The 72089-nt window shown below is 39.0% G+C and overlaps 1 protein-coding gene across 8 annotated transcripts; it reads left to right on the top strand.

The window, feature by feature from the left end:
- Positions 1-38616: 38616 nt before the first annotated feature.
- Positions 38617-71372, top strand: tlx2 (T cell leukemia homeobox 2). 8 transcript variants are annotated; one of them, XM_054597956.1, is made up of 5 exons: positions 38617-38975; positions 58818-59610; positions 66558-66770; positions 67455-67692; positions 70597-70813. In XM_054597956.1, the coding sequence occupies exons 2-5, from the start codon at positions 59109-59111 to the stop codon at positions 70811-70813; spliced, it is 1170 nt and encodes a 389-aa protein (XP_054453931.1). In that variant the 5' UTR covers positions 38617-38975; positions 58818-59108. The 8 variants fall into 8 exon arrangements, with proteins under 8 accessions (XP_054453931.1, XP_054453935.1, XP_054453933.1 ...); XM_054597960.1 differs by lacking the exon at positions 38617-38975 and adding an exon at positions 71258-71372 and having other exon boundaries at positions 58494-59610; positions 67458-67692; positions 70597-70772; XM_054597958.1 differs by lacking the exon at positions 38617-38975 and adding an exon at positions 71258-71372 and having other exon boundaries at positions 58494-59610; positions 70597-70772.
- Positions 71373-72089: the final 717 nt, after the last annotated feature.

The raw sequence follows: 72089 nt of genomic DNA, 5'->3' as shown, positions 1-72089 counted from the left end.
TTTCCAGTGGAGTGGGGACACTGCAGCTGCTGAGGCACCGAGGGGTTTCATGTCCTCACACTGGGAGCTAAACTGAGGCCCTGAGGATGTGAATGGGCCCTCACCTCCTCCTCCCCCTTTACTCTCAGTCCTTTCTTCCATAAAGCCCTGTCAAGCCCGAAGGCCGACCCCGTTGTCACAGAGTAAATCAATGTCCCCGCCCTCGTCTGAAGTCCCCTTCACTGTTTGCCCATCAAGAGAAGTTGTCCACACATTGATATTCCCCCCTCCCCCCTTCCTCGTCCTCTCCCGCTCTTTATTATTTTAATTAATCAGGATCGCTGCACCTGTCTGTCAATTTCTGCGGGTCCGCCGTTTCCACGCAAAAAAAAAAAAAGGAAAAGTAATTAAAGTGGCTGGCAAGGCATGCTGGGGGTTTGGTTTGGGGCAGAGACGGTGGTGCAACGTTGACAAGATGAATCAGATACAGATGCCAGAGCTTTCATTAAATCCGCTCCTCCCCTCTCTCTCTCTCTTTTCTCTCTCTCTTTCTCAACACCTGAAGCCCTCTTTGTGCTCGCTCAACAGTGGCCAGGTAGGGAAGGAGTTAATAAAGCAGCGGCCGTGTTGTTTCTAATTGCGTGGATGAATAAATGATCGCTTGAGGACAGCGTGAATACTCATGTGGTAGAGGCCCAGATAATTGTGGCCTCAAAAATATCTGATATCTTTCAGATATCTAATTCCTTCCAGTAACATTCAGGATTCTGACGCTTTGAATCTAGTGTTACTTCTGGACTCCACATAGTTCAATAACATATCACTTCATGTAAACATCTTGTGATTCTCAAATTTGGTGATTTTGCAGGGTTACGAGTACCAATGCTGGTCAAGCTTTTTTGCGGACTTTGGGGAAAAAAGGAGAAAGAAATAATGACAATAGCCAAAAGTCAATAGCCAACAAATCTGACACCAACTTGATTCAAGACTAAGAAGGCAGCCACCTCCTGTTCTGCCGAGTGAAGCTAATGCGGAAGTTTCTTAAAACCTGCATTCTCTCTACTGACCAGCAGGGGGCGACTCCTCTGGTTGCAAAAATAAGTCAGATTGTATAGAAGTCTATGAAAAAATTACTCTATACTTCTCTCTTGATTTATACCCTCAGTAAACATTGTAAACATGAGTTCATGGTCACAATCTCTAGTTTCAAGTCTTCTTCAATACAGCGTGATGTTCATTTCATAAATAATTGTCCTTTAAGAGTAAAATAGACCATGAAGCGGAGCATGCGTTAGGGCGGCTTATTGTGATTGACAGGTCGCTGTAGCTACAAGAGGTGTAAAACATGGCGACGTACGTATTCCAAGATGGCGAAGTTGAAATAGTCGAACTCGAGGCTTCGTAACGGCAGTCCACAAATGAATGGACGACGTCACAATGACTATGTCCACTTCTTATGTCCAACACATCGGAGAAGTGTTTTGAAACCTGAAACTGTGTTTACACCACTGTTTGTTCACGCTGACAGTCCGATCAGTTCTCCCCTACTGTCTACATCAGTCCGGAGCCTCGTGAGGCCTTCACCTCTCTGCCTGCTCCACAGCTCCTTGTTCTCCTTTTGAAGTCATTGCCCACGACTTGATTGCACTGACACATCGGTCACCCGGTGCAAAGCGCATCTTCAGTCATATCGCCGTTAGCTTTATGGCTCCATGTTTCAATAACCTCCGGCTTGTAAGCACCTTCAGGTTGACACAGAGGGAAAGGAAACGTCTTTGTCGTTCGCATTAACACCGCCTTGTGGGGGCAACTTAGTGTCAATAATCCCTGCTGCTGGCAGGGCGACGGCGGGCAGAAAATGGACAATCAGAGCGTCTGCAGGAGATCTGCAGGGATACATAACACAGCGGGGGCTCTGGGAGGCTCCGCATCTAAGTGGGGACTTGGGGTCTTCCACGGCATTCCCGGTAATGATCTGCATTATGAAGCATCAGAGCACTTTACGAGGGTCCCTGAGAGGGTGGTGGTGGTGGTGGTGAGGGGGCTGTTCTGCAGCTCAGTCTAAATGAGACGTGACGCCACGTAACCTGCAGAACGAGGCCCCAGCTAAAGCTTTCCATTTGGAAGCGTTAGCCGGAGCCTCCTGCTACACTCCCCTCCCCTCCCCTGCCCTCACCCCGAGTCAGTGTCATCTTCACTGAAACAGGAGCAAAGTGCTTTAAAAGGGGAGATGGGAATAGACCAGGGGGGAGGGTTCGGGCGAAATGTGATTATCATCAGAAAAATGCAATGAGACCAAGAGTGTTTAATGCACAAATGCACAAAAAGTGATATTTTATTACAGCTTGAAGGCTTTCAAAAATTACTGGAAAAGGCAGGAAAATGTGTCTGAGATGGAGACTCTGAAAATGCGTGTTTAACAGGACGTAATCGGTTTAACCCTGATGTGTCCTGTCCTTTTCACGCGAATATATGTTTCTCTGACCCTTGATTTGATAAAGTAAAACTTCATTTTGAGGGGAAAAACCACTTTGTTGCTATTACTGCTGCATTTTCAAGACGGATGAATGCGAGGAATAAAAACGTGGGCTGCACAAGACGTCATTTTTTGATGTCACTCAGTTGGTTTACTTGACTGATGATCTATATGTATGTGTGTGTGTGTGTGTGTGTGTGTGTGTGTATGTGCATGTCTTGTTTTAAAGGAGAGAGTCTCACATTCCCATAAAACATAATGCTGCAATATGAGACAAAAGTGTTTAGGATGACCATGAATTACATAGACCATAAGTGAGGAACATTTCCTGATTTCATTTTACTCTTAAATGTACCAGTTAACAACATCCGTTTTAGTGTTAATAACCATATCATATACCCTTGTGACCGTACGTCATTATGAACTCAAACCTGTATTTATCTGTTAGAATTTTATTGCGATTTATTAGATTATTATTATAAGAACCACAATAAAAAATAAAAATAAAATGTGGGTAATTCACTTTGGTTTCACTCTTTAACACTATGCACCAAATCCATGCTTTAAAAAATAGATTAAGAAAAGGATTTAAAGGATATACTGTTCAACTTCCTGGTCAACCAGTTAGCTTCAGTGTTACACGCCAAATATAACAAACCAATCCCAAGTAAAAAACATGCAGCATAGAAATAAGAGCAACTGTTACCAATGTTTTAAGTGTGAAATAAAGAACAGTTTGTTTGGACAGAAACTATACAGATTTTTGGTGATAACGGTGAAACAGAGGATACACGCTGAATTTGGATCATTTACAATAGCATTTATATTCCCAGGGGCATAAAATGGGCGCTCATCTGAAAACCACAAGTGAGAACACAAAGCAGTGTTGGCCTCGACAAAGACAGATGCGTGGCTCCAACCCCACATCAAGGTAAAGGTGTACAAATAGAACAACATTTCCTGTGTCATCATTACGCATTTTAACTGCACTTTGCTTTCGTGAAACGGTTGCAGTTTGGTTTAGGAAACAAAACAACTTTTAGGTTTTGGAAAAAGATCATGGTTTGGCTTAAATGAAGTACGTAAACTAAGTTAAATACGTAGCGAAACAAACGTAACAGGAAATCGCAGCATTGACTTTCTCATCCATCCCACATAAGTGGTCTCTCTGACACATTATATCCTTAGTCATTTGTTCAGAGCGTAGCATGTTTATGCTGATGTGTTTAAATTGCATCCAGTACAGATTACAAGGCGTACAAATGTCACGCAAAAAAGAATGACTGGCTATTTTGTCGCACACAAAATTATTTGCTTGTTGGGGCATGTTAGTTTAAGTAACTAAGCGTACAGGTCCCATTGACACATTTTAATCCAACTAAAACACAACAGTCATTTGCCTTAAGTAAAATCAAAGCAAGTGTTCAAACCCAGTCTCAACTAAGATATCTAACATTTAAAAAACACAGCTCCCAAAATGAATGCTGCTTTCAAACTGAAAATCCCACTGTGTAATATCTAAAGTTAATCACGAAGTTAATGGCGTTTGCTCTGAGGCCTTTTCCTTTACAAAACAACAACATGTCAGAGGAACGTAATCAAATTGTAATTTGAAAAAGCTCCTTGAACCTCGGCAAACATCACTTTCGCTCCAAAATGGATCCGTGTCATTCGGCTCTGAAGCCCCTCACACTCTGATCCATCCGACAAATCTCCATCTCCCCTTTCCCTTTTTGTAGCTCTAATAGGTAACATTATCCCGTATTAATGGCGCCGGTGGCTACGCGCTGCTGCTAGCCAGGCAAACGGGTGACTACAGATCAGCAGGGTGAGGCGGGCAGATCATTAACCATAATTACCTCCAGCTAATCCACTTCCAAGCGGTACAAAATAAACAGCCAGGCCCATTAGAGGAGCTGACTGTCAGCCTGCAAGTGGCCTGTGGCTCCTTTGGCAATGATCTGAACCCACAGGGGGATAAGAGAAGTGGGGGGGGTGAAGGGTCTGCATGAGTGATGGCAAGCCCCTCTACTCCTCTTCCACCTGATTGGAAGGGGGGGGGGGGTGTTATAACGTGGAAGGTGGCGGTGTTGTGGCGTCGCTGGCTACATGCTGGCAGCACTGGTGCTTTTGTTTTGTCGTCCCCCCCCCCAACCTCCTCCATCCTCGTCTCTCTTTCATGTACCCAGATGGTGTTCATTTTGACCTGCTCTGTGTTCTCTGCCCCACCTCCTCCTCCCCCATTTCCACGTCCCATTCATTCTCTGCCTGCAGGCGTTTTTCTTTCTCTCTCTCTCTCTCTTGTTCACCCATATAATTGTCACGATTGAGGCTCATTTTTCGTGGCCCTTTCCCTTTAGTGTGCACGATGATTTATTTGCGCTGCCATTATAATCCGGTCTGAATGTCCAAATGTACACCTCGCGTGTTCTTGCGGTGAATATTCAATGAGGTGTTCAACAGTTGCTCGGCCCCTCCTATAGTGCACAAACCAAACATTTCATTTGGTTGTTGTCGTATTTAAGCTTTACTTGAGGACAGTTCAGAGGCGTACAATGACAGCTATTGAATTACAAGAAATGATGTATATTTTAATACATAAATACCATTCATACCATGTGGTATTCTATTCATGTGGTAATCTAACATAGCTTATTATCAAAGTTAACCAAATTTTTGACGCTACACAATCATAGGCGCTATTTAAATCATTAACATGCTTTACAGCTAGTCAAAAATAAACGTTCATAAAAAAAACATAAAGTAGAAAGGTTACAATTTAAGATTAATTTTACATCATGTAAATAACATTATATTCAATATTGAATGATGCCGAGATAGAGAGAGAAAGAGTTATTATTTTAAATCATAAACCTTAAATGAGCTACAAAGTCTCATCTCATTTTTTGACGGCTAATAAAAGGCCTCATATGCAAAAAAAGTGATTTAAAATCAATGTTTGTTAACATTGATTCTACAAATTATCTATTTAACGACATATTGTAGTCAAACGTCATCCACTGCGACAGTGGAGAACATTTTGTGCGGATAAAGGAATAGTTAGCTCATCTTTGTTGCTGACTAACACAACACAATTTCCCAAAGGGTTTGTGGCATCAGGTATTTCTTTGCTGGGGAAAACCCCAACAGGAAATGACACATTTAATGTTTTCTGCACAGCAGCAACTGTTGTTGTATTGTGTTATGGTCTAAACAGAAAAAAAGTGAGCGTCATAAAGGTTACATTTATGAACTCAGAACATGCTTTAGATGTATTCTGTTTTGGTTAGTCACATTCTTACTTCAGCAACATCTGCAAAAAAGTGACACATGCTGCTAAATGATTATATTTTCCTCAACTGGTTCAACTGGATGTGAGTGAGTATCACTGCTAGCAGCGAGGCAGTTGCATTGGAAAAGATCCAAGTCTATTTGTCTTCAGTCTTGGCTCTCTTTCAGGTGCTTATTGCAGTTTTCCTCCACGCTTTTGATGTCTGTGCATCTGATGAAATGGGGGCACTCATCCAAGTAGCAGCTTTCAGGCAGAAAGATGAGGGAAGACTCATCTCAACGTGTCTTTGATGTTTGTGAAGCTGCAGCGGCTTTTTTCATCGTCCTGCCGACTGACTGGTCAGCAGCTGAAGACTGACGCCTTAATCTTCTGCTTGTGTGTTATGGTTGTGTTGTGGTTTTGGTTAACATGAGATGATTGGCTTTTGAAAGGATACAGAGTGTCGAACTGAAACAAGCCTCACCACATCATCAGCGGCGGCCGAGTAACTCGGAGAAAGAGAGAAAGCAATGGAAATTTAATTTCCTCGCAATTAGAACCTCTCCCTCATAATGAAATCTGAAAGGGGATTCTTCGGGCGTTGTTCATTATTTTCTTTGAAATCGCAGGCTTTTGACACAGGAAATTCAATTCATCAGGCGCTGCGTAGACTTCATTTCGAATCAACGGGAAGTGAGAACAGCCCTGCCAAAGGCTTTTTAATTCACTGGGAGCTTGCGGCTGACACACTCAGAGAAAAAACCAAGAAAAAAAAAAACATGGAAGCGCTCCAAATGATAACCAGTTGTACTTATGATAAAAATCTTTGCTGGGATTGCTGGGAATGTTCTTTGATATCTCACAGAAAACCACCACGAAGCTTAAGAGAACGCCTTCACACCGTTTGTAATTTGATGAACTCAATGAGTTCTATTCTAAAGACTTTTGTAAGTCAAAATAAAGATCAAATAAGAAGTGTAAGTGCGGTTTGCGTTACAATCCATACATATTGTATGACACAGTGTATTTAACATGTTTTGACATGTCTCTGCTTGACACCTTATCTTGAGTAAGTGTTGTCAACAGACTCAACTGTAGCCTGCTTCACTGTTTTTATTTTTAATAATTTACATATAGTACTACAGCGGGAATTTGTGCCACAAATAGCCAAATAAAAAGGGAAATAAATGGTTAAGTTGGGAAACAGTTGCAATGATAAAACACCGTGCCAGCAGTGGAAGGACAGGACAGGACAGGACATTTTTTAATCTAGAAACATCAAACCTAATGTTGAATATATGTGACCTCATAGGCCTATTTGTTGCCTTTTGTCCAGGCGAAAACATCCTTTTTGAAAAGTGAGAACAATGCAAAAGTGACTTAAACCTGCATTCTTTCTTATTGTCTCAATCTCTAGTTTCAAGTCTTCTTCAATACAGCATGATGTTCATTTTGTAAGTTACTGTCCCATTTAGAGTCAAATAGACCATAAAGCGGGGTATGCTTTAGGGCGGGGTTACCTTGTGATTGACAGGTAGCCACCATGGCATTCTCACAGACTCACAGCTTCAACAGTAGTGCACAAATCAACCTCCCAAATTATTATTTTTCCCCACAAGTACAAAAATATGTAAAGGGAAGGAGGTCCTTTTACTTGTTTGCAACAATTTCAATTGTCAAAATAATCCCCCAAAGTAATCATTTGACAGGCCGTTATTTTCCATTGATCTTCTATGTATGATGTACTGCTTTTGCCAACAATTACATGAGCTAGAGCTTGATAAAAGTGTACATTGATGTTTTCCATAAATAGCCACAAAAAAGTGGACTACATTTTTTTCCCATCTGAACTGTCGTTAGAATCAAAACAAACTAACATTAAAAAAATCTGCCTGCCAGCACTTTATGTGGCAGCTTAAGAAAAGAGAAATGAGTCTAGCCAAAGTTAGCAATCAATCCCTGCAAATAAATCACCTGACCGGAGGAGAGAAGACAGATAAACTGCAAATCAGCGATCAGGTTCACTCCACTTGAAACACAGCAAAGTTACTGGGTTTCACCAACAGGTGCATTTGACTCCGATTTCCAAAGCGTTTCCTTTTTATTTCGAGTAACACCTGCTCTTACTCCTGCTCAAACTTTTTTCTTTTTTGTTTCTTTTTCCAGATCAAGTGATCCTGTTTCCAGCAGCAACCCAGAGCAACACTAAAAGCCACCCAACCCAAGAGCAACCGGGAAACATTAACCGGCCGCTCCGCTACCCACTAATGGATCGGACCCATTTCATCAGCAATCTGACATTTAATGAATATATATTTTATCTTCTCGTGCCAGTTATCGGAATGTCCTCCCCGTTCCGAGAAATGGTCGCCCTGGGACTCTTTTGAACGGACCTTTTTTCCTTCGACTGGCACCTGTACGCCAATCACACTCGCTGCAGCCGGCCCACAATCCTCTCTTGTTTTTTTTCCTCTTCCCTCTCTGTCTTCAATATGGTACGTGGATTAATAATTCATGGCCAGTTATTAGGGCCAGTTCAATAGGAGATCTGCTGATGGAGGGTCGGTGCTCGGCGAGCGTGCCCGGAGGGATGCTGCGTGTTGTTGTGTCAGCCCCCATCTGCCAGAATGCAATAAGGCAAACAATGGAGGCCTTGATTTCCACCAGCAGGCCCATAATCTTTAAATGGCTATTAGCTGAAGAGTGCAACCAGTCAATAACCGACAAAATCCTTTTAAAAGCCTCTCTCTCTCTCCCTCTCTCTCTCTCTCTGTCTCTCACTCCTTCTCTTTTCCTCTTAATCCCTCTCTTTCTTCTCTCGTGATTCTGGTCAATTTGGGACACAGTTGCAATGATAGAACTCTTACCATGAGAGTTGTTAATGCCACCAGGGTAAGGAGGTGCCGTGATCAATGGTGGTGGCCGAAATGAGGACAACTGAGGTCAACGTTCATTTTCTAATCATCTCAGGAATCATTACAGTCCATCAAACTCCGTGTTGAGGGTGTGCGTGACCTCACATGGCTTGTATTTGTTGCCTAAAGCTGGTATCTTTGACCTTTAGGTTAGAAAATATGAATTCTGATAGTACTTTGACCTCAAATTTATTCCCCCATATTTGTTTTTGGTCTATGCATACCAGAAATGCATAAGGTAAACTCTCCTTTCCAGCCCTGTTACACTCGTCACAGTGTCTTGAAATATGGCGGTCGTCTCGCGGTGACATCGTATGGATGATATCTTACGCTTTTGCTATCAATCACATGAGATGCGGCTTGAAAGAGATTGAATTACTGTTTACAAGGATGAGATTAAATTGTTTTTAATATACAATGTTATGAAAGCAATAACCTTTTTGATGGCCGCAATCATATCCTAATAAAACTGATATTCATTAGTGTCAGGGAATATTCCCTGCCTCCAATCTCCTCCAACTAATACGCTACCTGAACCGCCGCGGCTGCTGCACAAACAAATCCTGTTGGCCTTCATGGCTGACAAGGTAAACAACACAGGCTCCGGTCCAATGACAGATCACTGACTGCACACTCAACAGAGAGAGATGGACATTGAACAACAAATGCATTTCATATGCAAATCAGTGATAGGGTTGTTGATCAAATACTCTATTTCCTGTCCATTTCACCCGACATCCACTGGGCTTCATGACACCACCATCAGCCCGTTCTCTCTTACGTTGTTATTCTCTATTGATGGAGGATAGTGCTGCATCTCAGCTTCAAATGCTTTAAAAGCATTGCTCTCAAGCAAAAAATACATATACATTTCCATCTGATGTTCCAATTGAGGCGTTTTTCCAGTTTGATATATCACCCCCTTGCTTAATATTTCTGTTGGTTCTCTGCTTTCACACGTCTACTTGCTCAAAATGCATTATGTAATTTAATTGTGTGACTTTTAGGATATATGGTTTAAGAGAGAAGTTAGAGGTAGTGATGAGCTTTTATGGAAAACACTCCTACTGGTCTACAATAAGGTAAACAAATGTTATACTCCAAATGTTTTGAATTCTGATGTGATGCCCAAGCATTCGCTCCTGCTAAATATTGACTGTATAGTAAGTGTGGTTAAATTGGGGTCTGTATGGTGGGGGGGCCTATAGAGAGCAGGCCCTCCAACAAAGAGTTGACCTGAGAACTGGCCCTTGCGAGTGATTGAGATTGCCACATCGGGAAAGGCCTGTGTTTAGGTTTTTAGTTGTCGTTTGCAGATTGCATTCACCTCAGTTTCAGTGTATTCCAACAGCATTTCTTTTCATTGTGGAAAAGGTATCAAAACATCCTTGCACTGCAACATAATCCACCTCCTCACTCTCCAACTGTATACTTAATATATTCCAAAAGCTCATCATTTTAACAAAAAATGCGGATGCAACCACCAGGCTTTCAACTAGAACTAGATTTAAACCCATCCGAATCATTATTAGACACTCAGAGTAACTGACATGGTATAAAAGAGCGAGAAGTCCACTTAGGGTGGGAGGACGTTTTGGTGGATTGGACAAACAAACACTTGTCTTACAGCCAGGAGTCCGTTTTTTTTTGTCACGTTTCAAACTAAAAGTCAACCTTTACTTATTTTGTCACGGCATTCATTTGTCACATGAGTATCGTGACTCTTTAGTCAAGTTCATGTCAGCCACGATCTCTTCCTAAGATCTTTGGGAGTAAGAATGTGTTGTAAATACACAGCTTCTTTTACATGCATCTTCTGAATGATACTTCCTACAGAAACAGTGTATTTTATAAATCATATGTTTTCTAATGCTGCAGGAAGATTAACTGCAGAAAACAATATAGAAATAAAAAGAATGCTAGCTGACAGTCCACTAAATCAAATCACACTGCAGGATGATGCATAATAAATGCTTCAGAACCATTCAAGATGTTCTATAGATGCATTATGAATTACCATCTTTTTCATAATGACAGACTCTCTGATGTTACATTGCTGCACCAACACTCCCTCCATGTTTTCTCAGTCTGCCAAAAACCCACTAAGAGCAGTGGAAGTAGTGATGGAGGGAGTGAGTCAGTAACATCTCCTCAAACGGATCACCACGTAGGTTATCACATTGTCACGCATCAGCACGGGTGTTTTGACAAGCCAGCGTGACCTCTGTGTTGCACAATCACATGATCACAACTGGTCAGGTCAAAGGTCAACGCTAATGGATGGTGCAGCAAGGGAAGCAGCTTTATGTCAGGGTGTGAGTGCGTCTATGTGTGTGTGTGTGTGTGTGTGTGTGTGTGTGTGTGTGTGTGTGTGTGTGTGTGTGTGTGTGTGTGTGTGTGTGTGTGTTTGTGCTGCAAACTCTCATAAAGACTGTGGGAGTTTCCTGTCATGTCGCAGTTATTTTGATGTACAGCATCTTATAAGAAACGCCACTGTGGTATTCTGGGATGTGAAAGTACTTTGATGTGACTTTTAGGATCAAAGCTCGGGTACGTACAATGTTGAACAGACACGTTTCAGTGTTTGGATCAGTTTTTTCTATTTTGCTAAAGATATAAAGATAAGATGAATATGAAAATAAAGTTTTGTGTTTTTATGAAATGCAATTTAATACTATTGTCCTTCAATTAATTCTACCCTTATAAGGTCAAGTTTCATAATATATCAAAATTGACATTGATTGATTCCATTGATTATTATAATTTATAATGCATTCTATTTCTCTGTTATAATGCATTATAGAGTGATTATAAGTTACTTTTCTTTGCTTTAAACAAAGTGAAAAAAAATAATATATATATGATAAATATATGCAAAAACAACACATAAAGTGGTTTAAATTTGTTTTTCTTATTTTTTACGCTTTTGTCGAATTTGTCTTTTTCACATGCGAAATATAATATTTCATATACGTGAATATTACATGTGCCTCGATATTAATGGAATAAAAATTAGATGCAAAACAGATTTATTATCTTTGAATGAAAAATGCTGACAGTCGGTGTGTCTTGGTGCCCTGTGTTTTGGGAGACTATCAAAATAAAAGTTCCCATTCTTTGGTTTTGGTCCAAGGCCAACGCGCCCACACAGGAAACACATCATGATGAATGCTCAGTCTGCATAGGAAACGCCAACCTCCTCCTCCATCTCTCTCTCTCTTTTTTTTGAGCTTTCTTTTGTGTCCCTACCTCATTCTCTCCCCCTCTCCTCCCCTCTCCCATTAGTCTCCACTTTCTCTCCAGTCTTTCTGTCTTTATCTTTTCCTTTGCTGCCTCTCTTTCACCACCTCTGTTTGGGCTCTGTCTCTCTTTTTTTTTTGCATTACCCTCCCTCCCTTCCTCCCTCCTCCCTCTTCTCCTCTGCATCCCTCAGTATCCACCCGACAGAGAGTCATCCATCTTCATTGGGGAGACACATGTGCTGTTTTGACAGTGAGGGCTCTGACGGAGCGAGAGGAAGGAAAGCAGCAACCCCATGACAGCAAAGACACATTATCGGTGGGAAAACACATCCAACCATCAATTACTGAAGCCCATCCAACTGCACCAACACTCTGGGTATTAGCTATTGTCACTGCCGTCTGGTTCAATGATCGGGCATCACTGGAGAGGTGTTAAATCAATCTAATGAGTTAATACTCTATTAGTCAACGATGTGGGTTTGATATAAAAAGTGTGGGTCATAAATGGTTTGAGATTTTTGATTTATATTTTGTTGCTCCCAAGACTTTGGTGCTTGTCAAAATTTAATTTGCACTTGTTTTGTAGGGTCTTCTTTTTCCCAGTTCAACCACTGAAGCTATTGTTGCTAACGCTAACTTCCCTGTTTTGCCTCTTATTCCAATTAAACTAACTTTTCTGCCACTGGAAAGGAAAAAATGCTGAGATTTTTTCTTATCGTTTTTGTACGTTTTTCAGTTTGAATCACTGATGTTTTGTGTCAGTCAACAGTCGAAATGAAAATCATAATTTATCCATTTGAAAAATGTGAATTATTACTTCACCATCTGACCATTCATCATGTTAACCTCTTTTTTTTAACAAATGACAGTTTGATTGATACGGGACAATCAATCTGATATGGGAGACATCAGAGACGGAACTGATGTGGAGCTGGATTCGTTCGTAATTGCTGTCAGAGGTGATCTTAGTCAGCGTCCTGCCATTTGGAACGTTTTTTCCTTTGACCTAAAGATGACAGTTCAATTAAATACAGTGTCTTCAGGCTGAGAGGATGTGACAGTCACGTCCATGACAGTTGCCATAAGGGCATTAATGACATCGCTGCCAGTCAAGCTGTCACTAGTCTCTCCTCTGTTGGTGTCTTGGAATTAAGTTATGAAAAAGCTTTGAAGGAGAGTCAATAAATCAATAAATCAAAAATTTTGATTTGGGGAAGCAAAATAAATGGTGGCATAATTACAGTTCAGATTTAAGACGGTGGCACTCTTTCCTTTTGTTTTGGCTCTGTACTATAACACATACAACAATGCAGATCGGCTTTAAGAGCTGACCTCCAGATTTAAAGGAATATACTAATGGATTTGCATGTTTGAATTATATATATTTCACATCACAGCTCAACATTTACAAATCTAAGATGCCGTGTTTTAGAAGTCTGCATCGCACCAAAGCACCCATTGGTTTTCTCTCTTCGGTATGAAACTATTAAAGCTTGTCTGAGTCGTGTCATCCATCACAGTGAGCATCAAGTCAGCCTTCATTTTTGTCAAAGTTACATAATCACTATGATGTAATGCAGTGCAGATGTTTCAAATCAAATCACACTGCTCTTAAACTGCATTACCACGCAATGATAATGCAACATCGACAGAATTGATGCAAACTTCATGTTCACCTTGATGGATTGCACAACTCGAAGCACGTTTGACAGTCTACTGATACTATTTTGGGTGTACTGTAAGTAGAGAAATAAATGGAGGGCAATGGCTGCCTAAATAAACAATGGTTATCTGTTAAATAAGGAAAACTGAGGTCCTTGCTTTACAAAATATCAACAAATCAACATATAAATGTAGGAAATTGAGCTTAAAATTATAAATAAAAGCTTCACGTGAAGGTCTACATTCTGTTACGGTGACCTGAACGCCTCTTCACTCAACGTTTCAACTGGTATCAGGTTGTAAACGCTGATGCACTTATGTGTTCTGATAATGAATCTACTCGATCTCCATCTGCGTGCAGCCTCGCATCATTACTACGCGTTTCACAAAACGCTTCCTTGCCATCTCGACAAGATGTGGATCACCGTAACAAGTCTTTGATTTACTACCAAAATGATCCTCGGCGATTTTATTTCTGCCTAATGTTTTTAAAGTTGTCACATAAATCAAGTGGAATCAAGAGGAGGAAGAGGGTCTCGCTCTTTCCTCCCCCCCCACCTTCCCTGCATTAGCTCATCCTCCCTCTTGCAAACTCCCCCACCCCCGCCCCGCCTGGCGCTCACTTCCCGTCTGTAGGCGCTCATGCCGGGACGCCGCTCGCTCAGCGCTTCCTCTTGACGACCCTCTGAGGTACATTTGGTGTCAGCATGAACAGCTTGTTTTCCTTTCCTCCCTCTGATTCCCCTCTCTCGCTCCCTCTCCCCGTCACGCTTTCTTATTCCTACTTTAGTCTGAAGTGCCGTCGCATTTATTGGACGCAGGTTTGAGAGGCCGCGGTGCCGGATTGATGGCCGCTGGGGAGGCGTGTCTGTGACATGCGGGCCTGAGAAGGAGTGTAGAGGAAGAGCTCCTCTCTGCCCCATCCATCATCCCTGAGAACCTAATCACCCAATGATGGAGAACTTGCAGGATGGAGGAGGAGGAGAGAGTCCTGGATGACAGACGTGTGTCTGTTGCACAACAAAAGCAATTCTGTCGTCCAGCGCGAGCCACTTTCTTCTAAAGCCTTATTTATCCAGGGAGGGTTTGTGGAGCAGATATGATCTGTCTCTGCATCAGTGTTCATACAGCTAAGCCCTCATCTCACAGGACTCATATCATCTCAGCAATGTGAAGTCTTCAGGTACGCTCACATTAGCCCTCTGTTCAATAGCATTGCTGCACACTCAGCAACCCCAAAAAAAGATGCGACATCATGGTTCCAATGTGGGCAATAAATAAATTGGGAGCACAGCAATCATACACTGCAAGTGGTGTAAAAGAGCAATGCTGCTTATGACTTTTCCATTTAAAAACTGGACAGATTACATTGGTCAGTGTGTGAATATGCAAGATAAAGTTGAACCTGACCTGAGCCTCTGTGAGATAGCACCAAAGCAGGAGAAACATCCAGACCATCAGAACCAGGCGGCATCCTCTGGGTCTGAAAAGGGAAGTAAATGGGAAGTGCCTCAAACCTGCATTCTTACTAATTGTCATCAGGGGGCGACTCCTCTGGTTGTATAGAAGTCTATGAGGAAATGACTCTACTTCTCTCTTGATTTATTCCCTCAGTAAACATTGTAAACATGAGTTTATGGTCTCAATCTCTAGTTTCAAGTCTTCTTCAATACAGCATGATGTTCATTTAGTAAATAATGGCCCATTTAGAGTCAAATAGACCATAAATATGTGTAAATGCTTTAGGGCGGGGCTAACTTGTCTAGGGCATTGATTTTGTCCAAATTGTAACATTTTGGTCACAAAAAATGTTAAGTTGAACTTCACCCTCTCGTGTCACTTCCCGATGCAAAAACCAAGATGGTAACTCATACACCCAAGATGGCGACGGTCAAAATACCATACTTCAGGCTTCAAAACCGCAGTCCACAAACTGGTTGATGTCAGGTGACCACTTTCATTCTACGGTCAAAATGTGCTTCAACTGAAGTGAGTGGAGGAAAGAAACAAATGTAATGTACTGCACCTTTTTTGGGGGTAAAGTTAATCAAAGGTAATCAATTACACATTACTGTTACTCTAACAGTCAAAGTTATCTTCTACTTCATCCTATGCATCAATAGATATCAGCCCTGGTGACCCTGCATGTAGTACTCCAGAAGTCCTGTCCACCCTCCAAAATCCAAATAACACCACCCAGATGTTGGTCTACCGGTGGCTAACTAGCCTGCTAAAACTCCATAAAACATTCACATATGCAAACCAGCAGATAATGGGGGCTTCTTCTCTTGTTTGTTTAGCTCAAGGGCACTTCAGCAGAAGCTTAATAGATGAAGCACATTGTGTTGCCCACTTTATCATCATTAAGTACGTCAAGTGTGTGAAGCAGGCTCACCAGGATTATCTTCCTTGGAGTAGAAATAATTTTCATCCCATAACTTGTCCTCTGATTGTGTGGAATTGTTTGATAATTTCCCCTCCTCAGTTGTTAAAATAGAAATGATTGAGTGATGAGCAAACATAAAGAATAAACTGAGCTTTCAACATCTTATCACTGTCAAAAAAAGCCTTTAAGATATCAAAGGAGACAGTTTCCAAAGAGAGAAGATTGAATCAAATGCTCCACACCAAAAAATGCGGCTTTAATTGCTTCTTTAAATTTTAATAATGGGTCTTAATTTCATAAAAGCAATTACATTGTCAAATCTGGTGTCACATTTTTCAAGTAGTGGATTTGCAAAGAGGATAAAAAAAACAACAACACAAACTTTGAAAAAGATAAATGCCTCCTCAGCAATTAGGCAACAGAGAACTTTTCCTGCAGAGCATCAATCAAATCCAACCCTCTTCCCACGTCTCCCCTTTATTTTGTTATTTGTCACCAAAATGATTAATAGTCACTTAGCGTATTATTGCACAGCATGCTGCCGCGGCTCCTGCAATTACACAATACTTAGCTTCTCAGCTGTCAGCGATCCATGCGGGGAAGAGGATACCACAGGTTCACATGGCAGAGGAGCAGCAGCAGAGGTTAATACACTCGCAGAGAGGATGTGTCACTTTCAACACATCTGTTTTTATGACAGAGTGTCCATTTGAGTTACTTTCCCTCGCAGCTTAGATAGCGTGTCAGTAACTGCAAATATTACCTCAAAATACAAAAAAAATGCACACTCACAGAATTGCAAAATGACTGGCGATGATGAATAACCTGTAATAACAGCAAAGCGTAATTGTTATTGATGCATTTTTTTGTTGAAAAGCAAAACAAATGTCAGCTGTCAGATGAAAAATGGCAAATCCTTTTGAAGCATTTATTAAAACGACTGACAGTCTTTCCTCTTTGTTTTGAATATTTAAATATATTGACTACAGCTGCAGATTTATGATGCACAATCTATTGACCTGCTGATATTTTTATTTAATTTGAAGACCATGGATTTCAGCTATTACTGACTGAACATAAGTACAAAAAAAAATGTATTTGGCTCTTAATTGTTTTGCATGCTAATATAGCCTTGGAGCAGAGATGGATTGCTCCAATGTGAATAAGGAGACAAAAAAACACATGACCTCATTCAGTCCAGCCATTATCATTGAAGTAATGCATAAGCTGTTTTTCCAGGTAGGACTGTGCCTCGTTTGTCAATGTCAGATGAAAGGTTTTGCAAAAGACAAAGACCCATTAAGAGCTCAGACTAAGTGTTTCTTCTTTCGGAATATTATATGATCGCCATTTGTTTTCACTGTCTCACGTAGTAAAGACATGATTGACTCTCATCTCAGGAGGCAAAAGGGTTTATTTCCGAGGCTGCACTGATCTGCCAGCATCAGTTGTTAATGTAATGACCCATGAAGGCATCCCCAAACCCCAAACATAATAATATATTGGTATATTAAATGAACTTTCATTCAGCAAAAGAACATATTCTTAAAAGTTTCCCAAGACCAAAATTAAGGATAAGTGTGCTAATAATGTTGCTCGGAAAAGCTTTTTAGATCATCACAAATTGAAGGATTTATTTTTTTTGCAAATGAGCAGTAATATAGTGAAACTCATTTAAAATCTCAGAAGAATAAAATACTGCTTTTATTAGAAATCCCATCATATAAAGCACATTAAGAAGAAATTCTCTGTGTGATTGTAATTAAGTGCACTGTAACATCCTCAGCTGAGACTATTAGGGATTTATCAAGATGAAGCATTTTGTTTTACATATTTATTGTAAGTGTTTGATAGGATTGTTTTAAACTTTAATCCTTTAATAGACAGTTTTTTTGTTTTAACTTATCAGTATGAAGTTATTGCACAATGTTCTGTCTGCTGCCAGGTACAATCTCTCGAGAAAATGAAGACTCATTATACAGCAAAAAGATGTGAAAAACAAAACAGAGTGTCTCCTGTGCAGTGTTGCCAACACTTTTACTTAAGTAGCTGGCACTAGTTCCAAAAGTCGCTTAAAGTCACCAGATGATGTCATGCGCTCATCTGCATATTGGCAACATCATTTTAGTTCCTTCTGCACTTCTTTTTGCAACCAGAGGAGTCGCCCCCTGCTGGTCATTAGAAACAATGCAAGTTTGAGGCATTTCAGCATTGGTTTCACTTTTCAGAACCAGAAGTTGCCGCCTGGTTGTAGTGAAGGAGGCACCCTGTGCTGTTGTCAGAAGATCCTTGGACTGGGCTTACTCTGAGCATCATTGGGAATAAATTGCAATATGATATGTTTGAATATATTTCTTCCTTTCCCTGATGGTCTGCATAAGTTGCTAAATTTGCAGCAAAAAGTAGGCTCTTTGGGACACGGAAAGCAATCCAGATGTCTTGGAAGCTCTGTATCCTGTCCCTTCTTTGATCCAATATATCTTGTAATATATAAAACTAAACCCCTGTCAAAAGATGCTGAAAATGGTCCTTGTCTTTGTTATGTAGACACATTTTTGATGAACAATTGCAGTTTCCGCTAACCTCTTTGACAAATACATTTCCTGTGACTGCTTCACAGTAAAAGCATTTGCATGATACAAGTGTAAGCAAGTGAACATAAAACATTAAGGCTACTATGACTGAGCAAAATTACAACCTGTACCCCTGGATTACTTGCATGCATGTGTGAAATCCTTGTGTGAAGGTTGGCAATTTTAATCCTGTATGGGAATGGTGTACTCCGCAACAAACAATGAAAGCTACTGCAGAGAGAGGAAATTACAAAATCAAAGTAAATTGAATGCTTATCGCTGAATTTGGACTTGTAATGTAGTGGTGACACATATTTCAAACTGATAAATATTCACATTTACAGCAGTGCTTATATATAATTTTACAAAAGAAAACAAAATCAACCTTTTAGATATTTTGTCACATCTTCATCTAAATGTCAATGTGTCTTCATAGTGAAATGGCAGAATGGTATTTTTGATTTAGCAGATCTGTTCATTCGATCTGGTCTAAGATAGATGGCTCCTGTCGTTCTTTGTCTTTGTAATAACTTGTATTTACATTCTGCCTGTCAGTCGTCCTTCAACAACAATGTCAACTCTGTGAAACAAAATGGTACATGTCCTGCCTGAGAAAATGAAATGCTCACGTATTCATATTGGCCTCCGGACCAGAGAGAGAGAGAGAGAGAGAGAACGACATGGAAATACCCCTCTTTAAGATTTCATGTTCCTCATTCTTTCCGCCCTCTCTGCTGGCGTCGCCCATTAAAGCGCTCATGCTGTTCACTTTATCATTCTTATGACCCCCATCTTCGGCATCGGTACTGAGGCTTTCCTCCCCCTCTGTCTCTAATTCATCATCCTTTATAGAGACTAATAGGCTAGAGGTGACACCAGGGAGAGCCGACGATGACTCCTTGCTGCTCAGATCCACTCAGAGTGAAGGGTTTTCATTTGCCTCCAAGACACGGTGGTTTTCATTTGTTGCAATGGCACCCAATTTTCTCCTGGCTTATAGGAAAAAAACACTGCAAATCTTTACGAGGGTTCTTAAACGGAGACGTACAGCCCGAGTTAAGGAGTGCTATATGATGCTGCCTGCACTGATAATATTACTTGTTTCATATTAAATGGCACGTATTTTGTTTAAGTAACTACATGACGGAGTGGGATATCTGCAAAGATGAATTTGTCGCCTACCTCAATCCAAGCTGCAAGGTCTGATAGGTAAATTCATTGCGAACTAGAAAAGAAACCACAATATTGGTCATTTGTTCAACAGCCTAAGTTTATGTAGTAAATTGAGTGATTGTATGCAAAGTTAATGAAAAGATACGAGTGGAAGCTAACAGTTCCCGAAGCTCTTTTACAATTTATGAATGCAATGAGACTTTAGGAAAATGGCAAGAAACTCAAAGAAATGTACAGAATAAAACTGGAGTTCCTGATAAGTATTGAGGTCAGTAAGGCTCGCACAAACACACACTGGGGCGCTTCACGCATAGTTAGTGCATATGTTTATTCCTAGCTAATATTTACAGCTAATATGTCAGTTACCTACATGGGCTGTTTGATGAGGTGAACAAAACACGTTTTTCACATTTTGGGCTTTTTGTGTCATTTTACACGACTTGAGTCCCACATTTGATGACTTCAGAAAAGACTTGCAGCTCGACTTGGACTTTAACACCAATGAGTTGTAACTTCAATGCGACTTCAGCCTTTTGACTTGAAAATACTTGATACCTTTCCTACAAGTCCAAAGACTAAAGTATAATATTTAAATTGTGCCATGAATCAATATATTTCCCTCATCCATTGACTTGGAACTTGACTCGAAACTTGAGTGCAAAGACATGAGACTTGCAAAACAATGACTGCTAGCTGGTAGAAGCTAGCAATCATCATTTCAATCAGCCTGCCGACTATTAATCTATTAATCAAACAAAAATGTAAGAGTCCTATTAGTCCTACTCCTGCTTTGAAGTAGAAACCAAGACAAGAAGATGTGACTCGGACTGATAATTATGTTGGCAGTACTCACTGTTTGTTCAGTGAAGTTAGCTTTTAGCTTGTGAGAACGACTTTTCGTGTGGTGCCATACTACAGCCACAAAGGTTCCTTACTTAACCTCTCTAAGGCCCCAATGCAAAAGTATGAATAGAGATGAGGTTTACTCAAAGACGGTAGTTAATGGTTAAACAATGTGTCAACAACGACTAAAAGCTTGAGGTGGAAAATAATGGCCACCATAGTTGCCATCAAAATCTACAACCATCCACCACCTCGACCTCCACAATCATCTTAAACTAAATTTATGAAATCTATCACACATTCTGCTCTGAATGTGATAATTAAACACTTTTTTAATTCAGAATAGTTATATAACCATCGTTTGCAGGAAGGTTTACTTTAGTTTGTCATTCATGTTCTGCAGTTGTATTCAAATAGAAATGCAAACACAGTGTAAAGGCGGTGCAGCTGCAGGGCGAGTGACTTCCTTTTGTACATGCAAGGCAGCTAGTTTGGTGAGGCTGAATACACATTCATCTTTAGATGAACAGAGGGGGTTCACTGAAAAACAGCTACAAGGAAAAAGCACATAATTAATATTTAAATCCATGTGAATTTGTTCATAATCTTTGAGTTGCTGAGAAGACATAAATATTGCAAGTTACTTTGAAAAAAAAAGGCTTTATGTATTGTATTGCCAAGCATGTTATTTGTTTAATCCACAGGTACACTATTAGCTGGGTGAGCTGAGTTAAAGATCTCATCATCTAAATAAATGAAAAATTATTAGGTGAATTAACAAGGCGATGATAACGTCATTTACTCGTCCCAATTTCAGACAACGTGGGAAGAAGATGCTAATTACTGCGCTCAGAAAGCGCTCCTTCGTTAATAGCATTTCCAGTAACGGGTAATAACGTTTGATTGACCGGGACGTGCTTCCTTTGGGGAGAAAAAATATTAGGTTGAGAAATGTGTTTATTTTTAAACTGAATAACAAGGGATATTTAGCCAAGATGGAAAGCCTGAGAACAAAATAGCCATCTAACAGCTTATATTTCACATGAATACTGAGTCACCGCTTTTAAATACAAGCATGAAGTCTGAGTCTGTTACTACTGTGCTTTAAACGATGTGGAACATTCAACTGCAGTCTTCAGAGCCTGCTGTATGCACTTCTCTTTGCATCTCCATAAACCTAAAAGTCCCTTATAATACTTAGCAGGTTGTTCCGTTTGTACAATGACAACTTCCTTTAAAACAGGCCTGCGGCACATCTATTTGACAGCAGCAAATAGAGATATTTTAATGCAGAAACAGACCTTTGAGACTTGAGTAACTAAAGTGAACTTGACAATCTGACTTTAAAATTAAATAAAGATAATAAACCAATCCTTAAAATGTGCTGCTGCTTGTTTTATCATTCACCCACCTGCTCAATTAATAGAGCAAATATAGATTTAACTAATGGCACATTGCAGATTTCACTGTAATGAACAAATGAAAAGTTATAACCACTTGAGTTTGCCAACAAACACCAAACTCCAGAGCTGCTGGATGGTTAAGGTTAACTTAGGTTGACTGTATGGTCAAACAACTAAAACAGTTGTTTAAGGTTGTATAAAGATTGTAGGACCAATAAAACCAATTAATAATTGTTGATCTGTAGAAGGACACAAACTCTGGACAGACCTATCCTCATAAAGGTTCATATGATATCTTACGAAAGTTACTCTTCAATTTTTGTACGTTTTCCTAGGAAATTCCATCAACAGGTGTCAATTTCTGCTCATTAAATCCATACGATCTTTTCAAAATAAACCTCCCTCTTCACAGGAAACATCTTAGTTTTAAAACAAAAGTTTTAGGTTAGGTTTAGGAAAAGATCGTCATTTGGCTTAATATAGCTACGGAAGTGCCGTTACACGACAAATAAACCAACGTTGATATTGAAGAGATCTGTGTTTGTTGAACCATCGCCCTTTTGCGGTCTACCACGTTCATGATTACTTCCATAACATGTTAAACTATTTAATGGGAAATATACGATTTAAGGCGCATTATTTCGACTCCGTGAGTCAGACATGAAAACGTGAAGACAAACGGTGGCCCCTGTGAACGGGGTCAGATCTCAAGTCTCATGCAGATGATCTCTAAGCAAAACTTCCCATCTGCTCTGCCATGCTGCCCCGCGGTCCCAAGAGAGTGCTTAAACAGACTGTCCAGAAATTAGGAAACGCAACCAAAACTCTCGTGGTGGAGAAAGTTGTCCAGAAGTTTCTCAACTGTTGCCATGACAGGAAAGTCACGATGAAGAAAAACAGGCTTTCTGCATGATTGTGCATGCTTTTACAAAGAGTGATCTGTCACTACTTCACCGATCAACTTAAATATGAAGAATAACTCAGACACTGGAAGAGTCTGAACTTTATTCTACAAACATTTCCATTGGTCCTTGAAATACACCTTGATAAAGACAAAGTAAGCGTTTTTTTCCATAAAGTAGGTGTAGGATATCATACAAGTCTACAGATGATAGCTTCTGATTTGTACCTTTTTACAGTTTACCAGGAGAAAAAACAGCCCACAAGAATGTCCATATGAGCCAATTCTGCAATTCCTCATGATTTACGTCCAGTGCCAACATTCAACGCTAGAGCAGGGAGTAGTGTTTCCTTTTTGTTGTAAAAGTCAGACTACAGAAGTTTCATTCATTGCAGCGATCTTTCCCAACCTTAACCAAGTATTTTACATTACATTACATTAAGTATTTTAGTTTGCAAACCTCAGCTGGTTAATAAGGCTGCATGCTCATTGCTCTCATGCAATCAATCATTTCAACAAAAAAAGACACAGGTATTGTAGAAAGTGAATTTTTTTTAACTTTGGCATTGGAAGTATACGTGATAGTTTTCTTGATTTTTGCAATATTATCCAAAATTGGCATTACTGTCTGGCAATCAGGTTGAGAAGAGTCCACATGGCCAACACACGGTGTAAAAACCCATTTTGATATCATCCCTTGTTATCATATTTTACCACTTGGGAAGGAGGTGTTTGGATAGTATCTTGACGATGAAGGTTTGCACGTCATGCAAGTCATGAAACGTTCCGGTTAACGGCGTAACATGTCGTTAATGTTGTGAAGCGGTGGCAGATGGGTTAAGGCAACAAAACTACTTAGTTGGGGTTAGAAAAAACATTTTTTGGGGCTTAAAAAAACAATGCTTGAAAAGTGTTGTAAACTCAGGACGTAACGTCGTGTGACTCTTTATCATAACGTTATAACGACATTTATATCACTCAACTTGTGGTTTTACATAAGACACAAACCCCAAAGCCTTTCCCCTGAGTGAAAGTAAAAAATACCAGACATTTCAATTAAGTTTAAATGCAAAACAAAATTGATTACTTATGAAAATGAAAATGATATTTTCTATGAATTGTCATCCTCTGAAAGGATTTGTGAGTTGAACTCAATCATGTCTTTGTTCATATTTGCAGAGTAACACACTCTGAACAAGTTTATCTATTCTTAATCTATTTTAGGACAAGAAAACTTTCCAGAGAGTTCAAAAATATGTGTTATATCTGTTCTAAACAACATCAATGTGACTAATCATCCACATGACCTGCTCATATGTCCTCTTATACATATACCCGATTCGGTATGATACCATATTTCCTGTAATCTACACCTCATCCAAAACTCCCCATTTCCAAAGTTCGGATCATTGATTTGGTAACTTTGACGCCTGGTCCTTGGCCCCCAGCCCAAAAAATGATAACTGTTCATATGGGACGATGGAGCTAAGTGCTAAATCAATGGGGCCATCCTCACTGATGTGGATATAGCGTTACAGAGAAGGCCAGTGGCCACGAGGTGGGGAAGATGTTTCCCTGGGGAAGACTTTTGGAGACACACCACCGCCGCCGCCAGCCGAAAAAAAACTCCAGTCCGGGGGTTCATCATTCACACGATCAGTTACAGCACCTTTAGCAAGTGGTGGGTTTGGAGGAGTCGCAGTTTGTCTATCAATATCCTCTCACGTGGCTTAATTGAAGTGACGGCGATTATACTCACAGACAGCTTTGTTTTGGTTTTTTGTTGTAGGGTTTGGAGAAGTTCTAGTCCGAGTTTGGTGTGTAAGGATGCTTTTAAAATGTTGCTCAAGCTCCCAAGATGGACAAGTGCTAGTCATATTTTTGTGACTAGAAAGGTAACCACTTTTTATGCTGTTTTGAGGAATTTGATTTCGACTGATTGACTCAGAAAACTTCATCATAAATGTTTTAACTGAGCCAACACAAAGTGACACAAGGTGTTCCTCTTGTTTGTGGAACCATTGGAACAAATGTCTCTATGTCTTTTAACCATTGGTGACCTTTGTACTGCAATGACTACACCTGTCTTCGTGTTCTCGTATTGTATTGTATTTATTTGTTGTTGTTTTAGTTTTTTTTTCTTGTTTTGTATGGACCCATGTGTCTGAAATAAAAGTTGAATTATCTGGGCATGTGTGAAAAGACTGAGTCAAATACAGACTGAGGAACTGAGAGAGAAAGAAAAAGAATATCAGAACAATAAATTTAGGACCCAGTGAGTTTAATTCGCCCCACAGCTGCAAGGTGTCTCGTTAACATCAGTGCACTTCATCGTCCACATATTTCCTGTCAGGTTGTCTAATGGGGACAAAGGTCATATTCCAAATCCTCAGCTTCACTTTTTCAAATGATTCCCACCTTTAGCAGCCATGCCTGCGCTGCGACTGGACCACAGAATGGTTGTGGTAAGGGCGGGCTTTCGGCGGCTCGGTGATCATTAGGGCCGCACGGTGTTGTTGGCGCTAAATTAGCTCGCCCGTCCCAAATGGACATTACGCATGCACACGATGCCAAACTGCGCTGTCGGGGAGGAGTCGGGGCGATGTTGCCGCCACATTAACTTGTTTCCATCATTAGGCTCACTGTTGCTTATTTCCCCTGTGAGTCGTATGTTTTTGTTTTGAGGGATGTGTCTATCAAGGTTGGATGTGAGGCTCAACTGTACCGTTGAATGGTTCTGCTTCAACGGTTATGTGTCCCACTATATGTCTTTTGTTCGGTTCTCTTTTGTCTGTTTAAATTAAAAACAAATCCCCTGGAACGCATCGATGAATATGAGCATTTAGATTTTTCAGATGACACGAACATTTGCCAAATGAGCAATTTCTTAAATAACACCAGAGTATTTGTAATCAGCCCCGCTGCCAGGGTCTCTGTCTCTCACTGTGATAATGGTGGCTGATGTGGTGGGTTCAAATTAGCCATAGCATTTATTCTTCCCATTGTTTTGAATGTGAGTGCATTTGAATGTGAATTTCAGGTCAGGACACATTGCAGTTATTGGTTAAACACAATCAGTTTAACAATATACACAGAATCTTTAGCTGAGACAAAAGTTGATTATTCTAGGTATTTGTGAGAATATATCTGTTCATAGAAGGCAGAGGGTAGAAATAATGGATTTTAGACTCCTAAGACAGATCTTGATATGTAGAATTTACCAATAACTTAACTTTTAACAAACTGTATTGCCAGATTGGGATGGCTTTTGCCCAATTTGGCTACTTTTGATTAAGCGTTTAAAACAGCAATGGACTGGTAGATGAAATTTGGGATGCTTTTGGCATAATTTGGCAGTTTTTAAAAAAATATTTGTTAAATAAAACATTGAATCTGTGATTTTAAGGTCAAAATCACAGATTCAAAACGCATTCAACTTCTTTGTGTCATTAAATTAGAGAAATATTTGACTGACATGAAATGCAACTGTCATTTGGAGGACATACTTACCTTGACATCATCGTCATTGACGGCGACATGGGAATTCTGGATTTATGTACCATTTTATCTTTAGTATTTGATGCAGATATGAAGCTTTGTGTGTTTATGATGTGTTTTCTATTGCGCATGTAATGGTTTTACACACATTTATGGCAAGGTTATGATTTGGGCTGTTTTTTATTGAATTGGACGCATTTTAAGTTGTGATTGTACAGGGAACACTGTCGACAAATGCAAACAGGTTCATGTGATCCCTCCAGTCTGTTAAGGTCATGTCTATTTCTGATTCCACTCTGGGTTTTGTGCATCTATCTTTACTCGATCAGCGTTAACCTGCTACCCCAGGAGCCCCCCTCCGCTGACCAGCTCTGGGAACATAAGGGGGGCTCTAACGATGAGGCGGGCAGACTGAGCAGTTGTGCCTGGAAACCCGATAGAGCGCCCCTCACCCAAAACTTAAAATACCAGCAGAGATCAATAGCTGCAGCATGTTATCTATTGTCCAGCGCAGAGTATCGCAGGTCCAGATAGATCCCTAACTCATCTGTGACAGATCTGCAGCAGATCTCTTTCTGCAGTCAGATGTAACCACAAGAAAGCATGGTTTTGGTGATTTTAGGTCAAAACACATGCAAGGGGATGAATACATTTTAAAAAATGTGGACGTCTTGGTGTACCAGCGTTTAAATTGAGTTAATCAAAGGCTGTTAAAACAATTGTTTTCTACCAAAGTCCGTTAACAATAATGTGTCCATGTATTTTGACATGAAAATGATCAACTCAGTGCTTACAGGGTATGTCAATGATCATTAACAACATTCATTTTGATGCAATTTTTATTTATTTCTTGGCATGCATAAGCCCCATAGGGAAAACATGAGAAAATGGCTCAATTTTGTGGAAAATAGATACAAAAAGTTTTCAAACAAAAAGCCTGGTATAATGGAATGCATGATTTTATGCCGTAATGGTGATGGGATCCAAATGGTGGTTTTAATGGGTTTCAATGGAGACATGTGTCAGTGTCATTATTTTGGTAACACAGTTTATTAAAGACCTTTTATAGAAGCTGAGGTTAAGCTTCCAAAATTCAAACAAAAACTCACAGGCTTATCAAAAGTCTTGTCGTATACATTAACACAGCCACGAGGATTGAAATGTAAAAAAAAAGAAAAAGCTAAAAATGTTCCTTGTGATTCCAGAAGGTTAAGGCAGATTCTGATAATTACATTTTTCATATTTTTTGGCTAAAAATGAAATGTATTGGGACCCACTGCACCACTACTTTCCTTTATTCACCCTCATGTTTGTGTCCCCAGTAATGGAAAGACACATTTCAAGTAGAAGCATTGTTAAACATAAGGTGTAAAAATAGAAAATTGCCCACAAACATCAAACCCTTATATCTTTTTTGAGAAGATATTAAATGATATGTGGTTTCTTTGTAAAACAACAACATTCGTCTCCTTGGCTCTCTGAACTTTTAAAGAGATTCAAACTATATTCAACTTCATGAGGGCAATCTCAGTAAACAAAGATTTTGTGTGAAATGCATCTTAACCCTCATTTTTCATCAAGAGAAGTAATAAAAAGGATTGTATATTAATGTTTATATGAAACCAATCGCCCCACATGCCCCTTGGAGGAGAAAAAAATGCAAATATCTGTACATTTAATGAGTATCGTGTCCTCCTCGCCCTTTTCTAAAACAATATGGAAGACAATGAATTACTTTCCTGTTTTGAATAAAGAAAAATAAAACATTTCCCCTTTATAATTAAAAGCTGGCCTGCAGCCTCTGGGCGTCTCAGACATCGTCTCAAACTGTGAGAAAAGATGAAAAACAGATCCTGCATAATCAACTGCGAGTCAGTGCAAGTGCACCTTACTCAGGCGCCTGTGTGGAATGCATTCTGGGTAACGCGCTGTCTAGCCCTCGTGTCCGTCATCTTAAATAGCAGCATAGACAGAACACTTGTGGACCTCTCTGGCAGATTTATGGGCTGTTAATCCCCCCCCCCCCGCCCTTCACCCGCTGTATTCCTGCTGCTTTTGTTTTGCTGAATGCAGGTTATGAATCTCCAGGGCGAGACACGATAAATCATCTAACCCTCACACCACGTCGGGTTGACACACGTCCAGGTTTTCTGCTTTCTGGATGGTCCGGTTATCTGGATCCGTCTGCAGAGGTCGGCCAACCGCTCGGGGCGTTGGGGTCAAGTTTAGAGAGATTTCTTAGCAGATGGTGTTCAGAGTTCAGTCTGTCACTCAGGGAAGAACAGAGAAAGAGGAGAAAAGACACTTTACGGCATTAATTGACTTGTGTGTGTCTCAATATTGACGTGGCTCCGCCCCCCTCCCCTAAAACGCTCCCCCTCCTTGTCTCCAAAATGAGACACTTAAGGTCAAAACGTCAGCAAAACAGTGCTTAAATCCCACTTATTCAGCGCTCACTTAAATATTGATGATGATCTGAGTGGCTCAGCCCAGTTCCCATTCAATTGGAAATCAATTATTTTAGCAAAAAAAAAAAAAAAAGAGAAGTAGGCTACTCATTCTTTTTGTAAATTGGAGGTGATTTCAATTCTTTGATTAACTGAAAGGCATTGTATTTTTTTTTTAGATACTTCTGATTCCCAAGACATTAACATTTTGAGTCTACTTAGCGCTTTAATGGCCAGAGATTTAAAAACATAAAAGTTCTATTTACGCAGTCATATGAACTATTTCAGGCACCCCTGTTTTGGGAGGTAAAAGACCCTTTTATTTTTCCCCATGGACAATGTTAAGTGTCTGACTCAGTTACTTCCACTGCATGAAACTCTGGATGCTCTGGATCAGTTTTGGATGAATTCAGCAACTATGGTGTTTTGTTTGTAACTGCAACAACAAAGCATTTTAAAAGTTGCAACCGTTCTGCATCATGCCTTTGAGTCTCCACAGCAGGATCATGGGTATTGCTGTACCAAAAATCAACAGGTTCTCGTCTCAACTTGTCAAATACTGGCGCTTGGTCAGTTCCCCTTGCCGTCACTTTCTAACGTTACTTAGCAATAAAAGGTGACTTGTGCATCGATATCAGACGGCGAGAGTTTTGACAAAGCATCGGTATTTGAGAGGCCTGAGAATCAGAACTATGCCTTTTGTGAGATCTTCTTGCTGACTTAACATGCTCATAACTGGGTTTGTGTCTGTTTAAAACTGTGTACAGCAGAAACAAGAATAGAAAAAGAACAACACCAGATAGAGGGAATGAATCAAACACATGTAGTAAATTCTTTGTTGCTTCGCACTGAAGGAATCCAGCCTCTGCTTTGCTTCTCCAATCAATCACCTGTTTTGTTGGTTGGGGAGCCATCTTTGTATCCCGATGTTAATCAAATAAACAGCACATGTTTTACACGAGTTTACCAACCCATATTCATCACAGCTTGCTTGTATTCTAATGGCGTAATTATTCTAATGTTGATTAAGCCACTTGGGTAATTAGCATTTTTGATTGCAACTGCATCCGCAGGTGAATTGAAGGGAGGGAAAGATAAAAGAACACAGACTCAAACTTCATCTAGACATTATAGAAGCGTGTAGCGGCTGCACAAATGTGTTGATTTTATAAATATGTATGAAGAAAGACATTTGTGCACCTCAGTAAACATCATCCCCTCTTTGAGCACAATTTATTTCTTAATTTAACATTAAAGTTGAGGTGTAAATCTTTAGCAGGAGAGCCGGTTGAAGCAGTGCAGCTGAGGGAAGCCGCAGTCTTTAAGTGAGTGAGATCAGATTCCTCAAGCGAGATAGCTCGGTGAACTGAGCCGTGACTTAAGGCACCCCTCTTAGTGTACTTTTTTCTTGCTTTGGGAAAACATGTCTGTTGAAACAGTCAACAGAGTGCACCGACGCACGGTGGGCTTACCCTGCGTGGACTCGGGTTACCCCAGATGGACGCCTCGCCACATGGTCCCCTCGGCCCTGCAGCAGCAACCACAGCTCGCTGCCCTTGAGAGGGACAGAGGATATGTTGAGAAGACGTTGTGTGTGTGTGTGTGTGTGTGTGTGTGTGTGATTGTGTGTGTGTGTATGTGGGTTGGATTTGTTTGTTCAGTTGGCCTCTCTGCCACCTCTTAAACTTCCTTCACACTGCGGGCCGTCATGCTAAATTACACATTTGAATGACTTTACCTCGTTTAGGATTAACTTGTAAAAATATCGGTATGACAAAATGCATCACACATGGATACATCCAGCAGTGGGCATGGTTTAGAAACTTAAAAGGCAACGTGAAATGCACACTTAATGTTCCTGGAATGCAGTGATTCTTAATGATGACCTTTTTCTGTACAAAACTCCAAACAATAAGGCTTCAAAATCCATAATTCCCAGCTTTTGCCCCACCTCAACATTCAGAATAACATCATATTAAGGAAGTGGGACCATACTTACAAAAAAAATATTTTTTAGCCAAGGGTTAAGCCTACATCCTGACAAAGTTGATTTGGTGATGATGGCAAACTCTATTTACACATCCAGCAGACACAGCAATAGCAATATTAAGTCAAATTTTTACTCTTCTTTAAGGTTTGTTTTGGTCTCCTCCAACTCCTGAGGGAAACATCTGGCTGCAAAATGCTCCACTATGTTCACCCACTAGGTGTTAATTTATAGTCTGCTGTTTGGTGAAAGATAGTGGAAGAAATTATATTATAAAAGTGTTAAATAAGACAAACCTATTCAGTGAGCGAAGTATAGACAAACCTCTCTGAGATGATGATATGTCCACACAGAAGATTAGTTATTCCTTCCAACTGTATTCTGACGAACAGCAACAAGAGTGACTTGTAATTTGGGTCTTTCCAATCAGATTCTATTTGATATTTCAATTTAACGATTATGTAAAAAAAGTTTCAAATTCAATAAAACAAACAATTCCTGCTTGATCAGCAGATCTGAGCAGCTGGAAACGTTACCTTGGTTGGAATATGACTGATTGTCTGTCTCCCGGATATTCCTGTTCATTAATCATTGCATTAATTTGTCTTTGTCTCCTGAAACATGGCTGACACGAATTCCTGAAGATGTCTCTCCATTTTCTCTCTTAGATGGGTAAGATAGGGAGGTGACTTGTTTTGTTTCTGGTTCACAACCTCTAGTTCTTCTACTCTGTTGGATTACAGCCATTCGCAGTTAATTCACTCCAAACCAGTTTATTGAAAGGTGCTTAATTTGCATTTCTCTTTTGCAAGATTTCAAAAGTTTGCTTAAAATATGCTATATATATTAATAGAAACATGACTATTGACTGAATCTGGATCTGGATTTTATTGTCTTTTCCATGCTGTTTTAAACCCTATCCCCATGGGACTAGTATTACCTGGGGACTTCTAGTAATCCCTGATCTTTATCCTGTGCAAATCTGCCATGTTCAGAATTCCACCCCAAATGACCTACTATATCTCGCGGGGGGTGATTCGAGGTCATTCGATTATTTTACTCCTGTGGAATTTCTTTGATTTTAGGTCTTTTTTTTTGTTTTCACTGCGTGTATTTCTGCATCTTTCCCAGTCAAGAATCATGTGTTTGCAATGATAAATTGCAAATAAATTTAAATAAATAAAAATTTTGACGGGATTTATGAGGCTCATTTCACAACACAGCATGGCGACCCATTCGAACCAAGGCTAGAGGACTTTGTAAGTATTATATAAATATAATAGGCCATTGTCATATTATTTATACTATCAAACATAATATCATATCCTGGTGCTAATGTCAGTGAATTTGAGTGAAAAACAGACTTCACTTATCCTGTGTGAATGTGCTGCATGAAGTAAAGACATGGGTGCTGATTTCTAAATCTCATGAGGTCCCCTAAAAGCACTAGTCCCCTGCGAATGGGGCTTTATACTGAAAATTAATCTTGAGAGTTCATTCTAAGACTCAAGGTTTACTTACTGTTTCTGGAGCTTTCAACAGCTTTTTATCATAAGATGGTGTTCGCTTACCCGTCATGGATCTGTTGACAGTGATGATGCTCTGATGTTTCAAGCAATGATGAGATGGGTAGGCACCTCATTTTTTCAAATGTGGGCTTCTGTTAATGCAGTTAACACTATTTTTATCTCCCTTTCTACAAGAATGCAAATAATCAGTGTTGAATTAAATCAAGGCAGTAAAATGTGCAGTAACGTGGATATTGTGGGACAGTAAAGATAGGACTGAAGGGTGCTGGATGCTGGGGGTGGGTGCTGATGGCGGGGGTATGATGAGCTGTAGTGCTCATCCATCAAGACCACTTACACGCCATAGGATCTGCTCTATAGCTGAGGGGGAAAATTAAGTTATGGACCCACATCTGCTGATACCCGCTGGTTCATTAGAGGATCCGCCTGCTTAGGCAGCAACTGTGCGGCATCGAACACGCTGCAAAAAAATATGAAGATTGTTTCAAAAATGCAACCTTTCCTTTGTGGTAAAATATACAGAAGATTAACTCACAGTAACTGTGAATATTAAAGCTTTTGAAACATATTCACATTTCACATTTTTGTTTTTCATATTGTGTAAATACGAAATCATTTAATCAGGCTTTCATCTTTTTTATCTGGGGGCAAATAATCTGCTACAAAGGTGATGTAAGGTGATGTTTGCCATGATCAGATGGTGCTTTATTCTAAGATATCATAACCATTTGTGTAAAATGTGAATAAAAAAAAGATAAATGTCTTTGCAGATAAAACTAAATTGTCCAACATCTTGTCTTATTACACATTTAAACAATAATAATCTCAAAAGAAAGAAGTGAATATTGACAGTACTTCTTGAGACACATTTCTTGCAGTGCATCTCTTCAGTAGCAGAGCTAAAGAGGAGGAGGAGAAGAAAAGGAGGAAGGGCAGAGATTCAGAGGTTCATTTTAAACAATAGGCCGCTATCAGCGTGAGTCCGCCACCACAGCCCAATGCGAATTAAACTGATTGGATGCAATTGGTTTGGCACTGGTGTTGCTGACATTGACAAAAAAAAGTTAGTTGGTTGTTGTTTCAATTAGTGGAGGTGAGGCGCTGAGCGATGGGAGTGGGGAGGTAACCGACGGAGGAGACGGCTGCTTTTACTTATCCTGTTATGAGATGTTGGTTGTTTGGAAGATAATCATGTATCACACGGGTTTAAGACTTACTGTTGCTGCCGGGCAAACATGTCAAATTAATAGTTGTTTTCCTTGTTACGATCATGTGTTTTTTATAGTTATACAACAAAAATGTTTTTGCAGATTGCTGTTTTTTCTAATACGTAGGATTAGTTTCAGCACTTTTATTTCTTTTTAGATGATTGTGTGCATGACTTGAAATTCTGTTCTATTGTTTGTAACTTTAATCCGTTTTGTACGGGCCGGAATGACAAAATTATTCATTAATTCAACAAAAGGCTAACAACACACTTTATAATTGAAGCTACATGTTTTTTACAGCAATGGCTAAGATATAGAAAAATACAATAAGAGGAATATGGATGAACAAAATCCTGTTTGCTTTCTTCTATTCAGCCTTTATTTATTCAGGGATGCTTTGCTGACTGTGCATTCTTACTTTTAGCAACAGGGAGACTGTCGAGCATTCAGCCGTCTGACTGAAACATTGATTCACATTTTAGAACTTAGACCCTGAGCTGACAACTTTACCCTGAGTGTCTTATAATGTCTGAAAAGGTGGAATACACTTAATTTCTAATGCACATCTCAAATATTCAAAGTAGCAATTTTTTAGGTGCTGACAATTTCTGTGTGCTGGAAAAACAAATAAGAAGATTTTGTTCCAAATGAGTATGGACAAAGTGTGGAAACAATGTGTTTCTTTTTTTTTTTTCATTAAGCATTTCATTCCTGACAGTTGAAGCAAAGCTACTGAGGCTTGAAACGTATGAATGATGGCACTTAGTGAGAAACTACCATCCACACCCCATTAACCACCATCCTTCATGAAGTAGATTGCACGATTAGGGCAAGTCATAAGTCAAATGTGCAATTGGACATGCCTTCCTCCGGCCCCTATCTCCTCTCGGTTGGAGATGTGAGAGCGAGGTGGATGCTGGCTGCTCGGCTCGTCAGTCTCATAAGGGTACTTCCTCTCTAAGTATTGCTTTTTCCTCTTATCTAGATTCTTCAGATTAGCCAATCTGGACTTTAAGCACATGTTGAGAGGGGAGAGTGTCAGGGAAAAGATTCACAGCAGACATGACTTATGTCAATGTACTTTAACCGTTCAATAATAATGTTTGGTAAACATGTTAAAAATTAGAATATATATATATATATATATATATATATATATATATTCAAAAACCTATAGAAACTTACATTACAATATCCTTATTTTGAAAATCACATCCATCGAACAAAATAAGGGCAAAATAATCATCAAAATGATAAATCTTTTTCTATACTATGAATATACTATGTATATTAGTGTGTCCACATTAAATATATTTAGAAATAAAAAATGTATCGACAGCATCATGTATATAATGAGAATAATGACTGAAAATCAACATGACTGACAAGAAAACATAACCTAATATTGTATTATATCTTGCAAAAAAAAGTAATTTTTGAATGTTTTTGTGCGAATGTCCGGCAATACAAGCGATCAGTGAAGAAGAATGTTTAGAAAACAAACTTTGTGATTAGAGTTTAGGAATGATATGGTTATGGTTAAAATATGTAGGGCCTATGTTCGTTAATAAAGTTTGTTGAGTTTGTTACGTAACTTACATACGTTGCATTAGTTAAGTACACAAGTTACATTAATAAAGTCGGGTAAATATAGTTCAAATATAGTCATGCTTCAAAAAAGAATTATGTTGCAATTACACTGAATATTATTAAAGAGACAGTACTAAGTGAGTCCGCCTTAATGTGTAATAATACTTCTTGATTAGATAACTTTTCCATCCTGTAAACATGTTGACTCTGAGAAACTAAATTTCTGATATCCATCATATAAAAACACAGCTGTTACGCTGTCATCAACAAGAAACAGTCCTCAGCCTTATCAGAGAAGATCACAGGTTTCATCAGTTTAACCATCTTCACCGTTAATGACCATCAACCTGATCTCCCCATCAGCATCCGTCAAGGTGAGGAGGAATGCAACTCAAGCAGGAGATCAGAGATGTGCGGCTGAATGAATCCGGGCCCAGCTTTATTGAAAGCAAAGCCATGGTGGTAGTATTTGTGTTTCTCCAAACACCCTCAGCTTTGTCTCGGGGTTATTATGGGCCGACATCAATGGTTTGAACCGCACGTATCACGTCTACGGCGATGGAGGCTGAGGGCGTTCTCACACGCTGTGAAAGGAGACATCCTGTGAAAACCAAGAGATCAGTATCGAGGCTCTATAAAAGTAACACAACTGCAACCGGTCAAACTTATTTCCCTGTTGATCCCGGCGAATGTTAATGACTGCAAATCTTGTCCTGTTCATGATGTGGTTGAATGTATACTCTTATGAGATTCTGAAATTTATGTTTGACCCCCGCAGCTTCACATGCTGGGTGCGATGGTTCTGAGAGGGCTTAAACAGATGTTTTATGTATTTGTATTGTGTCTAATTGTTCTTCTTTTATATGTTGTGTTTTCACCGAGGAACCATGGCAAAGATAATTTACTGTCACCTGCAGAGAGACAGACATTAAAATTTTGCTTATTCTAATTCTAATTATTCCTACATGGAACATTTGGAATAAGACTGCCATGTAATGCAGTTTCTTCATTACTAAAGTTTTGCACCAAGGTAAATTTCGCTGCTGTAGTGCTTTAACTAGGCAATATTTTTGCAGTAAAATTACACCCAGGTGGGTGTCCTGCTTGGTTGGCCTTTATCATGTGATCACATGACATCGCTGCATTCCAGTCGGCCTGAATTGTGGGGCTGCAACGGTGAAACGGGCCCCATTCTTCCTAATTGAAATACCGTAGACCCCGTTGCCCAAATGTAATTATAGCATCAAGTACGGGCACTTGAGGAAACAGCAAGATACAAATTGAAATTTAAGAGTGAAATACAAACCGTCTCCAGCAGTGCACGAGTGCTCATAGTGCCCACAAGACCCGGACCGGGAAATCTGGAATGTGCAACCAAAAAAAACAAAACATCTTGGGATATTTTATTATTTATTTCTTTTATTAACCAATATTTTTGCGTATTGCATTATTTTGGACACCTCTTATTAAGAAAACTTAAATTTATTTTCTTACATATACTGGGAGGAATTTAGCATTAACATGGATAAGGGGAGTCGGGGATTGAACCATACAATTTATCAACAAGGCACTCTGAACTACATCGAGGTGGTCTAAAGGGCACTAAGCTCACAGGTGCTCTTGCAAAATTGTTTGCTTAATTGAAAAAAATACATTATTATTTAAGACATTAAACTCCATTGTGCCATAATCCGTCAATAATAATACAAAACTATAGTCTATAACAACTAATCATAAAAGTTCTTTATATGTCAGCTTGTTCTTAAGCGTCAGTCTTGCAATTGTCTGTTTTTGCTTATTACATCTTTTCAGAGTCTTTTCAAAATAAACTTCCATGTTCATAGACAACAACTTAGGTTGAGGAAACAAAACTACTTGGTTATGTTTAGGAAAAGATCATGATTTGGGTTCAAATAAGTACGTTTGTCACGAAGTAAAGAGGGCTAAGTTACATACGCGATGTAGGAATACACAACTTTACATAACCTAGCAACCAATCCTAATACAACAGTTTGGATGATATTTTCATTTTTCATGCATTTTTATGAGTGTCCGTCAACATCTGTCAATTTCCACTTGCAATATGCAAAGATTCTTTGCAAAATACTTACATACTTACATCTTCACATTAAGCAACTTAGTTAGGTTTAGGAAATGATTGTGGTTTTGGTTTAAAAAACTACGGCATTATTAGGAATAAAAGTTATGTAAATAATGAACATTTTTGGTAAAATAACAAAGTTTTGACCTCTGGTACACACACGGGACACAAACAGCGGCCTCCTGGGTGAAAGTCATACGTTGTATTTACAACATAACACCGCTAGATAAGCCTACAAATAACATTGACATTTATTGTACAATTTAATAGTAGAAATTAATGACATTTTACATTTTTCTAGACGTACTACTCTTTACTACTGCTCAATTAAAAAGGGCATAAAATAAATGCACTATGTAGCAAAAACGGACCACAAAAAAGATTTGCTGCAGTGCTCCAGACTGTATTCTTTCTGATGATTAAGCCTCTCATTTCTCCAAGCTGTTACCTCTGGCTGACATCAGGGGCTTAAGCTCTAACTATTATTGATATTCTACTTAATAAAATTCTGTTCCCTTCAGTAACTTGCGGAGCGATTAGTCCCCACAAAGGTTGGTTTTAATTGTGCGAGAATATTGAGTCCTCCATCAGCAGAGGAGCACATTGACAGCTAAATACAGTACGTATAGGCTGTATCAATGCACTTCTCCCCCGGCGCTGTTGTTGTGACTCCCCTCACGTTCGGGTGGGGGGGGTGGCTGTCAGCAGGTCGGCCTTCAGGGAGCTCAGAGTGCAGATGACAGGTGGAAGAGCCGAGCTGCTGCACTGGAATGAAAATGGCAGAGCCCCGGACAGCATGGCGACAAAACGTTTCAAGAGGCTGGAGAGTTCAGAGGATCCAGACAAGAGATGCTATCCAGATGCCTCTCTTCAGCATTAGTTGAAGTGCTCATTCCTTGAGTCATTGTGTCGATCACCGCTTGTGAGTTAGTGAGGGAGGGAGGGAGGGAGGGAGGTAGATGTTAGGCTGGTTTCTTTTTCTTTTTTTTTCTTTCCCCAAGCTGTGATCTTGAAGCTTCTGCGCTGCCAAGACAATGGCAGATGGGAATGCGTCGATATTAGCGGAGGCCCTCTGCGTGCACGGACACGCCGAGCAAAGTTCAACAGTGTCACGCTCCTTCTCTGACTCTGCTGCTGTGTAACGTTCGCGTATGATTTCCTTCTCATGGACTTCTTTATAAGAGGACAAAACTTGTGCCTGCATGTTCTTGTACTTATTTTTCTAAAGATCCCTCAGGGTTTGTTTCAATAAAACATGAGAGATATTAACCTTCTAAACAATAATAATCTTTTGGAAATGAAAACATTTGGATTCAGACCTTGACACAGAGCCAGTTGTTGCTGTGAGGTTAAACCCCACAACACCTGCTTCATCATTAACATAAGAAGCAGCAACGGGTCCGTTTTAAGCTCTGACATAAATTAACTTGTGTCCTTCTTAATAAAAGCCCAGTATCTGGTTTCCGGAGGACCGTGATCCGTTGGGACTAATGCATTTTCCTCCTGCTTGGACGGCCGTGCCGCCGCCGACAGAGGCGCTTCACACAAGCTGTTGAAAATGGCAGCCGCTTCACTCATTCTCATTCCAGATATTTCAATCATGACACTTTTATGTGTGGACAGTCAAAGGAGGGTAGAAGTTGCACTGCCGTGGAACAAAACAATCCCCTTAGTTACAGTAGCCAGGAATTTTGGCCGCGGTGGAACGGAGCAGATGTGGAAGATCACATTTCAGATGAACGTTGATACGCCGATATCCCCAACAAGCCTCTGCAACGGCTCCGTGTAAAGGTATGTGCCACACTTTCCACGGGCGATCAACTTTTTGATGACACATTAGCAAATTTCATCTTCTTCTCAGGGCTCTCCCAGAAAGAAAAAAAAAGGATATTTAAATGTGTCGACATGGCGAGACAGCTGAAGTCTTGAAATAGCTGACATGTCTGCTGTGGCTGTGTGTTTTCATCCACCTATGGCGCCCTCACCACTAAAATCTAGTCACCGCAAGTGGATTGACCTCGCTTTGTAACTGGAGACGGAGTTGTACTTTGGAATTCGCAAACTTTCATCCTTGCAGTCAAAACCTTTCATCGCAAGTGGCTCTGCGTCTTGATCTGCCGTCAGTTATCTGCCAGGAAAAAGTAAACACTGCTCACACTTAAAGAAATATAAGGTAACAGAGACACTGAGAAACATTTTAATTATGGAAAGCTTTCGGATGCTTAACGTGCTTAAGTGATTCACAGCTCCGGCCATGAGTGGACTCAGACAGTTTGGGGACAAAGTGTTCGGATCCTTTAAAAAGTAGCAAACAAACATCAAAAGTCAGGTGTTTCAGGTCAAACTGCATTATCATGAAAATGTATTCAACTATACAAAGCAAAATGCTGTTAATGCTCTTCTGAAATCTAAATCTATTTTTTGATAATGTCAAGGTGTGGCAAATGTATGAAGGAAATCACATTAAATAATCAAACTTATTCTCAATGCATTGAACTGTTCTCTGTGGTCGTCTTTATTATTCGTTTAAACATTTCAAAAGACACACGTTTTAAGCATAAAAGATCTTGACATTTGAGAACAGAATGTGTTTGGGAATCAGAATGTCGAACCCAAGTTACATGACATTGTTTTAACACCACAAAACCTCTTTGGATCAAGTCAGGGTGGATAGTTGGCCCCACAAAGCCCCACTTTAAGCTTAACATGGACAACAAATATCACAGTTTTGTAACAACCAGTGAGTGAGAGAACTGCACAAACACAGCAGACACAGAGAGTGAGGTTTTAAAATGAGTGGAATTTATTGCTGAGGTAGAAGTTGGAGATATTGGACTGATGTCTGGATTGCTGGACAGGGCAAGGAGGGTGGTAGACAGACTGGATGCAGTTGACTACAATAAGACAATATTCTATCACGGGAATAAACTAAAGAGTAGCCTCAGACGTGATTCTACCAAAGAAGCTGGCTGTGAATACGTGATGAGCAGGAGCAGATATGCTGCAGAGCTGATGAGCTGATGAATGGCAGATGTGTGAGCCGAGGAGGTGATGAGCCGATTGCAGGCAGGTGTGAAGGTGGACTGGGCCCAGGTTGACAGCAAGACAGGAAGAGACTCAAACACCCACCTATACACTCAGAAAGAAGCCAGGGACATGGAAGACGAGAGGGGTGAGGAGCGCTGGGAAACACAAGGGAGAAACTGGGGCGTCCTGTCTACTGTCAATCATCTATGGCCATGTTTCTATTCAACTGTCAAGATCATTTTCAGCAAACATTTGAATTGTTAATAAATGCAAATATACCCGCAGACTGGCCAATCATAGTGTTGCATTGGTCAGCTCAATCTTTAGCTTCTGTCTTTGTCTTTTTAACCTGATTTACATCCTTTAAACGCATATTGTAAACACCTTCTGTCTGCTTCTCTCTGAATCCACATTTCTGTTCTTCCGAAAATTTGATAATATTTACTCAGAGAGTGCAATTAGTGACAGTTTGGGCTCCAAGGGTCAATTAGACCAACGTGTCCTCATACAACGGATTGTGTGACATCTTACGAGAAGTTATTCCTCATTTTTGGTGCGTTTTCCTTCAAGAGCCAGCTACACACGTCAACTTCTGCTCGTTATATTTCTACAGTCTTTTCAAAATAAACTCACGTCTTCACAGGAAACCACTTAGTTAGGTTAAGGCAACAAATCTACTTAGTTATGTTCAGGAAAAGATAGTCATTTCGGTTACAATAACCACAGAAGTGCCGTAAATACACTACGCAAGTTACGTGACAATTAAATCAGCATAGAGACAAACACACCCAAGTCCAGTTAATTACAGTCAGAAACATCCTTTAGACAGAAATACACTTATCAAACAGACAGGCAGAGATTTTCTTGCTTTATAGTTTCATTAGATTCGACAATTTTTAATAGTTCTTTCATGTATTGGCCTGGTGTGATGCTGTCTGAAGACGAAGACAAGAATTTGCACGTTGTGGGAATATAGAAGAAGACGGCAGTGTGAGTTAAGTGTTTGCTGTGTAAGTTAAGGGGCGGCTGTGGCGTAGTGGAGAGCAAGGTAGTTCTCCAATCAGAGGGTCAGTGGTTCAATACCCGGCTTTGGCAGTCGATGTGTCCTTGGGCAAGACACTTAACCCCAAGTTGCTCCCGAAGGCTTGCCATCGGTGTGGACTGGATGATGAATGTTAGTTAGAGTCTGATGGTGGCACCTTGCATGGTAGCCTGTCATCAGTGTGTGAATGGGTGAATGATATGTAATATACTACTGACTGTAAGTCGCTTTGGATAAAAGCGTCTGCTAAATAACTGTAATGTAATGTAATGCTACATCAGAACTTATATGGGAAAGGTGTCTCCATATCCCATTTACCGCCTCATGAATAAAGACAAAAACGCTTCAAACAAGCATAAAAATTGTTTAGCAGAATTGTGGAAGTTTCATTTAAGTGTGCAGTTTCCATACAGCCATTCTTATGTGATACCTAAAAATGTGCATTCAAATATGTGAATGGATCATTAGTCCTTTTAGGAACAGTTGATACTGGATCCACTGGCAGACCATCTGTATATGCTACCTACCTTTCCATTTCCTCAGACACATAGATGCACGCTCATCATCTGAGTTTAGTTTACTCTGCTCTTAAATAACACACCATTACATGCACGAGTACATGCACGAACCCATCCTCATTTGCTTTCAACTGATTTCAACCACGAGCAAAGCTAGTTCAGACTGCAGCATCCGAGCAGCTCTCTGCCTTAAGATTCCTTCTCTTCCCTCTTCCTGTAAGAGAGCAATCATTTCTTCATTAGCCTTTTATTTGTTTCTAACTGTTCCACTTCAGGGGTAACACACACAGTTTATTTGGGTACTCTTAATTACAAAAGGGAGATTGTGTGCCCTCCTCGCCAAAATGAATGTCTCTCTCAGCCTCCCAGAGGGCAGCGGCGGCGTAGAGTTGGACTGTATCTGATTGCATTTTCCACGATTGATGAAGTTATCGAAATACTGACCAAACTGACTCGGACCTTATCTTGCTGGTGTGCGGCTGTGAAGTCTTTAACCTGTGTCTTTCACCCTTGAGGTGAGGGGGATTAAGAGGAGAAAGGCCTTTATTTCCTATTTGTTGAGTTTTTAAGATTTCTTTTTTTTCCTTTGGAAGGAGAAGCCCGGGGGGTTGTGAGCTCAGTCACGATAAATTACATTGCAGTGCTGTTTCTCTCTCTAGATAGCCGTTCAGGAGGTATAGCTACCTTCAGGATCTTTTCATTTTTCGGGCCGTTATTAAACACAGTGATAGAATCGGCTTCCCCTAGTTGATTCAGAAATGTCAGGGTTGACTACAGAAGAAGAAACATGGCTTTCGGTTTGCAGTTCACTGTCACCTTCAACATCATATCTGGGACAAAAACACTTGCAGAAACAGGTGAACACCTGCACATGCATGCACACAGACATCTAAAAGTGTTTCATAGTGACTAGTGAGTGGGCAACCTTTAGAGCCAATGCAGAAGTAGATATATTGTGTAGGGAAAAGTGAGTATTTATCAAGGAGATCAGACTAGGAATAAATAATCAACTATTAAAAGGGATAGTTTGACATTTTGGGAAACATTCTTAATTGTTTTCTGGCAGAGATAGAGATTTTGGATGACCTCCAACAGAGCTAGGCTAGCTGTTTCCCCCTGTTTCCAGTATTTATGCTAAGCTAAGCTAACCAGTTGCTAACTCCAGCAACATATTACAGTACAGACAAAAGAGAGGTTTCTACCTTCTCATCTAGTGCCTGCCAAGAAAGCAAATAAGCAGATTTCCAAAAAAAAAAGTCAACGTATTTATTTAAAGTTAGGGAAAAAACATTCTATTGTGTAATTTTAATCAGATTTGTTAGACAGTGGCCTGGCATCATAAGCAAACATTGTTCATGCACAGTATGACATACATTTTAGAAATATGTTTATTTTATAATAATTTTGTTGATAAGAAAATGTATCTGGCAGCATGCTGTTTCACCCAAAAATGTTTTCAATGTATCTGAAACAGTTGTATTTTTGTCACATTGACACACTGATGCATGCACATACATTTATAGTTGAGTCCTGGACGGTAACATTCTTGATTTCTATTCAGAATCTTTGCGGGTCAGGCTTAAAGTCCATCCAAAGCTGATTTAAGGTATCGAACACAGTGTGCATTAATTCAGTTTACGGCCATTAAAAGAAGAAGAATGCTGGGGCTTGCAAATGGTAAACTACGACTGTCAACGGCATGATGTATGGTAGCTTATTATATTCCACTCATTATGATTAATAACATAGGAAGGAATCCTCCATTCTTGTCGAGATGGAAAATGTAATTAGCTGCCTTGGCTGGCGTTGCGAGCCAGGCCTCCTCTTGGCCGCTCGCATCCCCAAGATAAAACACCCAGTTTACAGCGCGAGACTCAGCATCCATAGTGCAGGAAATCATGCAGCCGGTTTCCCAACATGCTTTTCTCTGATCAGGATGTTGTAAATGTTGCAAAATTGGATTTAAGCTCAAATGAAACTTTATGATATAAATTATTTTTTTTCTCTTTTTTAAAGGAAGTAGTAAGACTGCTGGTTTATTTGAGACAAGTGGCTGTTAAGAGGGTAAGAAACATGGTTGTGTGCCTAATGATGACCACATACTGGAGGTCATAGTCTACCCATATTTGTATTTATCACCGGGCAGAGGTGTGTGAGGGGCAGCCGGAGGGTCGGTAGGAGGGTGAGGATGATAGTGGTGGTGGAAGTGAGTAATGGGGAAGAGCAGTGGGAGGGCATTCTCATCAATTCTGCCGCTGCACCTGCAATCAGCACCTGTGAGACTGATCGAGCTAAACATCAATTAATGCCGTGATATCCTCACGGAGACCCGGCTCGCTCTCACCTGGACTCACTGCAGCAGCCTTCTGATTCCAGTAATGAATGTTTTCAACCAAGAGACGCTGATGGAAGACGGGGTTCCGGAGTGGAGTACAAAAGATATGATAATGGCTTTCATTTACTTAGCAGCATGATGCAAATCTGCAATCAAGCAGGTGGAAATAAATCTCTTTTGTGCTGTGTTGTACCTCCATATATGTTCAAGAAAAGGAGGAGTAAACAAGACGTCTTTGGTTTGTTTACCTCTTTGTTTATGGACCCTTTTACAGTTTGTTAACATAAGTTCGGTCATGCAATTTGGCAACAGAAGTGTGGTGGAGTGCATCAGCTTGTAAAGAAACACAACAGCATTAACCACCAAAGATCTGGAATGAAACCTATTAGTTAGCAGAACATTTAGTGTGATCTTGAGAACTTCGAAAACAACATTTTACAGGTCATAATGATTTATGGGTCGTTGTTGTAGTCGTTCTTTGCTTGTTTTTCAAACTTTTTTAATCAAACCTCTCAGATTGAAATCATTGCTGTAGTTGATAACAATAACAAAAGGTCGTATTACTTAATACAATTACATTATCTTTGAACTAAAGGAGTTGCAGTCCAGTGGAAAATGAGCATAATCACATTTCATGTTTGAGTTGGGGAATCCAAATGGTTTGAGTGGATGATTACAGTCTGACGCAGGTATTCATTACTAGATCAAAGATTGAAAGTAACGACACAGATCCTTCTCATGATCCTTCTCAGCAGAGACTGAAAGGTCACATGTTTGATTCAATCTTTTGGGAGAATGTCTTCACCAGGAAAGCAGCAGAATTGGTTTCAAAAGATAACAACATATATTTATATTATCCGGACGAGGGACCTCTTGAGTTCATGGAAATAATTGTTGTCTGTTTTAAATTTAACCATGACTACAATCGTTTCCTACAACCATGACCAAGTGCTTTTACTTGCTTACTTTATCAAAACAACAGCCATTTCATATATTGTTTCATATAGTGGTGATTAAAAACCGGGAAAAAAAATAGAACTAGATCCACCCGTTAAGACTTGGTTAGGGTTAAACAAATCCAGTTTCTATCTTGGTGAATAAAAAAGACCTCTTATCCCTGTTGTACCAAAAAGTACTGCATTTATTTAAAATACTGCTAACAGAAAACATACCCCAATCAACAGTGTAGGAGTTTGCAAACAATCTTTCTGACTGTCTAGTTATTCCCAAGAAAACATGGGTGTCATATAGAGGTGTTGTCATATTCTGCCCTGCTCCATGTTTGTTCCTTTGTTTCAGTCATATCGTTCACGTTTAGAGTTTCCTGTTTCATTTTGATACTCACTCTTCCTCATGTTTCAGATCACATCACTTCCTGTCTTTGTGTGTTTTCTGCCCCGCCCTGATTATTTCACCTGGCCCTCGTTAGCGCCGCGCTCTTCAGACCTCCTGCTCACCTGTTCTCACTTTCACAATCAGTCGTTCACTACATATACTACTATCTGCTATCTGCCTGTTGTTCTTGCCTGGCTCTTTAAGACTATGAAGCTGTTTTTGGATAAAGTGTCTAAATTGTAGAAACTGCCGTTGAAAGTGTTCGGTACCTTCAAATCAAGTCTCAAAACTGCGAGACACTGATGTTCAGTATTTGTGGACAGTAGAATGCGTCACAGAATCTATGTTAAATATGTGGCCAATATTTTGAATAATAAGTTTAGTGCAATTCAGCTCTTCATCAGAGTCATTCATCATACGGTTTGCTCTCACAGCAGCTTCACTGAGCCAGTGTTGGCATGTTGGACAATGAGACACGACAACGAAAAAAGTCAAAAGCCAAAAAGCTTTATTTACAGTAAACAGCTGTGACACCTTTATGTTGTTGTTACTCTGCTAGGTGTCGTTCTGACCTCGTCCGGGAAACAGAAACTGGTCACATTCCAAAAAAAAAAAAAAAAAAAGATATGAACAAACAACGAAACTAAATCTGACACAAGCAGCGGATAGAAACTGAACATGAAGTCCTGCAGAGTGAACATTACTGCAGTCAACACCTCGCTGGCTTTGCAATCACATCTGCCCTTATTGGCCCTGGTTCAACTCCCATCAGCCCCCTCTGCACCGTCCCCCCCTCTCCGCCTTACTACAGCCTCAATAAAGAAAATATAAAGTGTGTGGTTGTGTGTGTGTGTGTGTGTGTGTGTGTTTGGACTGACCGACTCTCCTATTAGAGAAAGGGAAGAGAAAAACACCACCAGCAAATCGACTAACAGCAACTGGAGATGGCGGGCCCTCATCCATCACTCTGCATGTTTCGCGGACGCCATATGAAAACACAAACAAGCAATCAATTGTTTTGCGCACAGCTTGAGGCCTCCTAATAGAGCACATTTATCTGACGCCACGGTGGTAGCCCCAGCAATACTTTAATTTGTGAGACATTATGTTGAGTTAATGCCTACCAGGTTGCCGTTCAACCGGGGGGACCTGGCACATTTGGCGGCTGTGTGTAAACGCGCTGTATTGCACTGGGACGCGGTGATGTAAATGATCTCACCCGCTGTATCTTTAATGGGCTGCGAAATGAATTTATGTGGGAATATTTGCAGAGGAATATTGCATTGTATCATGGCGTAATTAGAGAGCGGGAAGCCGGGACGGAAGCTGCTGCACGACGGTTCTCGGGTCTCTTCTGTTTGTGTCCTTCGAACCGCCCCTGTGATTGGAGGGAGAGAGAGGGAGAGAGAAAGAGGGAGAGAGGGAGGGAAGCCAGGCTCTCTAATAATGATGCACCCTCAGGCCTAATGTGCCATCTCTCTCTCTCTCTCTCTCTCTCTCCATGCTCTGAACACACAGCTCAGTGCATGTTTCATTCTTCCTCAGATGTGTATGATGCCAACAAAGAGTTCATTTACAAAAAAAAAAAAAAAAAAGCCTTTTTCCTTCATGGTGCAAATAAATTTAAACATATTATTTGATTTCTGGAATATAAACAAGAATCCAGACTATAAAAGGGTTTTTGTTTTTTTAAATTAACTTCAATTAATTGCTTTTGGACGTAACCAGGGTTAGGGGGGAAAATACAGATTTTTATATTGTCTTATTATATTTTATTGTTCATTTTTCTTTAATAAATAAACACCATTACAGCTCTATTGCCCATTTTCATGTTAGCCCATTGCATCAAGTGACAAGCTACAAAGTGTGACTGAATCTATTGTTTAATCTCCTAAAGAATAACTGATCCACTGTTAACACACTGTCAGCTTTGCTTTCACTTTAATGGGGCTTCGGTTTAAAAAGGCCGCTGTCATATTTCAGTCTTTTGCTTTTGTACATCAGCTCCTCAGACTCAAACTCTCTCCCAGTCTCTCTTCATTCTAGAAATAATGCATTTCCATCACCATCTGTGGTGTTAATGAAAAGGGAGATGAACTCTAGTTGGTGATCATCATTAAAAACAGAATCCTAATTTCCTGCATTTTAGAAAATCACCAGTATTTCTCTCACTGTCTTTACAGACTCCATATCCCTGTTATGATAATCCTTCAGACAATGAGTCTACATGAATATGATCTGTGAATTGAACTCTAAAGGAGATTAAAATGTAGTACAGCTCATCGTTTCCACCTAAATAACAGCCGATACACCCAAAGCTATTTTCAGAAAATCATTTATTTGTGTTTTCCCTCTCTTAATTGATGGAGAATTCAGATTGTTGCAACAACAAATTAAGTCTATTGTAAAAGGAAAATACAAAAAAAATAAATAATTATAAGAATAAACATCAGTCTAGCAGTAAGTAGCAGAGGCAGGAACAGAATAGAAGTGGTGCAAAAGAATATGGGCAAATAAATATAGAATGATGTCAGTATTGTGGGTCAGAATTGAAACAAATGTAAACATAATACAAATGAAGATAAATAATAAATACAATATGTATTCTTGGAAGTATTCATGAACTAAGTGACAAACTATACTAAAAATAAAAAAGGCCATCTTTCTTTATTAAGGACTATATGAATAATATTATTAGGGTTATGGATGTATGGGTTTACCCTCCATGACGTCCCAGGGTTTCGTTCATATACACTTTTGTTTGCAGGCAGATGTCACCCTCCTCCTCCTCCTCCTCCTCCTCCTCCTCCTCCTCCTCCTCCTCTTCCTCATCGCCCCGGGCTGGTCTCCTGCCCTCTGCCCGGGGTTGGGAGGCTGATCTCGGGCTGACAGGCGGCTGGTGGCTCCTCAATGCTGCAGAGGAAATTAAATTACCTCTCCTGTTGCCCGCTTTGTAAACAAGACAAAAGCCAATGATACGGCCAATTAGGCTTCAATACCACGCATGTGCACAACAGGCTCTCACGGCAGACTGTGGAATGAGGCCTTTAAAGGAGCATAAATATCAAATATAAATTAGTTTCGTTTTTATTTGTTTTGGAGAGATCTGGCACCGTTTTATAATCATTTTTATTTTATTTAAATTGGTGGCAGTTTGAGAGAGAATAAGATGTTTCTGATCGAAAAAGAATGAATATAATTATAATAAATATGATGACCATTTTGCTTTTCTGTGGCTACATTAGGGGGGGAAATAAAAGATGCATTACCCACATGAAATATTCATTTGAAATAATGTGACAGACAGGAAATAGCTTATCAATGATCTCCAGAAAAACAGCATCAATGATCGAAACTACAGTAGATTTACATTAAGCAGCAAAGCAGGATGCAGTTTCTGATAATAATAAAAAATAAAATAATAATAATAATGAGCAGTCCCTTTGCAGTGGTGCATCTTGCAGCAGTTGTGCAGAATTGCTGTGACTCCTGCAGACAAAAGAGAAATGCATATTAAAATCTATGAAGGCCATATTGTAGAATGTATTGATTGAGTATTGATTTGGAAAATATGAATGGCGTTTTGCAGACATAATTGACTAAGCATCTGTTGCAAAATTATAGTTAGTATTCAGCCAATGCTACTTTTTAGGAATAATAATATAATAATAATAATCACAATAATAGTAATAGACTAAGCATCTGTTGCAAAATTATAGTTAGTATTCAGCCATTGCTACTTTTAGGAATAATAATATAATAATAATAATCACAATAATAGTAATAGACTAAGCATCTGTTGCAAAATTATAGTTAGTATTCAGCCATTGCTACTTTTTAGGAATAATAATATAATAATAATAATCACAATAATAGTAATAGTTATAGTAATTATAATAATAACAATTATATAAATATGTGTATTTTCTATTTTTAAAAAAAATGAAAATTACAGGAGCTTGTCTTTATTTTAATTCTGAAAAAGAATATACATCCTTAATCCCAATCTCTTTAAATCCTCTCCAAAAAAAAAAAATCCTCCACAGTCTCACAATAAACCCCCGATGAAGATGGCGATCAGAGTAAATAAAATAGATGGTCTTTATCAAAGTAAATTAGATTCAACTAAATAGTTCACCGGAGGGGCCGAGCACAGTTCCTGTAATTCACTTTAAGGTTCACCAACTTACTCAATAAAGGCCCGACCAGGAGCCTGACTGATGTCTAATCGATGGTTTATCTGAGCAAACAGCTGGAGGAGCGCAATGAATCGGTTTGCATTTAAAAGGAAAAGTGGAAAAGATAAAGTCCAGGAATCTGACGTCCAGTAATGAAATGACGGGTTTTATTTTACCTTTTGTGTCGATTTTTTTTTTTTTTTTTTTTTTTTAAAGTTAGAATAAAACGTAATTCTTCTTATTTTTTTTATCAATAAAGATTAAGACTGAACAACAACAAAAATAATTATAATTATAAAATAATAATAATTATAATAAAATAATAATAATAATAATAATAATAATAATAATAATAATAATAATAATAATAATAATAATAATAATAATAACTAGATCAATAATTCCAGAAATAAATACCTGTTTTTCCTGCAGCCGATGAGGCCTGTACCGCTCGGTGCAGCAACATGACATCCCTCCATCCTCCCAGTCCCAAGCCTGCATTTCAGCGATTTCTCCTCTCTTTTTTCACTGTTTTCCCTCCTCCTCCTCCTCCTCCTCCTCCTCCTCCTCCTCCTCCTCCCCACCACCCCTGTCCTCCTTTCCACTCCGTCCAGTTTTGAGTCGTCTGATCCGGGCAGGAGGCGCCAGGTTTTCCCCTGAGGGAGGCGAAGAGTCAAGGACTGAACCCTCCAAATGCAGAATAATGTAATTCTACACTCTCAGTAAAGAGGGTTCCACTGTGCAGAACGGTTCTCCATTGGTTCAGAGCTGCTGACACTCTGAGGAGAAGAGATCCTGAAGGGTGCAGTAAAGATGGTGCTTCTTCTGCCACAGACCTCTGGATGTTGGACACTCTGAAGAAAAGAGGTTTCACAGGCTGCATGAATAATAATGCTAATGGTTCTTTGTAGGATAGAAGCATGCAGAAGCTCACTGGTGATCATGTGTAACATAACATGAACAAGTCACGTCTATAGTCTTATTGTGCACAACGTTGGCCATCACTACAAGTGGTTATGATGCATATTATTGTGTTAAAACAACTAAATATATAGTATTAGGAAAATGGTGAAGTCCATAAAGAGCATTTTCAGAAAGGTTGTGAATTAAACTACTAAGCTTGTAAATATCCAACTTATCTAAATTATCATATTCGGAAGTGTAATTATTAGTAAATGCATATATTAAGGTTGATGACTTTTACATTTAATTTTAATATTAAAATCTGTGGTGTTTTTTTTACTTCTAACCAACTGGTTCAGTTACTTAACTCAATAATAAAACCCTGGTTAAAAAACAAAATTTGATATAATCCACTTCAAAATAAATTAACAAATTAATAAGTTTACAAATAAGTAAATAAATTAATTAGTAAATAAAATAACTGCATTTTTGTCCAAAATTTGAGCATGCATCTTTATTTGATTTTCTCACTTTTTTAGTATTAATATCGGGTTTGATAACTTTGATAGAGGTTTGTAATGTTTTGTTGACAGTTTTGGGTCAAACTTCTGAAATCTTAAAGTCTGTGCTGCTTTTTCATGCACTCAAACAGAATCAAACAGATTTAAGCAAAAAACGTTTTTGCTTAAATCATTTGTACTTATTCCATGTGAGATCCCTTAAATGTTCATCTCAAGGTTTCAGGACCACGAAATGGTTCAGATGAAATACCAATGCAGTTTACAGAACTCTTCTTTCTTTAAATGTATATCCTTAAATGTTGCAACAACAGATTTACTTTGTTCATGCAGATATTGGAAAACTCAGAGTCCACACCCTCAGTAAAAAGGTTGGTTAAACCACTAAATGGTTTTTGCATCACCGCAAGAATAGAATAAATTGAGTCTTTAGAGCCTCACTGTAATGGCACCATGGAGAACCATAGTGATGGTACCTTTACTGGAAAATCTACTCAAGACAACACAATCACACAGTGACTCTCTGGGCTACACAGAACAGAAAACATGATCATTTTTATATCACTATGAAGATATTCTTTAAAGCATGACCCCGGTAATGCAGGTCGATGTATTTCTTTGTTTATCTTAGTACCAAAGTGAAGCACAAAATGTAGTTTTGGTAGCCAACACTTCAGGAGGTCACTGAGGTAACACATGAGGACTTTTATAGGCTGAGGCCACTATGTTTAGAACCCGTAATAGCTCAACAATTATAAATAAGACAGTATTTCCCCTCTAGAATAATTTTCCCGAAGCCTTTAAAAGATCATTTAGAGCTTTCGATTGGTTGGAGGATAAAGCTTACAGTGGACATATTTAACAGTTAAAGTGGCATATTAACACAATGGTGATTCAGCCTTTGGCCCACTGATGAAAGTATTGCAGTATTCATAGATGCAATATTATAAACGTGTTGTCTGTGGTGACATTCACGAAAAAAAAGAAGCTTTTAACAATTTTACTCGATTGTATACACACAAGAAAATGGAATATGGACACAATTCTGAAAAATAGCATGATAGTAAGGAATTTAAGATGCAGCCAAAGACTCCAGACTGCTAAATTGTGAGCAATATTTCATTGTTTTCAAATAAAATAGATATTCAAAAGCTTCAATAAGATGATTGTGAAGGGTTTTGAATCAATGTGGGTTCCTGGTCTCAGTATTTCTAAAGGCCGTGACAGAATATTGAAGGATAAATGAATGAATAATAAGGAGTTAAAAGAAGAAACCACATTTATCCAACGGTTTCTGGGGTTTTACAGGTCCAACAAGCTCCTTCCTCCACCATTGAGCTGTTTGTTTTTTCTGGCTGTAAATTCTGAAACTCAACCCTAATGGCAACAACGAGCCAAACAGGACCTGTGAGGGAGGAGGATGACAGGCCTCGTCAAACTAATCTTCGACATCCTTGATTGTGGAGGGGTTTTTTTTCTACCTCAGGTCTGAGATCAGTTCAGCTGTCAATTTAAATGCGTCCGTTATCGGACTAGACATCCATTATGGGACTCCCCTCCTGTCTGGAGTGCCTTTTTTCCCAGTTTTTTGGTGTTTTTTTTACACACAATTTGGACGTAAAAAAAAGACTCCAACAACAACAACCAACTGACAGCATGTAAAAGAGTTTAACCATGCATGTCCGTTTTTGTTGATACACCATTCATATTTTCCAGGGAGTCAATGTGAATTCGTTCTCCTGAGTGAGACAAATATTTTCCAACCGAATAGTTATTTAAGCAGAAAGGGGGGGAGAGAGTAATGAAATTCATTAAAGTGGAGGCTGATTGTTGCATGAAGACCTGCATTGTTTCATCGTCACATCACTGCCCACGTCAAACACAGTGCTTCAACCCTCATCATGTCTTTTTACAGAAACAATTAGAGAACACCAAAGTCCAAAGAAGCGTTTTACATGATGAAACACAATGACCAATAACCAACAGACTAATGACGCACAACACAATGAACAACATCAGTAAGGGCCGTAATCATCTATAATTACAACCCTTGCACAGTGCACTTACTCAAGCAATATTGAGGTATTGTTTCCATTTGATGCTGCTTCTACAAATGCTTTTCTCTCTGTTCGTTTTCATTTGCTTTGCAGGCCCCTGACCGACCAGTAGGTCTCTAATATATCGGGGAGGCAACTGTGACAAATTCCTTTTGTCTCCGCTTTGCTGGTACTTTATTACCCAGACGAGCAGCACGGCCTGCAGATAACGATTCATCACGCACAGCCGGCAGCCACAGACAACGCCTTTGGGCAAAGCCAGCGAGGGGCTTTCATATTGAGAGAGGGTGGGTGTGTGTGTGTGTGTGTGTGTGTGTGTGTGTGTGTGTGTGTGTTTGAAAGGGGGTGGGGGGGGGGGGTAATACCTTAATTGGCAATGTGGCTTTATTGCATTAGTAAAATTGCTGATTACAATCCTGCACAATATCATGTCACGTTTGCATTTAAAAGCTATAGGATGACCTCCTATTGGACTATTTTTTTTTTTTTTTAAAAAAAAAAAAAAACTAGTTTTAAAACGACATCCCCATAATAAGTCAGGGATCTCTATTTAAATAATAACAATAATTTAATTGTCCATTGTGTTTTGCAGCTATAGCTTATTAGATAGTGTGTTAATGATCCTGATGGGGAAACTGGGTCACTGCAGCAGAGAGAGAGAGAGAGAGAGAGAGAGAGAGAGAGAGAGAGAGAGAGAGAGAGAGATGGATAAGAATGAAGCGTTCATGTTTAATAATCTCATTAAATCCACTAACAGTGGTTCCCTTTGCAGGATGATGTCAGACGCTCTTATTAAGCTCTGATCAAAACAAGAACTTCACCAGAAATGGAAAAAAAAATTAAAACTTTAATTTTAAAAACCAGATGAATAACAATTGTAATTTTGTAGTTTCAATTAAAACACATAATAATTTGGTAATTATTTTTGTTCTGCTCTGATGTGTAGAAGTGCATTATACAAACTGAAAACAGATTATCCAATGAGACATTTCATGGTGTTAACTGTGACATATCAGTCTGAAGAGTCCCAAACTGCACATTAGAAATCAGATAACTTTTTAGAATCATTTTAATTCCCTCATGCTTCATTATAGCAGCAGCTCGTGGGAACTAATCACAGTGAATGGCCTAAATTGTTGAGAATAATGAAACAAGACACTTGGTGTGTTGTTGAGTGTGAGCTCTGGTTGTCAGGCTCAATAAAGAGAACTCTGATATTGCTCCTGATGATGAGAGGTTTACAGTTTTACCATTGTGTTCAACATGTTGGCAAAGAGCTTCATATGAGCAGGACGTGATGCGATGAGGTAATGCAAAGGTTTTAGATATAGGATTAAAATGTAAGTGAAATTTCCTGCTTCATTACACACAAATTATAAGGATTATATGTACTTTCCACCAAATAGCAGAGTATAACTCTGTGAAAAAAATATGATATATTATGATATAATTTATATATTATATTTAAATCATATGGAATATATAAAAAATATATATTTTTTAATTTGTTTTTTGTTTTTTTCACAGTATTATTTTTTTTTTGAGTCCTCCTGTTCTTTAAAACCTACAAGTATCTTAAATATAATAAATAACCTGCAGCACTAAATAAATAAATAAATAAATAAATAAATAAATAAATAAATAAATAAATAAATAAATAAATAAATAAATAAATAAATAAATATAAGTTTGTCCTGAGGTTGATAAATGTGAGGACTCACATTTAAATTAAGTTGGCACAGGGCAGATATATAACTTTTACTGCTGTCAAAGTTACAAATTAGAATAATTTCCCAACACAAAAGGCCTTCCCGATGGCTGCCAGGAAAGAGTGCAGCTACTAAAGAATGTGACGTTAATTACTCTGTTCTCTGTTCATACATGTTGGCACAGTAGAAAACGTACAGGGAAGGGTCACAGGGTGCTGTCTTGCTAAAACTGTTAAAAAAATAATTTAAAAAAACATCTCACAATGACTTTTATCAGCCTTCCCTTGTACATTTTCATATCATATTTGATCTTAAAGTGGATTAGATTGACTGTTTTTATTGAATTTGACTTATTCAATGTGAATTGTGTTTTAGGAAAATGGTGTCGTCTTATATGTTAAACAATATTTATTTTACCCTGGGCTTTACGGTGTCCTCGTATCTGGAAGCACTGGACCAAACGAATGTGGCCCATGTGGGATAATACTATTGATCTGAATCTGAGTCTTAAATGGTACAACATGGGAACACTTGTGGGTCTTTGATATGGAAAAAAAGGTTTAGGATTCTCCCACAGCCTCAGGCTAAAATACAATAGAATAATTGTATGTACAAGGACATGAGCTTTTACTTCATATCATAACAGTTCAACAGGAAAGATAAGATAAGATAAGATAAGATAAGATAAGATAAGATAAGATAAGATAAGATAAGATAATCCTTTATTCCTTTATTAAAAAAAATGAAAAATAAAAATAAAACAAGTATTATAAATAAGCAACAAAAACAGTAGAAAAACACAACAACTGAAATATAATATTTACAGACAGAAAAAAAACTATTTGAACTATTATTGCACAGTGTTTTTATTGACATGTGTCATGTCAAACAAGAACAGTGTTAAATTAAGATCCATTTATGACGTTTGAACAACTCAGCACAGGAAATACAATGATGTTAAAATACAAAATGTATCAGAATACTGTCACCAACTCTGCTTATGAACAGCACTGTGAGGTTTGGGAACCCTTGTGCGTAACCAGACGTCACCTCTCCAACAACCAGCAGAGATGAGAGACTTCAGAGATGCTCACAAACATTATTCTTCTCCTTAGTTTTGCATAAATGGCCAATTACCTTGTCGGTAAGCTGATCCTCTCTCTATTCATTTGATTGTAAACATAAACAGGTTATTGATATGGCCCCTTCAATTCACACAATTGATTTTTATGCTTCCCCCTAGCCACCTCGTGCAGTGGAGAGATATCTTTATTCGCACGGAAAGTGAAATAAGTGCGTCATAAAAAACGCTGATATATTAAATCCGCTTTTTTTTTTTTTTTTTTTTTCTTTCTCGTGTCGCTCTTTTATTGTGAGACGTTTTTCATTTTTTATTGAATTGAACTCCGGTGATCCGCGCCGTCGCTCCGGGCGGAGAAAGGTTAAATAATTTGTGCAAATTAGCAACAAATTTGGCTTTATGACTCCAGCTGCTACCCATCTATCTATCTATCTATCTATCTATCTATCTATCTATCTATCTATCTATCTATCTATCTATCTATCTATCTATCCTATCTATCTATCTATCTATCATCTATCTATCTATCTATCTATCTATCTATCTATCTATCTATCTATCTATCTATCTATCTATATATATATATATATCCATCTATATCTATCCATCCATATCTATCTATCTATATCTATCTATCCATCCATCCATCCATCCATCTATCTATCTATCTATCTATCTATCTATCCTATCCATCCATCATCATCTATCATCTATCTATCTATCTATCTATCTATCTATCTATCTATCTATCTATCTATCTATCTATCATATCCATATATATCCATCCATCCATATCCATATCCATCCATCATCCATCTATCTATCTATCTATCTATCATCCATCCATCCATCCATCCATCCATCCATCCATCCATCCATCATCCATCCATCCATCATATCATATCTATCTATCTATATATATATATCCATCCATGTCTGTCTATCCATCCCATCCATCCATCCATCCTCTCCTCTTCATGTGGAGATGTAAATCCTTTATTTCACTCCTGGGCCTACATGTTGTTTCCTAATACAGGCTAAATATCGCTTACGGTTGCTTTACGGTTGCTTTACATTTCATTACTTTGTTTGGAATGGGCCTATCAGTGGCTTTAAATCAGGCCTGAAGTCTGCACACTTCCCGTCAATATCACTGGATTTATGGCTTCATTGTGAGCAACAGATTATTGCTTCAGAGGCTCTCTCTCTCTCTTTCTCTCACTCTTTCTCACATAAATCTGCTCCACTAGTTGTTGTATCTTGTAGGACACAGTGTTCTGATGTAACCTGCCATTAACAATAAGGGGATCCCATCCAGGGCCCGTTCTCCAGCATCATCTGCTGCTCGCCATTTCGTTTTATATTCGCTCAGTGTTCATTGATCCGAATATTGGTGGATCCTAAAGTGGTGTACCGGGAAACTCTAGGGGTCCTTGGACACACACACACACACACACACACACACACACACACACACACACACACACACACACACACACACACACACACACACACACACACACACACACACACACACACACACACACATATACCCATGTGTATGTTTGTGCACCTGCTGTCAGGTTTTGTGCCAAATCGTATCAAAACAGTTATCATTACATTACATTACATTATCTCATCTTTGAAGATTCCCTAGAGGCCTAAATGTAAAGGTGAGGACCCATTGCATTCATTTAAGATTACATTTATGGGTTTTTTTTAAAACAAATATCCACAAAAGAGCAAACCAATGTGAAGAGTCTCAGACAAAAGATGGATACAAAAATATCAAAATGATGAGTATTTACAGTTAAGGACTCATAAATGCACACCGTAAATATTCAACAGTTAATAAATAAATACATGTATATATAAATATATATATATAAAAAACATTAGTCCTGTTAAAATGTATCTTATATGTATATATATTATCTTAAATGTATCTTAAAATTGACCCTTTTTCAGCATTTTTAACATATTCAACAGTTAATAAATAAATACATGTATATATAAATATATATATATAAAAAATATTAGTCCTGTTAAAATGTATCTTATATGTATATATATTATCTTAAATGTATCTTATATGTATATATATTATCTTAAATGTATCTTATATGTATATATATATTATCTTAAATGTATCTTATATGTATATATATTATCTTAAATGTATCTTATATGTATATATATTATCTTAAATGTATCTTATATGTATATATATTATCTTAAATGTATCTTAAATGTATCTTATATGTATATATATTATCTTAAATGTATCTTATATGTATATATATTATCTTAAATGTATCTTATATGTATATATATATTATCTTAAATGTATCTTATATGTATATATATTATCTTAAATGTATCTTAAAATTGACCCTTTTTCAGCATTTTTAACATCTGGACGCGCAGCTATTTGTGACCTGGAGCTTTTTAGCACCACAACCCACAACCACCAGGAAAAGCTGCAGAAAAGAAAGAAAGCTGCTGCTTCTTTAAGAACTCCCAGCAAAAAAAAGAAAAGAAACAACAACTGCCCTACCGAGGAGGAGGAGGAAGGAGGAGGAAGGAGGAGGAGGAGGAGTGAGGGAGGAGGAGGTTTTGGCTGGATGACCGAATGGCAGCTTTTACGCAGAGGGTTGTCTCACCTGCTGAAACGCACTTCTTCTCCATTCAGCACCACAGAGCCGTCTCTGGCTCTCACCTCCAATTAACATCTCTGAGAGGTCAGAGCTCCGTCTCCTCTTTGGGTTTCTTTGGTTCCGTCTGTGGCTCTGGTGTCCGACTCATACCCTCTGCGAACAAAGCGCATCCAGAGAACTGAAGCACGGATTTTTCTTTTATTTTTCCTATCTGTAAGTACTCAGGATAACCATTTGGCATTTTTTTGTTTTTTGTATCTTTTTCCTTCTTAGGCTTGCCTTGTATGTGTGTGTGGTTCTTCACGCTGGTTAAAGATGGATATGCTTTTTCTGAGCCCGGTGGAAAGGCATCTCATTTAGGGAACAGCCGACCCAGATGCTGGACAAAAAGAATGGCAAGGTTTTGGAGAGAGCTGGACACGTTATTGGTTTCCTGGGAGTAGATCAGGCCTGTGTGGATGCTTGAAAACACACAAATCCAATACTGCAGCACATCCAAACATCTCACAGAATCACTATATGACAAAAACAAGTCTGACAACACAGCAAATACAATAAAAAACTATGGAGCACACAGGCATCGAGGAGGTGAACCAGACGCACCAGCAGCAGCATGAACCCATCAGCTTCGGGATCGACCAGATCCTCAACAGCTCGGACCAGTCCAGTGGCTGCATGCTGCCCAACCGGACCGGAGACCCGGATTACACACTGGCTCCAAATGTCTACAGCAATGGTTACAACAGTGTCTACAACCCGGCCTGCTCCATGGCTGCAGGTCTGGCCGGCTCCTACAATGTCAACATGAACATGAATGTCAGCATGAACATGAACATGAATGTCAATGTGAACTCTGGAGGTGCCGGAGGGGTGATCCGGGTCCCGGCTCACAGACCGATGCCTCCTCCTCCTCCTCCTCCAGCCGCGGCCGCTCCTCATCCTCCCTCCTCTGGGTGCATCGGACCCGGCATCGCCTCGGTGCCCGGCATGGGGATGGGGAGCTCGGCCAACTTCACCTTCCCGTGGATGGAGAGCAGTAGGAGGTTTGCCAAGGACAGACTAACAGGTAAAGAGTTTCATCTTGGTCCTGCTAGAAAAACCTGCAGAATGATTTGTGTTCATGTTTAAAAAAAACAACAAAAAAACATATTTTCTTTATAAATTATTATATTCCTTTATTCCTTTATTGATTTTCAAGTGTTGCAGCAGCTCAACTACATAGAAACAGACAATAAATACACATACTATACAACTACACAGACAATAAATACACATACTATACAACTACACAGACAATAAATACACATACTATACAACTACACAGACAATAAATACACATACTATACAACTACACAGACAATAAATACACATACTATACAACTACACAGACAATAAATACACATACTATACAACTACACAGACACAGACAATAAATACACATACTATACAACTACACAGACAATAAATACACATACTATACAACTACACAGACAATAAATACACATACTATACAACTACACAGACAATAAATACAGACAATAAATACTATACAACTACACAGACAATAAATACACATACTATACTACACAGACAACATACTATACAACTACACAGACAATAAATACACATACTATACAACTACACAGACAATAAATACACATACTATACAACTACACAGACAATAAATACACATACTATACAACTACACAGACAATAAATACACATACTATACAACAAAATAAAGATAGATTTGTGTTCATCTTTAAAAAAAAAACATATTTTCTTTATAAATGAGCCCAAGTGTAGCATTATTGTGTGGTATCTTCGTGGCCTTCCAGGTGTGAGCTGTGGTTATAGTGGTTTTAACCCCTGACTGGGTGAACTGGGCCCTAATAGCTGGTTTCATCTTTAGGTTGTAATCTATAACGAATGGTATCTGCACACACAGAGTCACTGTTATTACGCTGGAAGGGCAGTCTGATAAACGGGGGGAGAAATTGACATGGACGTGCTGATGAATCTGTATTGGACCATCACTCTCCATTTACTGCGGATGACGGATAACGACGTTCTGGCTGTTCATGAGGATGAATGACTTTTTTTTTTTTTTTTTTTTTGTTCGACTGAGAGCCAATTGAGAAAACAGGAAGATGAGTCATAATAGTAATAACACATGGCAGGGTAAAATGTATGTAACAGTGGGTAATAACAAGTTAGACCTATTATTATTATTATAAATATTAATATTATTATACATTCACAACATTTGCCACTACGAGTAATAAAGCATTTTAATTCTAATTTAGAGATTAATGTTTCCGATATAATGCCTTAATTATTTGGAGTTCTCAAAAATAGTTCTTCATAATTCACATTATATAGTAAACTTTCTTTAATCTTTTCCCCTGGTTTTATTCAGAAATATCACGGTGAAGCAATAATACAGATGTGTTGACTTTATTTTTGTAGACTTTATTTTTAATTTTTTTAATAGCCATTAGAATTTATATTCCTTATTTTTTTGTAGAAGAAGATAATAAACACGAAATGCTTTGCTGAATAAATAATAATAACTGCTTCCCCAAAATAAAATAAAAAAACACAAGTAAGATGATTTATTATTATTGCTTTTTTTTTTTACTTTCTACTTTTATAGACCGAAATATCTACGTTACATTTACTAGTACACATTTGCTCACATGATGACATTTTAAATGTATTTAAAACACAGTCATACACTTATAGAATTACCACGCAGCTTTATTATCAACAGGCTTTTATATCTTACATGTAAAAAAAAAAACAATAATTCATCATGAAGCTTTAATACAGCTTCTATTGTTATAAACACACTGATCAACATAAATAATAATGCTATTTTCTAGTTTCCCTTCGGCAGATTAAATGAAATGTAACCATCCTTTCTTGAGCATACAATAACTCTCTATAATAACTATTCCTGAGTTCTTGAAGCAGCATGTCTTAAGTGTTTTATTCTCTTTAATAATTTATTTTTTTTGGTGCCACTGGTCTGTTTCCCATGACCTCATCCTTATGAAGATGAAAATGAAGAGCATGATAGATTTGCCTCTCTCTCCACGCATTAAATATTCACCATTCCGTTCTTTCCACCTGATTAATTATTAAATACTGGGGGACGATATGTCAAATGCAAAAAGATACAGTGTAAATAGGCTTATCAATTCTCCTCATAGTCACCGAGGGCCTCTCGTTTAATTTCTCTCAGCTTTGTGTCGCTGTAATTATTATTTCGCAGCTTATATCTTTCCACTGTATTGATCACACACACACACACACACACACACACACACACACACACACACACACACACACACACACACACACACACACACACACACACACACACACACACACTTTTAGCCCACTCACTATCCAGATTTAGCCTGCTCTGTTTCCTATAAAAGGCCGTAAATCAAATGGACTATCATCTATCCTGATGGGCAAAGCACCATTTTAAATCTCTCTCTCTCTCTCTCTCTCTCTCTCTCTCTCTCTCTCTCTCTCTCTATGTCTTTTTTTTTCGTCCACATGCAGCATTAAACAGCTAAACATTTTGCCAAAAGGCTTCCAGCTCTGGCAGCAATGGGAGAATATGTGTGTGTGGTTTCTTTTTTGTGGTTTTTTTTGTTGCAGAAATGTAAACCAAACCTGTTAAATTGCAGAATAGGCTTCTCTCGTTTTTCACTCTCTATAAATTCACGTTATAAATCACTAGAAGTTGTATTAGACCGACTTAAAGGATTTAAGCTGCAGAATCATTTAATCCATCTGTGGATGGAAAGGACACTTGTTTATTCACTGGTGGGTTTATGCTGAACACCAGCTCCTCTGTGTGTTTGATCACATGGCTTTATGGACAAATTCATTATATTTACATTGTTCTTTTCATTATCCCATCCCAAATTTAACCGCAAGTTTTCACCGCAAATGTTTGATTATTATTATCATTATTATGGGATGATTGTAATAGCAGCTGGCAGCAGCAGTAGTAGTAGTAGTAGTAGTAGTAGTAGTAGTAGTAGTAGTAGTAGTAGTACTAGTTGTGGTAGTATTTAAGTATTTAAGCGACAGCAGCGTTTTTTCTCTGTCGTCATTCTGCTTAAAAATGTAACTTGATTTAACATTTATTTTTGTATAAGCCTGTTTTAAACCTGCTTAATACCCGGCAACGAGTTTGATGAAATGAAAAATCCCAAATAAAACAACAACATTTAAATAAAGAAAACGTCAAACAGAAAAAAAAATTAACTAGTACTTAGCTGTTGCGAAAACAGTTTGATATATAATAATTATCTGATAAAAATCAATTTGGAATTCATCGAAACAAATTGTTCAAAATGAGTTTTACGCATAATATGGACAGTTTCAATTTATACAAGTGATCAACAACCCTCTGAGATGGCCAAACACTAATACAATAATAAAAAAAAATAGCACTGTAATAATAAAAAATAATCAGAATCATAATAATAAATAATACTGATATAAATAATACAAAATAAAGTGAACCATTCTGGCATATTGACAATAAACCGAGCCATACAACAGGCCACGTTGCACCGATAAAAAACATAATTAAACCCTTTTTCTCTCCAATAAATCTGTATGTGTGTTAATGGCAGCAGAGCAGAATAAAGCATCATGTTGTATCTCCTCTCCTGTGTGACAGAAGACAGTGTCCCTGCCTTTTTGTCCCGTACAGTGTAATAAATAGCAATATATGTTCATGTTATATTTCAATATCCCCTTTAGAAACCTTCACGGATATATTTATTAGATTGCTACAAAGGTAATATCCGCAGTGGGGAAGGGAGGCTCTGTCACCGGGAAGTGTTATTAAGTATAGGTGGTTTTATTAGAGGAAACATGTCCTCCGTGGTAGCTTTTTTTTTTTTTTTTTTTTTTTTGATATGCTTATGCTAAATTGTATTACACAGGCAGCAGATTTAGTATTCTCACTTATTTTTTCTTTTTTTTCATTTTGAGGGAGAGGAAGGAAGAACAAGTCAGATCGTTTTCTTTTTATCTTTTTATATATATATTGTTTTTTTATGGGAACAAGATTTTCTCTCTGTTTAATAATAATAAATGCTCCGATGTGGTTCCAGTTGTAATTCACTATCTATCTATCTATCTATCTATCTATCTATCTATCTATCTATCTATCTATCTATCTATCTATCTATCTATCTATCTATCTATCTATCTATCTATCTATCTATCTATCTATCTATCTATCTATCTATCTATCTATCTATCCGGATCAAACGCTGCATTAACAGTTTAACTGTTTTTAACAGGCTGTTGGAGATTATGATTATAATTAAAATCCTATAACATACACAAAAAAACGTTAATGTACCAATTTGCATTTTTCCACCACAATCACGTTTTATCTCGTGGGAATTAGACTTTTCTACAGGCCTGCTACATGAGCTACAATTCGGTATTTTTGCAATTTATATGTATACTTTTTTATGTGTAATTGTGACATTCATTTCTGGATTTTGAGGTTTTTCTAAATAGTTTTGGACCTATACCTTTTTATGCAGGTACCTTTAATTTAATGCTGCAGTGAAAAGTAATTTAAACTATCTTTTTTTTTTACATTTAAGAAACAATTGGCTTCATTTAAAGGCACAATGAATGCATTTGGGTACCATTAATACAAGAATACAGGAATATTATGGGTTCATTTCATTCCTATAATTGCATTAGGACTTATGCAGTTGAGTCTTCATTTGATGTTGGTTTGGAATCCAGACATTACAGCATTTCTTAAAGTATGCAGTCCTATTAATATTAATAGCGATGGATAAACCTGAAGGAATATCTGACGCCTGAGTCAAAACATTAGACATGCCTAACGCAGCATCCATAGCATCACTGTATCGTATATATGTCTCAGCATTCTGCATGTGAGGCCAAAGCTTTTTTCACAGTTGCTGCAGGTCTGAGGGGCTCCTTGCTGCATGTTGAGCTCCACTTGGGTTGCCTCTGAACGTGCTTGTATGTGCCTGGTCCATTAGTTAGCCCACAGATGGCCTGAAATAGCCATCTAATGCAGTATCATTTAGCCAGAGCTGCCGCTGGGAGCAACAACAGGCCTGTTCGCTCTCAGCATGTGACCCGTAAGGCTGCACATGGGGCAACAAGACGCCAGCCAAAGAGGACTAATTACAAATGTGTGTATATATATTAGAAAAACATCATGGAAAAGTCACCATAGGAACAAGACATCATATGAGGCTTTAAAAACATACCGTGAAGTGCAATAAAGTCACCGTAAAGTCAGTTTAAAGGGCCACGGAGGTGCTGCAGTCTGCTGTGACCGCCTACATATCAGAGACATCATGGTAATTTTGTCACTATAAACTCATGATTAAATACCACAGATGCCTGTCTAAGTCCCGAAAGGAATATTAGAGGGATAGCATTACCAGTTTTACTATTATTGAGCACCAGAGCAGCACATGATGCGAAACCTGATAATGATATTAAAGGAATATTACCATAGGAGATTAAAGCTAATAATGAGAGGAAGAAGAAGAAGAACACGGTCACTATAAATCCAGCACAAAACACAATAAAAGGGAGTGAGTTTTCATTTCAGGCACTAAATCTGCATTGCTAATATACACTCAGGTAATGTTAACTTAATGTGAGCCACTGTAACAGCACATTGCAGCTATTCATCTTTATTTTGTACAAATCATTTGCTTGTGCACGCCTCAATTTGCCACTCGTGTTCAGCACCATCAGGGGACGTCGACAACGATGTTCCATTTTACTCTCAGATTGTCGTCGCCTGCGTGGCAAATGAATTTTTCAGGTCTCTGGAACTCTGAGAGCGGCAGCTCGTGGCCCCTCGGGGGACACCTATGCAGATGTTTTTCATATTCATTTTGGCTTCTGGTGAGCTTCTCTGACAAAACAAAAACAAATAAACACCCTGTTAGACAGGAGGCAGAACAGCTTGCTGGGGAGGAATGACACAGAGAGACACAGAGAGACAGAAACTCTATTTTTTTGTTTTTTTAAATCTGTTTTTTTTTTTTGCCTCCAAATTGAGAATGTGGCTGGGGAGTGGATCCATGGCCAGAAACGATCTCATTACATTTATCGATCTTCTGTTTACCCATGGCTGACAAAATAGACAGGATTCATAGATATTTTATGATGCAGGAGATAAAGTTGTTATTAATACCCAGATACAGTGATCTGTGAAAGTGAACCGACGGGCACAGATAGAAGAAAAACACAATGTAGGCTCGCATTCATATTCATATTTTTTGAAGACACACTTATTAAAGCGGTTTTGAAGACACAAAACAGTCTGGGCAAAAAAATGTATATGTATATAATGTATTTTAAATAAGAATTCAACAGCAATATGTTTAAATTAGGTGTATTCTGAAATAATATGTGTGAAGTTGTGTAATTAATCCTGTAATATCATGTTGCTAGGAGTTTTAGCAACAAATGCTTAATGTTTCCCGTGGAAGATGTGATTAATAACTTTGTATCTGATTGGTCTGATTGCAAAATTTCTTATAAAATAACAAAAATGTTACTAACCAAAGTTGTACTGTGCCAGACTGTGAAAATATTGCTAGTTGCATTGTTTTAAGTAGGCCGATGTTATTCTAGTGTTTTTTAAATAATAATTTGACCTTCATAACATTGTCAGTGGATGACCTTGGCTGCCTGATTGTCATTGGCTGACCATTATGCTCGATTTATCTTTGTAACCCTGCTAGTCACTTATTTCTCTAAAAGGCAGACATGTGATTTTGGAGCAAGACCTTCCCCAAATGCTAACTTAAGAGCCGAGCAGCAAATGACATTAAAGTAGACTCTGTTCAGCGTTCAGGCTGCCTTCATGTGATTAGCTGCTATGCGTTGGTGCCCGCCCAGCAGCGTGGCGGGAGCTCCAGATGTGGGACCTTACTGTATCTCCCTTTCCTTTAGGGGAGCAGGCAGAGGAAAGCCGAGCCGGAGAGGCCACAGGGGGGCCGGGGCCCGCCGGGTCCCTCTGTCCTCTCCCCAAGGGAGACATCGGCAGGGTCCCCGTCTGGAGCACTGTGGAGACGTTAGCTAAATGCTATTACCCCGAGCTCGCTCACCTGCGAGACGGCGGTGGCCTTCTAGCAGACTATCCTTTTCCAAAGGGGGCTTGCCCAGGTGAGTCACCCCCTCCCCCTCCTCACACACCTCTCTCGTGTGAGACTTAGCTTTTAAAAGTTATTTGTCTTTGTGAAAATGTAAAACATATTGCTAAAGCAGAAGTTTAAACCTTGACCTTTCTTCCATGACCTTATTACCTTTTTGGAACTTATGCTTTTCATCCCGGCTTTCTCAATGTCTCCCTCTTACTTTTCCTTAAACGTCCTCTCCGTACCAACCAGTGTGCTGTTTGGTTTTTCAAAAAAATCTGGCAGGGGAATATTAGTGGTAATTACATTTATCTTCTTCAATTGGCAGCTTCTGGGCCTTCTCTTAGACTCCCCAAACAACAGGCAGGCTTTTCCAGAGTACGAACAAAATGGACAATAATTGTATCTAACCAAGGGCTGGAAAACAAAATTGTGTTTATAACATGAGCGTAGACAAACAAAAACCTCCAGGGAAATAAGTTTATATTTCAGAAGCTGCGGTTTAGAAATGGAAATAACTCCTTACAGTAACAGATATTAATCTTGGAGCCTTAAAGTCCAAACGCCTCAATTGGTTACAATAACCTCAAAGCTAATGCTAACATGGACTTTAAAAAAAAAAAAAATGACTTGCAGGATGTTCAACACACCGATTGCTTAAAACTAATCAAACTAAATGAATCTACTTTTTTTTCTCCCCAACTTTTTTCAGCAGCCCTGTCACCCTTCTCCGTGACCCGTCGTATCGGCCACCCTTACCAGAACCGGACGCCGCCCAAGAGGAAAAAGCCTCGCACCTCCTTCAGCCGGGTGCAGATCTGCGAGCTGGAGAAACGCTTTCATCGTCAGAAATACCTGGCGTCAGCTGAGCGAGCGACCTTGGCCAAGGCCCTTAAAATGACGGACGCACAAGTCAAGACCTGGTTTCAGAACAGACGGACAAAATGGCGGTAAGATTACAGAGGGGGGGGTTAAGGGGGGGGGCGTTCCTTTATTTAAAGTGCTATCTGGTGTGAAAGCAGAGAATAATGAAGCGAGGGCATCGTAATTCTCTCTTCCACGTGCCAAATGTTGCTCATATCTTCTCCCTCATGATGTACTTAAGCAAAACAAAGAGGCCGTGGTGGATTTTTTCCAAAGCCGTTTGTCTTTATGAGGGCAGGATGTTCACTCAGAAGAGCCACTCCTTCCGTCTCGTTTTCTTTTTTCTTCCTGTGCCATAAATCGACATTGAACGCTGTCTGTGTGTTTTCACTCTTGGGTCCAAAATGCTTACCGGTGTTTTACTTCAAACGAGAGCGAAATGGCCGGCAGCTGAAGCAGCCGAGGCGTCGTACAAACACAACACCTATTTTGCTTAGCTCTGCTGCCAGTCGAGGCCAGTTCACTTGACCAAGCACAATTACTCCTGAGCCTCCTGAAAGGCCTTTTAGAAAGCTGCTGTCCAAAGCAATACTGAAACACTCACAGGAGGAATTGACTGCCAAGTCCATAGACAGAAAAACACACACACACACACACACACACACACACACACGCACACACACACACACACACACACACACACACACACACACCCACACGCACACACACACTCCTTCACTTCATTCTAACTGTTGTTTATAGCCATTTGGAAGTAAATGAGTAGGAAATCAAATTAAGAAGCCCTGCCCTTAGTTAAAGGGACAGGACACATTTTTCATGAGCGTATTACAAACAGCTAAATTACCTTTCAGGGTTTAAATGTTTAAACGATCCTAAAGATTTTTCCAATGAGTTTTGAATTTAATAAACATAGAAAACACTTAAAATCTTTACTTTCTTTTGTGGCTGGTTAATTTATTGGCTTCTTTTGTTTTAAACTGGTTTGATGATCCCCTTTAAAAAGAGTATTTAATAAATTCCAATCACATTCTGCAGCTGTGAAAAAAACATATATGTTATTTTCAGCAAAAAAAAATTAATAAAAAGGAAATAAAATCCGCCAAACTAAATCCAAAACGGAACAGCTTGTCACAAGCAACAGGGGAATTGGCTTAACTGTATGTTTTTTTTTCAAATTTCCTAGTTTTGCTGAGATTTATGCCATCTCCCTGCAGTGTGCACCTTATAGGATGAGCATGAGGGATGTCTTTGCGTGACGACTACGCTAGTAACAAGAGGATGATCGAATCAACAGCCAGGGAATCAGATTATGATAATGCTGTTAACAATAATGTGTGGCTAATGGATGGAGGTCGGCGTGCATGAAAGAGTGTTTTAGAGGTGTGCTTCCTCCTGTGATTTCTACCTGCCATTTGTATTTTGTAGTTTAGTTTGACGGCAAACATTTGTTTATTATGGTCTGTTGTATTAGCAACACTACCGTCATTTCTAAAGAGCCCAGTAAAGTCTTCGTTGTTCCTTAATCTGAGTTGCTGATAAGGACTTTTTTTAAGCATTTCTTTGCTGTAATGAGCAGAAACAGAAAATGGCCTAAATAAAAAAAATTAATTAAAAAATTAATAAATTCATTAAAAAATAGCTCAATTTGTAACTTGTTCAAGATTCACAAATTCTTAATAAACTCTTATAAACATCTTAAATCCTGCAGACTCAAAGTATGCAGATCCCTAAAATGTGACGTTTCCATTAAAAGCACGTGTCATTTTAAACGTACTGTTTTCGCACTGACACACAATGTACAGGATGTGTGTTACCGTTAACAAGCGCTTTTCTTTAACGTTTCACCTTGAGGCAGGATGTGTACTGTTGGTCACCCTTCATCCCTTACCAACACCTGTCACTCATTCTGGTCAGCTGTTATTTAGTCTGAAGCCAAAGTATTAGGCACAGGTGTTGAAGGAACGTCCAGTAAAAGCAGACAGTTTGCTTATGAACAGCTTTCACTTTCTTGATTTCTTTATTGCTTCGACTTCCCTGACCTTTGACCTCTAACAGTTATGGCCACGACCAGCTGCCAAAGAAAAGAAGTAAACATCCAAAAATATGTTAAATATTATTGAATGTCAGGCAGGTGTTATTTCCATTTCTTTATACTTACTTACATTTTTTTGATTTGACTGCCATTTTGAAGCCACAAGTTTGGCATGTCGGGCATCGCCATCTTGTTTTTTTGCAACCAGAAGTGACGCGAGAGGGCGGAGCTAAGAACAATCAAACACTGAATGAGACATTTTTAGACAACCAAAATGTAACAATCGACTTTCATGAACTAAAAAAACACTGTGAAAGGGTTAAAACAAAAACACGGAAAACTCCCAGACCATACAACACCATGGTAGCTACCTGTCAATCACAAGGTAGCCCCGCCCTAACGCATACCCTGCTTTACGGTCTATTTGACTCTAAATGGAAAAATGATTTACTAAATGGCTATTATGTTGTATTGAAGAAGACTAGAAACTAGAGATTGAGACCATAAACTCATGTTTACAATGTTTACTGAGGGAATAAATCAAGAGAGAAGTAGACTTCTATACAATCAGACTTCTTAATGCAATCAGAGGATGGCCATTAAAAAAATTAAGGTAGACAGTATAAGATAATTAAATTGTTATTTGAAGCATTTAAACATGTTCTATTAGAAACTCAAAAATACAAGTATGAACCTTAAAATGAGCATGTCCCATTTAACTTACGTCCTGACCCCCAGTTTAGGAGCCACTGCTTAAATATGAATATTAAAAGAGAAATTCTACTGCTTCTTTATGAGGACATGAGACAAACATTACGAACAATGCTGCGGTATGCGGCATTAATAAATCTTGTGTACATGCCCCATAAGAGTACACACTATATATATATATGTTTTATATCTCCCTCTTCCTCTCTTGTCTCCCCCATCCACCCAGGAGACAGACTGCAGAGGAGAGAGAGGCCGAGAGGCAGCAGGCCAACCGGCTGATGCTGCAGCTTCAGCAGGAAGCGTTCCAGAAGACGTTGAGCCAGCCGCTGCAGCCGGACCCCCTCTGCCTGCACAACTCCTCCCTCTACGCCTTGCAGAACCTGCAGCCCTGGGCCGACGACAGTAAGGTGACCTCCGTCACCTCCGTGGCGTCTGTCGTGTGAGCGCATGTGTGTGTGTGTGTGTGTGTGAGTGTGTAGACGAGAGAAGGGTGAGGCAGAGGGAGGGACGGAGCTGAGAATGAAACTGTGTTTGTCAAAGTGTCGTCAGTGTGAAAGGACAGAAGGGAGGAATCTCTCCAGACTATTTCTGACACGTCTGACGTTCAAAAACGCAGCACCATTATGGGATTGTCATAGAAAGAAAAATAAATATTGAATGGACTTTGTGTGCTTCCTCACTCATTGATCGTTACCAGCAACATGGTGTGGGAGCGTGTTTAGAGAGAGACAGCTATCTGTTACTGCCAAGACCCACAAAAACCCTGTTCAGCACAGGAGCCGCACTCACATGGATGTTTGTCGACATTAAGCAACTGTTATATCAAATATCTAAAGTGTGTTGAGTCATTTTTCCTGCCTTACACCAAGTTTCCGCTTTCCCTTCAGTTGACGGTCTAAGAGAGAGGAGGGCACTTTATCCATAAGTGCCGGGAAACAAATGGACACCTCTGTACATGCCCAACTACCAAGACTGCCCCCTCCCCCACCCACCCACCCCCACCCTTCCTCTCCCTTTTGCCTCTGGATTCCCTCACGAGGCTGCAGAGACTCTCTGCCAGAAACGGCAAAAAAAAAAAAAAAAAAAAAAAAAGACCTCCTGTTTTTTTTTTTTTTTTCGCTTTCGACTTTGTACAATGTAGTAAATGCATGTTTCAAACCCTTTTTCTGTGTGCACTCGGAAGTACCATTGAAGTCAGCTGCCGACGAGGTGGACGGCAGTGTTCACGCGGTAGTGGATTGGTGGAACTCCTGATGACGAATTCCTCATTATGTTCAATTTAAAAGGTGTTTTATATTAAATGATATTGTGACTTTTTGAAAAGATGACAAACTGTTTCTGTTCTTTTCCCCTTTTTCTTTGTCTCGTTGGCTTCTTTCACTCACTGCCCTTCCTGTTGATTGTCACTATTATGAAAACGGCGCAATAATACTTTATGATTTTAGCGGGATAGTTACCCTCGTGGGTTTAAGCTATGATTACACATTAAAGTTTCAAACCACCCAAAGGTAAGATACCACAAAAATGTATCAGAAGGACAGCGCAATACTTTTTTCTTTTTTTTTTATCCATAAAAACTGATGACTACAGCTCCCAGGTGTGAGTGGGAAGGAGGGGCGACGCCGAAAAAGAACAGCGAGCACGCTCAGCAAAAACCCTCCCTGGATAAATAAAAGGTTTGAAAAAACATGATGCCAGCTCAAATTAGAATGAGAGTAA

Source organism: Anoplopoma fimbria, chromosome 4 (assembly GCF_027596085.1).
Source record: "Anoplopoma fimbria isolate UVic2021 breed Golden Eagle Sablefish chromosome 4, Afim_UVic_2022, whole genome shotgun sequence".
Lineage (NCBI taxonomy): Eukaryota > Metazoa > Chordata > Actinopteri > Perciformes > Anoplopomatidae > Anoplopoma > Anoplopoma fimbria.
The sequence above is the reverse complement of the archived record's forward strand: the minus strand, read 5'-3'. Positions and strand labels throughout refer to the sequence as shown.

Bases quoted from the DNA above. Each gene is read 5' to 3' on its own strand.
- tlx2 (XM_054597956.1), top strand. From the start codon at position 59,109: ATGGAGCACACAGGCATCGAGGAGGTGAACCAGACGCACCAGCAGCAG. The intron at 59,611-66,557 runs GTAAAGAGTTTC...CCTTTCCTTTAG, and splicing joins TGCCAAGGACAGACTAACAG to GGGAGCAGGCAGAGGAAAGC. The intron at 66,771-67,454 runs GTGAGTCACCCC...AACTTTTTTCAG, and splicing joins TCCAAAGGGGGCTTGCCCAG to CAGCCCTGTCACCCTTCTCC.